Raw genomic sequence first — 56,963 nt, 5'->3', positions numbered from 1 at the left:
TTTTTCATGAGCTGGTTTGAATTTGAGAGCTGCTTTGCCCCTTTATGTGGAAACAATCAGAGACTGGTCTGTGGTGGGAGAGAATAAGCAGCTTTTTCTAGGAACAAAGACATTTTCCACACATTTTGAGTAAGTTTCTTTCAATTAACTCTGCCGCTTAACTCAGTTTTTCCTGTACAAATGTTACAACTAGTGATATGTACAGGGATACGGTGAGCTTTTGAGAGCTTTCTTGTAATATGAGGACGCGGGGAGGACTCCACAAGACGAGGAATTTGGATTACAGCTCTGTTTAGTGAGATTTATTTGGAAAGCAATGAAACTTCCTGGCCCTGGAACCCACTTCCACCATAATGAGACCAAGTTAAACCAGGGCTGGATGTTATTTTCCTCAGAAATAGAAGGTGGTCTGTGTGCCATGCTTGCGTGGAGGATTTGAAGTCAGTGCTTCGGACTTTATTTTAAACAGCACTTTAGGCTGCGAGTGGATGATGAGAACAGCCTGTCCTCTGTATGTATGTCTCCAGTTTGATTCGTATGTTTAAGCTGTGAAATTAGTAGTTTTTGTGGCTACAAAAAAAGTGTAATTCAGCACTAAAGAAATATATAATTCAACGTTATATTCCAGTGTGCCGGATGTCAATTATCTCCATTTTGGTGATATCTGGATGCTTGTTTTGACAGATAAAAGGGTCACCTGGTCTTTATCTTTCCTGTGTCCACCTGTACAAAACTAATGCCATTCTCCAGCCTCCCAGCTGCCCTGGCAGAGCCCGAGCTGTCTGAGCTTTCCCAAAGTAATCAGGTAAATGGCTGGCAGATGGGCACACATTAAGAAGTGCAGTACCAGACTCTGGCATGGAGGACCGCCCCGCTTCGTCTCATCTGCATCGGGGAAATCAGGAAAGTAGCAGTGAGGGTGTTGGGTGAAGGGTCATGTGTAATCAAATCTACGGGAGCTGCTCCTCAGAGATGCTACATAATCCAATTTAGGCCCACTCCCACTTCAAAGCAGCATGTTGTCTGCTGGTTGAAGTGATGTTGCAGATCTTACGCTCCCATTTTCCAGGTCAGCGGGTGATGAGAGCCATGAGTCCAGAGGCCGCAGCTCAGCTCGTCCAGGCAATCAGCACTCTGACTGTGGGAAATGTGCTTATCAGGTGATCCAGCCAAACACAAATAGAGACCATGTGATACATGCCTTTGTAGATATAATCAACATAGTCGTTAGCTTTATATTTTGAATTTAAAGACATTTTTTCAGCCACATTACAGATCTTACAGTCATTTTAATACTGGATATAGAAGCCATGTCAGTGGAATTTTGGTTCCCGCAGCCACACTTGGACTAAACATCAACCAACACATCTGGACAATGTCACAACGTCCTTACCGGCGACCATAATCATGAAAAAGTTTTCCCCCGGAAATTGTGCTCAGTGAACACGCTGTGATTTCTGTGTTATTGTGGGTACATTATTTGAGGGGGAAAGTTTATTTTCCCAGATGTTTTTTCGTTCAGACTGGTGGATGGTTTCGTTTTATTGATTATGGAGATGTAATCTTCTCAAAAGCAGGGCCAGACAAACAACCCATAAGCTGTACCATATGAGGCAGAGGACAATTAATGAAGCTCTTAGGATCATATATCAGGGTCCCATCATACCAGACTGTTGTTACAAATCAGATTATTATGCATCATCTGCCAAATCTGCAGAAGAGCTATCTACTGTATATGCTCCTTGTTCAGTGCAAATTGAGCTTTTCCAGCATGTTCATGTGCGCAGGTTTTAGTTGTCCACACTATGGAGCTTTAGCTCGCGTCTTTTCTCCATGTGATCTGTTTGCCCCCTGTAGTTTATAGTGAAGGCTTGAGAAGTCATCAAGTTTAACCTACAGATTACTGTTGATATACACACAAGTTTAAGATAGTATATTTCACCGTCCTGCACTTGATAAAATTGTCAGAGGTTGGGTTTTACATGGAGCATTCGAAGTCTCTTTGGACATTTACCCAGTCTTGTCCTAAACGTTCTACTTTAAAGTACCTATACTCAATATTTACATCATAAAAATAAATCTAATTATTATGTGTAATGTGAAAGAAGTCCGTTGTAGTGCAGAATCCACAGAGAATCATCACCTGAATCTGTAGTTTTGCTCTGTCTTTTGCAGTTCTGTTTTTTTTTCCCCAGCCCGTAATGTTACGATTTACTCTCACATCTCATTGCATCATTTATAGTAAAAAAAAAAAAAAAAAAAAAGCACACTACCTGATTAGCACCAAGCAACAGATAGACACAGTTAATGACTACCAGTTGAACATAGTGGAGTATTTAGCAGTATTTCGTATTTAGCAGCCAGTTAGATATATTCCTCGGGAGTGGAGCCAAAAAACTGCTAAAAAGAGAGAGTGAATATTAGACTTGGCAACTGTTTGCTAACCACTTTGCCATATCAACTTAAAAATATATGATAATATGTCAGTGTTGTGTTTACAACTTGCATGACCCCCCGGTGCTCTCCCTATGATTGGTTAGTGCTCAAGCCCTTCTGAGGGTTGGGTTCATTGGGTTTAGGCATGAGGAGTGAGGGTTGGAGTAATAGTTAAGGTTAGCCAATCAGAAGCAGAGTAGGACAGGTCCTCCAGTTCTCCATGTTGTTTCTACAGTAGTCCTGAACGGACAAATCAAAAACTGGCTCTAGACAGGGCCATTTGCAGTTTTGTGTCGGCCACTGGAGTTTTCCTACACGCTTGGCACAACGGAGAAGTTTCAGGGTTGGTTGCAGTTTGCAACCTCACCCCTAGATGGCACTAAATCCTACACACCAGACCTTTAAAAGTGACAATCCAAACATACTGTATAAATCACATAAAACTAAGCAACAGTTCAACACATTTGTTCAACCTAATTTTCCTGTTATTTGACACCATAGACTAACATGAAATTAAATGTTGATGTTGAATATTTATTTTGTATTTTATAATACTTTTCTGTATTGTTTCCATTTTATCAGATTTTATACTAATACTCCACCACAATTCAGAAGCAAATATTCTGCCTTTAACTAAGATTCACAGTTAGTAGTTACTTTACAGCTTTTTCACACAACTTGAACTTTTAAAAATGTTGCTTTCTTATAGATTAAACTAACCAAGGGTATATAAAGGTAATGAGCTCTGTCTTACCTAATTAAAACATTAAAATGCTCACACATCACTGTGTTAGCAATGGTAATACAATATGATAATATTTAATAGTATGACACTTACACAGGGGTCATATTCTGCATTACCGGTACATTTAGTTATTAATTAGTTTAAGTACATGCTGCTGGTAATACTTAACATTTCCTTAAATAACATTTGAATGCAGAACTTGGAGAATTTGTACAGAGTGGTATTGCCGTTTTTGCTAAAGTAAAGGGTCTGAATGCTTTCCCCACTACTAATGAAGTAAAAGACAAGGATCAATGTAAAATAGCTTTAAAATGCTTTTAAATGTTAAAAAAATAAGATTGTGGGGAACTAAAAATGATTTATATCTAATACTGGCATCCTTAGGGCCTGGTCTTATTGAGTCATTGTCACAAATGGAGCATAAAAGGCAGAGTTTATTCAAACACAAGATCCTGCAAGCTCTCATTTTGTATAAATTAGATCAGATAAATCAGATTCTTCATAGCTTTGAGACATGATGGAAAATATAGTTAGAGTATAACAGAAGGGCAGAAGTAGCTGCATTTGGTGATGATTATTCACAACTAAAACAATCCAGCCGACACCACATTTATTAAGAACTCCCCTTCAATACCAAACAGCAAAATATTCACAACTGCAGTGACAATACTCCCATTCAGTGTGAATGACCAGGGAACGCAACACCGCACTGCACGTGTAATTGAACAAGATAGTTACGCTGATGAACTAAGACTCATAGAGGCACGCCGTCCCTCTGTCAGCAGGTGCCCGGCACACACTGGCCCATTCATATGCGCATTCCTGTCTCTCCACTCGCAGCCCAGCAGGTTCCTCCCGGCCACTCAGGACAGGGGCTGACGCACACAAAGGGTCTTCAATCTGCCTCAGACAACAGCCAGCATAAAGGCCCGGAAAGCCACAACAGCGTTATGTCAAAGAGCAGGCTGGGGGTGGTGAGCAGAGTTTGGGGGGCCCTGTGTAGGACAGGGGCACTGCTGATGGACGGATGAGGGCTGGGCTCAAACAACGTATAGTGGAAGGCCTGTCTGAGGTTTTTCTGCATAAAAGGAGGATATTTGTACTTGCCCAGTAACAATGGAATGCAAACATGATAAGCGAGGACAATAAAACACCACTTTGGGGCGATGAAGAAGCTGCTAGGGAAATCATCATGCAAAGCATCCCAGGGGCAGATATTGTTCACTGTGAGGGTTGCATGACTCTCTGTTTGTTCTACTGGTGATGTGTGGCTTAGCCTGCGTTCAGTTTGCTTTTGCATAAGGTATTCCTGGCTTTAACAGTGTCCGGCACATTTCCTTACACTGAAAGGAAGTGAGGAGTGATCAGAAATGCCCCACCTCATCTTAAAACAGACTGTGTTTAAGGCTGAGCTTTTGTCAGATGCATCTAAGCGAAAATTCAACTGACTTTAGAGCCGACATAGTCCTGGCACTAACTCTATCCTTTGTAGAAAATCATTGAACATTTGTAGCATTACCTTTAAGGTGAAATGAACTACACTGTGTAATAATTAATAAAAAATCATAAACTTTATGCCGTCATTTTATAGCCTTTCAGTCAAGTCCTGTCTGTAAGCTTGCGTTTATATTTCTTCAGCTACCATGGCATGTACACATCACAGGGGCTGGTTAATAATTAATGGTTGAGGTCTTTTTTAAATTAGCCCCACATAATACAAGTTCTGCTTTCATTCTCGTATGTGTGTTAGTGAACCACTATAGAAATATAGACAGTATGTCTCCCCTTTGCTGCTATAAACAAACCGAAGACCATCTTTTATTGGTCTGCAATTGCTTTATTTTATTTTCTCTCATCTGTTTTGCACAACTTTTACCACATAAAGCTGTCACTGTTTAGACTGGGGGGGGGAGATTTCCAGAGTTTCAGATACATCACTCACCTCCTCATCAGAGGAAAACAATAGGCAACTGAAGAAATAAACAATTCCCATATGTCATAAACTCTGCCAAGGCTTTCTTGTCCTCTGTAGAGCTTTTTGAAATCATTAACAGCTTGTTGAACATCCCAGGAGAGTTCTTTATCTGTGATACAAAAAGAGAAAGAAAAGTCTATAAAATATCTGGTTTCAAACTGCTGTTGCATCAAAGATCCTCTCGTTCGTGTTTTGATGCTCTGAAATCGTAAGATGTGGCTGATGGCAGCACATGCGCGTTTAACTCTCACTATTAGTTACTCTAATAAACATGCTTGGTTTTTCCCTGGTATGTGTGCGGTTGTCAGATTGACACTCCATCTGCTACGTAGTCAGCAGCTGGCTTTGAAGTTACAAGCTAATTTGAGTTCAAAGTGCATTTGACAAAAAAAAGGCTTTTTATAAATGTTAAAAGTAGCAGTATCTGATTGAAACACACCGATTTAAGCATGTAACAAAGAGAGTACATGCCCTTTAGCATCACTATAGTATCCCTATAACTGTAAGGAACAGTCTAAATTTTGGGACATATGTGTGTTTGCTTTCTTGCCAAGAGTTTGATTGGAAGATTGGTAACACTCTCATGTCTTTGTGTGAAATGTGCAGCTACAGCCAGCAGGCGATTAACTAAGGAGACAAATTCCTCATTTCAGCGGAATAGTTCAGCTCGACTCGACTCACTTTTGGTACCAATTGCTTTTCTCCATTTCATTTTCTACTGCAGGTAGTACCACCTCAGCATAAGCGGGATTCTCAGCTGATCACCAATGCTGCTTCTGTTAAGTCACATCATCTGTAACGCTACACTTGCCGGATCCTTTCAGCAGCAATGATGTCTGCACTTCTGCAATTGTGTGGCGTGGTGTACAAAGCGTACGGTGTAGTTTTGTGGGCTGCGTGCTATTTTTTAAAATCTGGGTTGAGTAAATAAAAAAATTGCGGTCACTATTGATGGTAGCTTGGTTTTGTGAAAACAGCGGGTTTGTGCAGATGTCCAATGTCACGCTGCGTAACAGTTCTCTAACCAATCAGTGGTCTGCTGTGTTTTAACTCAGCCTTCTAGTATCGGCTCAGTTCACTTGGAATCTTAACCAAAGCGGTGTCAAAAAAGTACCAGCTAGCCTACTATCCACAACTTTCGCTGATGGAAAACCAAAAAAGAGCGAGTCGGGTAAAGCCATGCAGTACCATGCAGTAGAAATATGCCTAATATCTCCCTACTAGCACCTCTAATGCTCACTAATTGACTCTTTCTATCTTTTCCTTTTTAATGCAAAAACTGAAGTGTAAAAATGACATTTTGTTATATGCCACTCTTTGTCTTATTTTTTATTTCAGTCACTCTGTTTTAGCTAGTTACCTGGCACAGTGATGACAAGACTCAGGTCGTCACTGCAACCAGCCAAAAATAGTTGGTCAGATTGTACAGACACAACCACCAACCCTATTTTCATTGTTTGTGCTAAGCTAGGGACGCATTCACACTGGTGCTATTTGGTCCACTTTAAACGAACCATGGTCCGCTTCCATGGATAGTTCGGTTCGTTTGGAGTGGTGTGACCGCTCATTTGAACTCTGGTGTGGACCAAACGAGCGAACCCTGGTCCGCTTGAAAACTGGGGGTCTCGGTTTACTTGCAAGTGAACCCTGGTGCGGTTCGCTTACAGTGGGAAATGCAAACGGACTATCCAGCGAACCAAAGAGAGGAAGTGACGTAGAGCAAAGTACATTTTGGGTAGAAAAAAAACCAAAACAAAGCCAACAGCGCGAACCGGTAGAAGCAGAGGTAAAAAAAGAAAAAGTTTGAAAATGTCTCATCGGCAGACGTGGGGGAGTGAGGAGGCGCAGGCGCTTATTGATATATTGTCAGAGGACTATTGCTCCATTGATTTTGTGGTGACCAAGCCGGCTGAAGGTGATCGATTTCCGTTTTGGGTCCTGGCCAATTGATGAGCCGGGTTTTCGTCTTCCTCATGCTTTTTTCCCTCTTGATCAGTGGTTGTTTCGGGCAATACCGCCCCCAAACAAGCAGCTGTTGTAATTGCGTGACGTTGTCCAGGCGGTGTGGTCCACTTTAAAAAGTGCAGTGTGAAAGTGAACCGAACCAAATGAAGCTGTGAAATTTTTTCGGCATTCCCCGCCCAATCGAACCGAGTCCCTCCGACTTCCAAAAATGTTGAGCTACTTATTTAAAAGAGTATTGCACCACTAACATTACACTACTGTAACTGACTCAACGGACAGTTGAAAACAGTTGAAAAATCAGAACAACAGAGCCAGAAATATTAGCTTTTTTTAAATCCCGCCTATATGGCTTTTTTGTTAAAACCTGGCTCCTACATTACCCAAAATGCAACTCGACCAATGACGGATTAATGAGAGATTTGAGTGTGTTATGCTAACGGCTATAGCCTTGTGCTGCTAGCTTCAAGCTTGAATGAAAAGAGGGCCACATAAGTCTGGTAACCTCATTTCTTTCCAATGTCACATCACCGGATTTTCAAACTTGTAGTCTTCAGCACCAACCGACACTGTAGTCTGATAAATTGCATTAAGTGATGCCCCTGAGGCAAATTATCTTCCTCTGGAGCTACAAAAGGTTTATAGAACTATTTCACATATGCAGTACTGCTCCACAAGTCCTGTAAACGGACTTTGATGTGTAAAATCGGTGGGGTTCCCCCTCAGATTTTATAAAAGAGGTGGACGTAGTCCTTCTTTTATAAAGTCTGTTTCCCTTTAAGAAAAGTTATTAAACAACACTGGACACAGGAGTATGTAACATTCAAAACTTGCACATACATGTGATGTGTATTCAGTTATGCCCCTTGTGTCTTGATACATTTCCTTTTTTGAAGTTTTTGTTCATAAAGTATATGCTCTGTTTTGATTTCCTCTTGCACTTTTAGTTTACAACCTAAAATTTGAAGTTTAGTTGGATCGATTACAGCATCGATACTTAATCTGATCTGGACCAGTCAAAGGATTCATACATCTTGTACCATCATGCCAAGATCCTCCTGTCTTTGCTGATATAGGATCAGTTTGGGGCTGAAGTTACAGCCAATACAACAGTGATAGGATGGTTTGTGTTCTCAGTAGAGGACAGGTAGAACAGTGCAGAAATATATGTGTATGAGGTTCAGTTTTCTGTGACTCCTTAGTAGGCTACTGAAAATAATGAATTTGTATTTTTAATAAAGTAAAGCAAATAATAATGTCACCTCATTTGGTGAATGTCCGTAACATCACATAAGACTTGCATGGAAGATGAAAAGCTAACACATGTTGAAACACAAATCTGTTTCTTTGTCATCCCCTTCTTTAATCTATCTACCAAGCTGGGCCTCATGTGTCTCTGCAGCTTCAGTCGTCAATCATTTGTCAATTGTGACATGGAATCAAAGGCCATATGAGCTCTTAGGATATGAACTATGTGTTTGATCAGGCAGTGCAAACTCATGTTTGTGCTGAGTCTGCGGATACATTTGAAATTCTGATGCTCTTTGATTTGCTGCCAAAGCATATGATCTTTACGCCAGCACGATAAAGCTATTTTATAGTTGCCTTGAACGGGAAATTGATGAAAGTGCTCACTTTCTGTCAGGGAATTAGTATTCATGTTGGTTTTCTGAATTCCTGCAAAGAAAACAAATTTCCATTCTCTGATACACATTCCTATTGTTGCCCACTGATTCAGTCAGTAAACATCTCTTTACACATCTGTTTTCACTGAAATATCTTTCTCTTCTTGGCATTAACACATCTTTTTAAAGCATAATACACTTTTAATTTGGAAAGTGTAGTTGTAAAAGTTTTTATTGTGAGCTCAAGTTCTTTCTAGAATGCAACAAACATAAACTTGTTATTTTGTGTCTACATGGAACTTTTCTCAGTGATCCTAAAGTGTCCTTCCAAAGTAAAAGTGGTGTCCACTAAGAATGAGGCCTGTCTCATATTGTCTGATGTTGAACTCAGTAGTTTACACTTATTTGATATATCCTATGTAATATTATGTATATTTTGTTTAGTGTTTTTGTTGTGATCAGAAATGTGTCTGTAGTATGCAGTGGGTTCATGTAGTACAAATCCATCATGGTGGTTGCAATGTAACACAGGAGCACTACAATTATTTATAGTCACAGTATTAGCCTGTGTGTTGTGTAGTTTCCAATCCCACAATGCAAAGAGCGCGGTATGGAGAGTTGTGGAGCTCTGCCGGAGAGGTCCTGTGCATGGCAGGGGGAGCCAGGTTTCTACCACCCCGGGCAGACCTGTATCAAGTTGGAAAGTAACTACATGAGTAGTGTCGTAATTCCGGTTGTATGGCTTTCAAAATAAAAGAAGGGGAAAACGCAAATATAACATTGAAACATATTGACACAGACAGTGCATTGAATATGGAGTGATTATGTTGTGTGAAAATGATTCATATTGCAATATGGTTCACAATATTTCCAGATGAATTGCCCACCTATTAGAGATGAGGTTAAAAAACAAACCTTTTTTTCCCATTAAATATCAATCAGAATAAGATTTGTCAGTAGGCCTTCACTTACAAGGAATTTGCTTTGGTTTTTGGGGCATACATTAAAAATACAATAAACACATGAAGAGGTAATTAAAATAAAGGCAAAGCACTGCAACACTTGAGAATATCTATATAGAAAAAGTAATATTACAATAAAAATATGTACAATGTAGCTGACTTGGAGTAAGAATTCTTTAATGGAAACCCACAATAAAACAGCTATGAAGAATGACAAATTAATTCTAAGGTAAACTCAACAAAAAGTAAGAAACATAAACAAAACATTTTATTTTGAAGCACTTAGTGTGGAACAGAGGTAATGTTTGCTCTTCATTTTGATGTAATGGTGCGTTTCTCTTTTGACTCTGAAGAACAACCACCAATCAAATCATATCTTCAGCAAATGCATTCTTCCTACATTAACCTTCCTTGACCATTTTTGCTTTAATCTGGTGAAATGTAAATGTTTAAAAGTTTTTACCTTTAGAGATGGCACAAGTAGGTTTATTATAGTACTGTGGAGTGGGAGCCAAAGACAATCTGGGCCTTTTTCACAAAGCAGAACTGTGAGCTATATATAATATATATAAATATATTATATTTGAGTAACTCTGTGGGCCAACTTCAGTCCAGTAATATTATCCAGCCAACTGCTGCTTCTTGTGTTGTTTATGTCGACTTTTATTTTATAGTTAGATACCGGACGTCGTGTGAGTTACTTCCGCTGTCTTGACGGTGGTCAGGAGGATGCGCATATTCTCAGAGTTAAGGGGGAGGTTTGGAGCAGCTCGGACTCTCGTTGTTAAACAGCATTTCTCCGCCAGGAATCGTTAAAATACTTTCTAGGATTCATTCAAGTGCCAGCCTTTTGTCGAAGTACAACACCAAGCGACATTTTGTTTGTGGATACTTCGTTAGAGTGAGTTGAACAACTTTAGGACACAGTTTTCGGAGGTGAGGGGACTTCATTTCATCGCGAGCGAAACGTTTTGGGATAAAGGGACTACCAAGAACTACCGCATAGGCTGCACTCACGTAGTTTCCTCGGACCTGTTTGAGGTATCTTTAGCTAGGCGAGAAAAAAGAAGCTTGTCGCGAAGTAAAACAGGGAAACGTTAAAAAACGAAATAGTTAGCAAGTTTTTTTCTGCTCCGTTGATTATTTGGGTTTTTCGGAGTGGGGGAACGCACAGTCTTTTCTCTGTCGCACAAGTTTTGCTAAAATATGCGTAAACTTGTTAGCCAAACGTCGATAGCTTCAAGTTAGTGAGCTTCGTTAACGGACCCCACATTGAAGTTTGGATATACTGTTTTTTCGGGAAGATTTTCTGCATCCAATCTCAGCTCCGGAGTCTTCATATCTGACCAACACTGGCTGTTTCACAGCCCCCCGCCTGTAAGGTGAGTTGGTGTCAATCCCTCTTTGATTTAGCTTCACTTTACAGGATGTTTACATACTACTTGGTTAGATATTGTTCTTTTTTTGTATGATTTTATTCAATTGGTAAACCCACTGTACTTCAAAGTAGCTAATTCAAGAAATTTGGCTCCTAAATTGACTAGCAGTTATTTTATTTCTGTCAAACAACCACCTGTTTTACTTAACAAAATATGTTTTGTCCTTTGGAAATTGGTAAGATAAGAAAAAAAGTCTGTTTACATATGTATTTTGCTTTCTTGAGGGTCTCTAAGAGTCTGTTTGATGCGTCGTAACACCTCAGTCTCCTCCATGCCTGAAAATGAAAGGGCACAAACCAGCACAAGGCCCAAATGTTGCCTGCAGTCCTGCTACCAACTCCCTCCTTTCTGTCTTAAGTCACAGCAGGCGCCTTTAATCAGATTAGAAAATTCACTTGAATAAATAGTCCCCACACCAAGGGTAAGGCCTAGAAAGCAGATGTTTTAAACTGCACATTATTCCTTGTAAGCAGTGGAGTTAAGCTTAATGGATCCGTAGCACTTCTCTCAATTTCTTTGTTGTCTTGATATATGTTTGCAGCACTGTATTCAGCTGTGTTTTATCTCTGCTGCAGTGATTCTGGTCCTTATCACCTTAGATATGTCTTCATCCTTGTCCTGTTTATGCCACAGGTTAGGACAAAATAGCCCAACATAAAAAGGGAAGTTCTGTATTTTTTTCATATCATGTGACAAATTATTTAATCAGAAAAGCTGCAAAGTAACATCTCTAAATTCTCAGAGGCCAGCCATCAGTACTACATCTGTCATGAAGTCTGGGTCTGGAGGGGCCAGTCTGATGTTATGTAAAGCTTTAAATGTTATGATGTACAGGGAGAGGGAGAAGATGGATGGTTTAGGAAAGCAGCATGTCCACAGGGAGTTCACCGGGGGAAAAAAAAGTTTTCTTCGGAGCCATATAATGGGAAGTGAGGAATAGTCCTGCCCTTTAATTTACTAAGCTGCTCCCTTGGCACACAATTTTTGTCTGTATGAGGTGTGTGATTGTATTTATTATAAGTAAATCCATAAAGATATGTGGTGTAGAATTAAATGTTTCGTTGCAAGCTTTAAGTGAGTGTAAATGTTGCTAGTAAGTAGATTGTAGTCATCCTTCAGATTGATACTTTAGTTTTTCAAGAGGTTTAGGGTTTCATTTGATTTTGTGTGTTTGCATTTTTTGTGAGGTGTAAGGCAGATTAAATTCAGATACAGCATTCTGTGCATGTGAGTAAGTGTTGTGTTTTTAACTCAGCCTCCCTTGGGAAAACATACACATTCATGCATACTGAAAAGGGACTGAATGTACTGAGAAGCACTTTGGATTTAAGTGTCAGCCAAATGGCACAGTGTCGGATGGCTTGACACTGATTGTCTTTTCATTTGAGTATAAACTTGTGACACCTGATCCCCCTCCGTGGCACGCTGGTGGTGAACCACTGATTCAGATTGTGAGGCTGCAGAGAAAAAAACAGAAGTGTCTGTTTTTGTGAAAACAGTAGCCTCAGGGAGATGGTCTGATGCTCTTATGTCCGCTGAACTGCAGCCGTGTGCAGACTGGCCTGTTGCTGGCTGGTTGGGAATGCAGAGTTAACCGGGAAGGGGGCTCCAGAATTTGGGAGCTGAGGAATTTTATGCATGGATGGCAGTGAACAGTAATTATGGTGCTGGCCATGTTATGGGTTAGGCCAGTAACCTTTGTCTTTGTATAATGAGAGAAGCTAAATGTGTCTTGCATGTTCTAATCTGTTTAGTTTAGCCCCTTTTTATTTGCCAGATTTTCAGTGAAGTGTTACCATCTCTTAAGAGCTTACAAAAACAAGCGGAATTTTACAAGACATGTGGTTTTGTATGGCTTTCGTTACGCAGCGAAAGGTCTTAATCCTTTTAAATGCATGTCTTCTTTTATCTTATAAGTATTCACTGTTCATTAGCTGGGTTTTTCCTGGACTCTTAAATCAATTTTGTTTCACAAGCAAAAACGTGAGTAACAAAACTCAGAGTGTATTTTGATGCCTCACCAACAACTATATCAACAAGTGTTGGTAACAATAAAATATCTTAAAATAAAAAGGTTTAGAAAGTGGGAGACAAGAGGGTTGATTGAGGTAGTTTGGTATTGGTATTTCAGTTTAAGTCCACCACTGTTTAAGGATTTAGACCTGCCTATTGCAATCTACCAGAACCAGTAGATAATTTCAGTTGTTTGGTGGTCACAGTAGTGGGCTGTAGTTTTGGAAAGCTCACAGGTGCAATACATGACTACAAAACTGGCTACACACCCAGCCGGCCAATCTACTCACTTATGTATCATCATGCATTATTGGTCCTGTTTTTCCTCTGTACAGCTCCATGTGCATATTCCACAAGATTAGACAGGGGAAAACATTCAAAATGAATTTTTCTCACATTTCTGTGTTGGCATTTTTATCCATCCGTAAAAAGATTCATTTCCTTACATTAAACACGAGGGGCTTACTCCGTATACTATATGGATATTTGGACACAAATCAAAACTGTGTGGGAACAAGGTGTCATAGTAACTAACTGTAAAGAAAAAATACACTTAAAATAAAGAACTCCGACCAGATGGGGGTCAGATATATACAAAAATGCTGCTTAAACTTCTTGTGTACTGTAGTTTCCTGTGCTGATACTAATATTTATGATAAGCCAAGAATATCAGCCTGCCAATGTGTTGGTCAGTCCCTGTCCAGAGCTACTCACAAGTTGAAGATGAGTGTGCCCTGTGTGTGGATAGTAAGACATACTGTATGTGTAACCCTTGCTCCCACGGGAGCGGAAAATGACAAAGTGTTGTGTCATTCTTTGAAGAAGCTACTTCCTCCTCTCAATTATTGACGGTTGTCGTAGTGACGAGGGCCAAGGGAACGTGGTCGGCTGCTCTCTGCGGTTCCTTCTGTCTGGCAGCAGAAGCACTTTCTTGGAGCTTTCCCAAACACTGACTCACAGCTTACGGAGCCGCGATGACCAAGCTTCTTTATCCCCCTCGGACCCCCCTGACCCAGCTCAGCTGCTGGAACACTAGACCATTCTTGGAAAGTGAAATTGAATTGGTTTTGAGGAGAGCACAATGACTGTTTCTGTGATGAACACTCACACAAGCGATTACCTCTTAAAGGAAACCACAGCTGCATCTGAACATGACTTTGTGTGAAAACGTAAACCAAGTTGGGGTTTCTTTGGGCCAGATGTGGTGATGCTGCTTCTGTTGTTTTACAGAACAGACTTTGATATTTTGGATTAATTTATGACTCTACTGATTTGATAGAGTCTTCAGTGATGAGGCCTGTCTTCTTTGGTGTGACTTGACAGGGGTAAAAGCCAGCATTTGTTTTACCCTCCCTGACAACTTGTGGGAGCAAATGGTTTTCAGGGGGGGTCAGTTTGGGCTCTGGGACCAAAAACCAACTGTTAGGTGATAGATCTCTCAGCATGGAAATGATGGCCCGGCGGTCTCTCTATACAAGGGTGTCACATAACGGGCTGTAGTTTTTTTTTGGTCTTAAACAAATTCCTCGAGGGGGGTTATGGGGGTTCGGGGGAAGTGTTAATCTCTGTGGCCAGATGCTGCAGAGGTGATGATGCAAGCAGATGTGCATGTGAGGGTCACCCACTTCACTGTGTCTGGAGGGTACTGTACATCATTGAACCCCAGCAGTGGTCTAGCAGCAAAAACCTGAACATTGCCTGAGTGTTACGACCGTCTTTACAAGGTCAGTAGTTTCTTTGAAGGCTTTAAAACAAAAACATTTAATTCCTAAGAACTGAGCAAGATGTATCCAATGTTTGTTTGCTTGAGCTATCACAGCAAGCCTGGTGCTCTGCAGCTTCTTATCAGTGTTCTTGTACAAGGAGGCCTTAATGCTCAAGTGCCTACCTTGAACCTTGTGGACAGACAGAATATTCTCTTCTTTTTTTGATGAGTGAGGAATTCCCTTGTCAGCAAAAATACAGATTGCCATTTCAACAAACGGCTGTTATTTAATGTACTAATTGTTTCAGTTTTTAGGAGCCACCAACAGCAGTTATAGCTGTTGCAGCATAGTCCCTGCAAATCTGTCTTTCTTACAAACTAGTACCTAAGAGGTGTTCTGATACCCATGTTAATTTGGGAAATGCCTCTGATACTGCTTTAAATGCTACATCGGATATCGTTAGTACACAAGTAGGGCTGCAACGATTAGCCGACTAAACGATGACTAATCGACTATTAAAATAATCTGTGACTATTTTAGTAGTCGACTAATCTATTTGAGTAGTTTTTCATAGAAAAGTACTCTAAAAGTACCCCAAAATACTCTTATTCCATCTTCTTATGTTCAAATATTGGCAGCTTTATACACTCTCCCATGACTGTGATCTAAAACCCATTGGCATGAGTATGAAACAAGACATTAGATGACATAATTTGGGGGTTTGGGAGAGACAGGCCGACATTTTTCAACATTTTAACACATTTTTCAATAAAATGATTAGTCGATTAATCGAAGAAACAATCGACAATGAAAAATAATCATTAGTTGCAGCCCTATACACAAGCCTGTGCAACAATCCGATACCACGCAATCTATTGACAAACTTTAAAGTAGTTTCCCCCACAGATAAAACTACTACTGCAACTACTGTTTAAAAACAGTGAAGAATTGATTTTCCAGTAACAAGCGTAACATCAACCCTTACCAAATGTCAAACAAGATCATTTAAATAAAAGTTTAATGAAAGCTTGATGATTTAAACAAAAGTTCTATGGTGACCATTCTCTATATTTATTTGCTCATGTTTTATAAAGGGTTTAACTTGAGCCATCCATACATCAATGACAGCAATCATTTCACATGTATACAGGGTCAGTAGTACATAGCTGTTCATTTTTTTTAACACACTGGTATGGTATCAGTACTTGGTATCAGACCATACACAAGTTCAGGAAATGGATTCGATATCTGGAAGGAAAAAGTGCTATTGGAACATCTCTGCCACCCTGAATTGATTATGACTAATTTTTTTTCTCACTCATGAAAACCCTTTGAAGACATGAGGCTTGCTCATGTGGTCGTGCATTAACTTGTTTTTATTATTTATGTTTGTTTTCAGTTCAGCACTGTGAATGACCCGCTGCTGATGCCCCAACGGTCTGAATGGAGTTCCAGTCGCAGAAAAGCCAACAGTTGTAGCTCCCTCAGCAGGATGCTGATGAGGCCAAGTATACTTCTGTGTCTGGTTTTATTCACCCAAGTTTTAAGGACCCAGTGCTGGCCTGCAACCACAGATGAAGGTAGGACGGCTTGATAATTTAAAGCTATTCAGACCTAATTTGCACACTGCGTTTTTCCCCCAGTTCTGGTTGTAGAATTATCCAATATCACATACCTGTTTGAACCTATAAACTTATTAAGTCTGACTTATCTTGACTCTTGCCTTGAGAAACAGTCCGCTGATAATCAGAGCTTTGTTCTTTGTACAGGAATGTAACCCTAACACACTCCAGGCTTTGGTGAAGTCTGTCCTTTGTAGTGTCAGTGTTTCCTCCACCACCCCCATTTGCCTGAATCTGATGTTTGAGTGTGCTTTACTGCGTCAGATGTAGCACAACTGTGTTTCTCTGTTTCTCACAATTAGTAACACCTTTTTTCTGGCTAACTAAGGCCCTGTTTAGACGACAACGGTTTCTCTAAAAATGGAAAAGTCTGTCCTTTGCGTTTTTAAAAACTTCTGCGTTTATATGACGACATTATTGAAATGATCCCCATTCACATGGAGCCGCAAAATCTACTGGAAACGCTGTAGTATGCATGCCAGGCCAATGGGTGGCAGTGTAAATTTGCAAAGCTACACCACGGCATGACGCCATGCGCCTGCGCTGAAGCGCCTTCCTCAACAACGCGGTGATTACAAACCAAAACAAAGACACAATGGCGAAAGCATGCACAGATAACTTTGTCCGAAAACCCCCCCCCCCCCCCCCCGGAGCCACGCACACAGAGATCCATTCATCATCCGAACATACTTGGGCGGAACGGACTCCACGGACTCAAAGCGGATGTCCGCAAGCCCTGTGGTGCGCAAAGCTCTGTGCACCAGTGACTGCTCGGCATGTATTTTTCACATCGCGGGGATTTTTCACATTTTTACAGGAAACTACAACGCGGAAGTGCGCTCAACTATGAAAGCCCGAATGACTGCGGACATTCCTCGCAGAATAGTAGTCTCTGCATGTTTCTCCTGTTTGTAGAAGAGCATCAAACTAGCTGATAGCCCATCTCACAGCGCTGTAGCAATCATATACTGCCCTCGTGCAGTTAGGAGCTGAATTGCATGTCAAATAAAGGGGGGAAATAAGATGGCGAATAGTAATAGCCGCATTAAAAAATTGATTTTTTCAAAAATAAAACAACTATTTGCAATTCGAAAATCGTGACCCATCCCTACTGCATATTGCAAGTTTACATGACAAAGGAGACGCTGCCGTTTCCAAAAAGTTGCACTCTGGAACCCGTTTTCAAAATGTTGCGTTTTCAGGCACCCAAAACGCCGCTGTCATGTAAACGATCAGCCAAAACGCAACTAAAGTTTACCGTTTTCAGTTGAAATCATTGTCGTATAAACGGGGCCTAAACCAATTCATACTCTGAGCTTGTTAGAAATGGGTTTTCAATAGCTCTTAAGGACTGAAATTTTGGTGTGATTATTTTATTGTGTTCTTAAACTGGACAGTACAACTTTAAGATTCCCTATAAAGAATTTATCCCGGTCTGGCTGTTACACAAGTTAAGTTCTGAAAAGGGGAAAGAGGCACTGAAATCGAATCCTTAAAAATGTGTCTCTTGGATACAGTCCAACAGTTTAATAGCTGCCTGGACTTTTGGGTAGATGGCTTTGGATGTTTACACTCTGCAGTCGGAAGTGGAGAGCAGCAAAAGAATATGATAAAGCTCAGCATTATAATTAGAGTAATTAAGCAAGAGGGTCTCTCTTGGGCTGTAAACCCTAAAATAAACTTGGCGTGGCTGTGTTTAAGCCAACAGTGGGACAGGGAGGAGTAAATGACTCCCATCTGTAGCCTCAGGGCAGCCCCACTACCTCACAGTCCCTGCTCCTCTCCTCCTTTGTAATGAAAAGGTATTTGTTGTCACTGAGAGAGGAGTTAACTGCCAGTGAAACCATAAATTAGCCTGTTTTTTTTTTTGAAAAAAAGGAAAGAAGATGCTACTTTGAGCCCTCCCTTATCCTCGAGGATAGGGTTTCTGAGGAGAATGTTTGTCTTCTAAGGTGAGCCATAAATTTCCTCCAGGGTGGGGGGAGTCTGATGCATTTACACTCCACCCAGTTCTTAATCATCAAATGGCCAGGTACTATCTATGCGCCTCTGTGCTTTTCCTCCTGCTCCCCCACTGACTTTTGCCTGGGAATGCTTCACTTTCCCCCCCGCTCCCCTGCTGGGTGACGGATGACTTCAGCTGTCGACAAACAATCACGGCAGACGCATTTGGTTGCATTCCTTTTGTCTTGCTTTGGGAAACAAAATAGTTGTATGGAAATGGTGATGTTTTATGCGTGCTTCTTTGTTTATCTTCTGGCTTTTGCTTTTGTGTTGTTCACATAAGAAAAGAATATTCCCTGAACAAATTAATTTCTTTAAATTTCTTCAGGGGCCCCATGGACAGCTATTCATATAGTTACGGCCCCTTAAAGTTTTTCTCAGTGAGATCATTCAGAGCAACGTAACCCGTGCTTTTGTCTTAATCATTTCAATGTCTGTACATCTTTTTGGTTGTGACAGTGAAATATCAGGATGTTATTTATATAGCATTCCCAGAGGATTCTTTTGACTCAATGCTTTGCTGTCAATCAGAGTAGATGAGCCACTGACCCTTCAGTGGAGGGCTCTCAAAATCTGGAGCTGCCACCATCCTGAGAAAGACTTTTCAGACAGTGATGGGGCCTCAGGGGAGCAGGGCTCTGCTGACTCTCTGAAAGTAGACAAAACATATGAACTGACTTTAAGGATAAGATTTTTTTTTTACTTTTTCCCCATGAGCATTAATTTCTAATCAAGGATGATCAACTGGTCATTATCTGTCAGTGGAATTATACTGTAATGGAGCACTTTAGTGTCACGGATGAACTTCTTTGCTTTATTGTTTAAAAAATAGTGTAAACGTGTTAAAGGAGGGGAATGCATGCAAATATGGAGAATATGTTTCCCCAAAGCTATATATGGATAGAGGCTGAGCAGTGAACATGATGTCAAAGCTAAATCTGTAAAGAATGAGCAGAATTTGTAAAGCAATTGAAATGTTGAATGTTGCTTTTGACAGGAGGCTTTGTGATGCAGTTTCATGTTCCAAATGGTTGAGCAACAATTAACTTAGAAACAATACAATAGCTTATCGCTTATCATGATAATTACCTATGGGGAAAAGTCAGGTCAGTAAGGACAGCGAAACATGTGATGATTATTTTCATTATCGATTAATCTGCTGATTATTTTCATGATTAATTATTTAGTCTATGTCAAGAAATGGTGAACATGCTCATTACAATTTCCCAGAGCCCAAAGTGATGTCTTTAAAATGATTCTTTGTTCAACCAGCAGTCCAAAACCCAAAGACTCTTCACATACTGTCACAACTGTCAAAGAAAAGCAGTAAATTCTCACATTTAGGAGGCTAGAACCAACAAATGTTTGACATTTTTGCTCGAAAAATGACTGAAACAGTGAATTGGTTATTAAAATACTTGGCGAATAATTTTCTGTCGAGCGACTGATCGATAAATTACTAAATGTTACAGCTCTAGCAGACAGTACTATTAAGAGTATGGAAAGAAATAGATCAGCATGAAGTTGAATTCTTTTATGACGTCCTGGTTTTCCTGTGTTTGTCCATTAAAGCCATCATGTAAGGCAAAATGTAGCTGAACTCATTTGAATGACACTGGAACAACTTTACACTGCACAGTAATCCTTGTAGTTACCAAGTGTTAATCCATGCTGATTGTCAGCGGCTCATTTAGGAATGAAAAGGTCCTCCACTGGAGTGCTTTCAGGAGGGACACTCGCTCAGTGAATTTTTTTGGGCTTGCTAATGGGCATTGTCCTATTCTTTCGCTTCCTGTCAGTCCTGCCTTTTGTCTCTTATCAATCCCCTCTATGTGTCACCCACCCCTTCACTCTGGTGCAGTCAAATCAGCAGAGGGAACTTGCCACAGCCATTTTTCTCCATGTGCCACCGCAGAGCCTCAACCAGCCTGATTTTACTGCATTCAACCATCACTCCAGTGAGAGCAGGAAATCCCAGAAGTCATTCACGCAGCATATTGCTTCCTATCTTGTAGCCAGAGAAGGTTCCATAGACTGGCGCCAACTCTTCCTTTTAGTTAGTCAGTTCTAAATTTACAGATTTGTGAGCCCCCCCCCCCCCCCCTCATTTTAAAACCTCTCAATGATTTCTTCTTGAAAATTCCTTTCATGATTTATGTCATTAGGCTGATTTTAAGCGATGTCAATCAATTTTTCCAAATGGTTGTTAGAACACGTTCCAGATGGGTTGCTTTCTGAAAATATGGCCCTTAATCCATTTTAATCCAATCATAGCGGCAGGGGGATTAACTGAGATGAAACATACTCAAATTCAAAGGAAATGCTGGAAACTTGGCACTTACCTCAGTGTGAAGAGTTGAAAATAAATTTACTGTGAGTGATACAAGCGTGTTGCTATTTGTTGGCATCGTGTTTCTACTCTGAGTTAATCAGAAAAATAATAACTATAGTTTTTCTTGCACTGTTGTAGGGTCAGTTTGACTATATTGTGTAATATCTTACTCCAGTTTTAAGTAGGTTGTCACAGAAGCACAAATGGTCCCGACTGTGGCCTACAATAAAGCAACAAGCAAATTTTACAGCTTTTATGGGCGTTTTATGATGTCTGCAGCCAGATTAACAGCTGGGATGTTGACACAGTCTTATCAGTGGCATCTGCATTTGGAGGGCAGGGACAGAAACATACTTGCCCCCACACACAGCGCAGAGACACTGTGTTTGAAGGCTGTGTAGTCGTTGGATAGCTGTAGTCCATCACGAAATGCCTCTTCTGCTTTCCCCCCTTTGGTTTTGTTTTTGAGGAGAAAGTTGATCCTACCCCCTGGCCCCTTTTCCTGCTGGGATTAAGGGCCTGTCAGACATATGTGATCCAGGAAATACCTTTACTAGGCCCAAGTGGGGTCACCATAGCAACTGGCACTAGAACCTACCGCTGCAGGCCCTCTCTCGCTCGCTCCTGTGCACATGCTCACTGGCTCGCTCTCCCTGCTCCCTCTTCCCCTTTATTGTTTGGAGGCCTTTGTTGTGATGGTGGGAGGGATTAGTCAGGATCGCTGATGTTGTCCTGAGGTTATGCTATATAGATGTGCTTCCTGTTGCAAGGAAGTGCGTTTACAAACACAGGGCGCTTTGAAAACAGCTCCGAATAATCTCATGTTGAGGGATCACTAACCGCTATGGCATTTGATTATCTAGTTCAATTTTTCTTGATACGATGCTGAAGGGACTGTGTAGGAAATGGGAAAGGAGGATGAGTGAAATGACTCACATTAGAGTGCTGCCACAGGGGACTGCTATGAGGTGCTGCTTGACTAAAACAACAAAACTATGTCAAATAGAACTGATACAATAAGTCGATTTATCAAGATTTATCAGAGAGTCAACAATAATTAATCTGCAGCTATTTTGACAATTTATTAATTATTCGAGTAATTTTTCAAATGTAAAACTTTATTTTAACTTTAACTTTTAACATTATTTGTGTCTTGCATCTCAAATGTTCTCTACTACTTTATCATTGCAATCTCTGAGTGTTGTTTGGACGATGCAAGACATATGAAGAGGTAATTTTGGGCTCTGGGAAATTGTTGTTTTTTCACAAAGTTTTACTGATATTTTATAGTTAACTAATTTGAGAAAAAAATCAGCACATGAGTAGATACTGAAAATTATAGTTAGTTGCAGCCCTAATGGCCACAAAATCAGCTATCTACTTAATTGGAATATTGTACCTCGTGTGCCTTTTTGGCATGGATGTGATCCAAGAGCAAGAATGTCAAGCAAGTTGGCTAGTGACGATCTTTACCTTTTGTAACTAGACAAACAACACTATTGTGATGGACAACGTGTCAGCATAATTGGGTTACCCCCTCCCCCTTGCGGACTATGTAGTCATTTAGAACAGGGGGGCTCAGGTGTCTCGCTCCGTGACGCCTCCCTTCTCTTCAATCCTCTAATTGAATTTCACCTTCCTTTCCCAAGTAGCTCCTCTCCTGCCTGACGAAAGGGCCTTAACTAATTTGGGGTATGATTTAATTTGAGGGTGAGGTGAGGCAGCCGGTTTGCCGGGAGAAAATCAAGGAAGGACTTTTCCACTGTCTCTTGGACCCTGTTTTATGATTGAAGTGCTTTTTGCTGTGTCTACAGTACATATACGGCCCCATTTTCTGTGAGAGCTCTCTGAATATTTTAGACACTCTGTACCTTGTCAGCTACTATTTATTCAGTCAACTGGTTATCCTATCGGGAATGACATAATTATCTTATAGTTAGTTTGTGCCATAAATATAAGCTTTTCTGTGAGCTTATGAAGCCATTATTGTGTTTATAATTACCTAAAGCTAAATAAAGTGTTAAGTAACCCACTTTTCCTTGTTAGTTTCTGTAGAAACGCAAGCAGAGCTGTTCACACTCTATCTTGGGGATCGTCTGGATCTGAGTTGCTCTGCAAAAGACTCCCTCCATGCTGTTAACTGGACCAAAGACCATGTGGCAGTGGTGGATGGAGAACACACACACATCCGCAACGGCCAGCTGGAGATCGAGACTGTGGAGCTGACAGACTCTGGTCTGTACGCGTGCACCACCTTTGGCAACCACAGCGATTACTTCAATGTCACAGGTAAACTTACAGAAACCGTGCAGATGAATTAGAGCAGCCTTAGTGGTTTTATTCTTTGGGGTTTTTTTGCCACTGAATAGCTGCATTCTTTGACTGTAAAAGTAAATATTTGAGACAGTGGTCATGAAATGGCATCAAAATGTTTCTGTCACAAAAACAAAGTTGCTGGAGGAGAGGCATGGAAATGTGTATCCAGTACTACAGTCTGTTCATCAATTAATGTACATACTGCATGTACTGGACTTTGTCTTCATTGTGTCTGTACATTCTCAAAGATTGTGCCCACACTTGAAGAAAATGAAAAGATGTGCTGTTTTTAATTTCTTTCCTACATTTTGTACAACTGTCAAAATACTGTGTATATCAGCATAAATGGATTTGTCTTTGGCTTCACAATTTTCCATTCTGTTCTTTCTGTTTCATTAGTTGATACTCTGGCCTCCTCTGAGGATGATGATGAGGATGAGGAGTCGTCGTCAGAGGAAGCCAAACTGTTGGGCAGTCAAAAACTGCTGCGTAAGTGTGCTGATCCCTTTCAGTTACTAATGCTACTGTAACAAATGGTCATTACCCGCTCGCCCAGAGTCACAGGGCTATGAGTAATTGTCATGAATGGCCAGTGATTTGAAAGCTTTATGATTCAATTATGGGTCTGCCGTGTGTATGTGGGTCACACTTGGGTGAGTGATTTCACTCTGAATCAGAGGGTTTTCACCACCTCAGTGACAGCTTTTACATGAAGAATGTCCCTGCGGTGACTAACTGTGGTTAACGTTAGATGTCTTTCAATTTGTCTATAGAGTAATTAAGACACTCAGGCTTCATCATCTGGCTTCTATTGCCCACTGTGCCCACAAATAATCCAGTAACTGCCAAGCATGCTGACCTTGAGCCTGTACTCTGACTCCCAGAGCTTTATTTCTCCCTGAAAAGTACACAACATGACTTGACTTAACTGAGGCAGTTTTGAAGCAACACGATAAAAAAAGTGATTTTCCTTTTATTAAAGAAAAAACTTAAGGTCCTTACCCATCCAGCACTGCCAAGCTCTGTGACTATAATTTAGAGACCTTGTTTTTGGGAGAGCATACATTATGTAATCCATCCAGCCAGCCATTTTCTGCTGCTTAAACAAGGGTCATGTGTGACCCTACGCACGTAGCCTACGCACATCGCCTATGCTGTTGTGAGCATTTTTTACTTCTGCGGTGGTGTGTCTGTGTCACTCTACAGTTACACCTCCAAAACACTAGTCGGTGGCAGAGGTTTCTGTGAAGTGCTATTAAGTTTAGTTGATTCAAAACACACCCAAAACACACATTGAACATGGCCTAATAGAGATGATTTCAAACACAAGTACACAAATTGGCTTCACTACAACTCGCAGCATTCACAGACAAACACTTGTGTTAATCTTGACACATTTTCCCCACAAATACAACATGCTAACGTTATTAGCGCAAGCCTATGGCATTTTACATTGTATAAATTAGCCTAGCAGCTAGCAATCTTTTCTTCTTCTCATATAAAACCAGGGACAACAGCAACATTTAACAAAGGTAACGGCACAAAGTTTGGCTCCAGAACAACTTACAAGGTTCACAGACAAAACAACTGTCCTGTACTACACACGTTTTTTTAAACAAATACAACATGCTATTAGCACAAGCCTATGGCATTTTGCGTTGTATTGATTAGCCTAGCTGCTGGCGATCTTTCCCTCTTCTCATATGAAACCTGGTTAAATCCCGAAGTATAAATCCCTGAGGGATAAGTCACACACAAGCCTTGAAATGCTATTTTAGTAGAGGCTTTACTGTCAGGGAAATAGTGTGTGTATACAGCGACAGACCGGAGGTCTGCGTCACTGCAACGTGTAGTTACAATTCTGGGGAGGTGCACTTCAGGCTACGTTGTAGGTTACGTACATTTGTAACCTACGCGTCAGTTCAACGCAGAACCATAAATTGCGTGTAAGCAAGGTAGTCCAGACATTGCTCATTGCTCCTTACCCCTTACCCTATCTCAAAGGAGAAGCCTAGCCACCCTAAGTTTGAAACCCATTTTGGCCACATCTGCAGTTTCATTCCTTCAGTCACTAGCCAAGTGTCCAAGGCAGGCTGATGATATGACCACAAAGTCAGTGGTTCTTAGCTGGGCTTGTATGAACTCCCGTACCCATCCAGCTCCTCTTACCTAGGGCAACTCCAGCGATGGAGCGAGTCGAGCCCCTCTTCAGGAGTTGGGTTCTAGATCATAGACAAAAGTAAACATAGTCTCTGGGTCTGAAAAGTGAAGCTGATGAGGAAATACCTTAAGTCTGCATTTCTTGTAATGGCTGGCAGGGGGCGACTCCACTGATGGCAAAAGAAGTCTATGCAAAAATGACCCTACTTCCCACTTGATTTATTACTTCAGTAAATATTTTCCCAATGAGTTTATGGTTTCAGTTACGAGTTTCAAGTCTTCTTCAATACAGCATGAGTTTCATTTTGTAAGTTAGGGTCCTATCTAGGGTAAAATAGACAATAAAGCAGGGTGCACTGTAGGGTTTGGCTACCCTCTGATCCACAAGTCTCTACCATGATGGTGTCAGTTGGTTCTCAGTCAGATGCACTACTCGCTCCTCCACAGCGCCACCCTCTTATAAGTTTAAGTTAAGTTTAAGTTTAACTTATCCAAATATGGTCACTTCTGGCTCAAAATAAAACAATATGGTGTCGGTCAAAATGCAAACTCAGGGTCTCAAAACTGTAGTCTACAAACCAATAGGTGATGTCACAGTGGCTACATCCATTTCTTTTGTACAGTGCTATGCGAAGAGGTTGGCCCGGCAGGGGGCTGGACAATAAATCAAATTTTATTAATGTCATGATATAAGACAAGATATCATCTTAGATTTTGGATATTATATCGTTAATGTTGTCTTGGCTGCATAAAGTGATGTAATTTTCTAAAATTACCAGACTGTTGTAGCTGTGCTATTATTACCCCACTAGTCATTATATACACATTACTGATGATTACTTATGAAAAATCTAATTTTTAAATATTTTGTGAAAGCACCAAAAGTCAGCCCTACCATATCCTACCATATCGTTGCAATATCGTTATCAAGGTATTTGGTTATAAAATAATGTGATACTTAATTCTCTCCATATTGCCCAGCCCTAGCCTTAGGCCAGTTATCCCTAGATGGTACCAGTCCACCTCCCACACTAGCACTGGTCCCTCCCCTGCCAGACCCCTGCCACTAAGTGATGCCTGGGATACCTTCAAGTAGTGGGTCCACAGAATGATAGGTCTAGGTAGATTTTTTTGGGCTGTGTTCAACCAGGCTCTGGCTCCAGGAGGGGGTCCCAAATTGCCTGTTCTGGGCGAAGTGCATCAGATGCTTCTTGGTAGATTCATCTTGGGTCTGTGAGCCACTCTTGGTCTGGTCCCTCCTATGGGACCAATTTGCTTTGGGAGAGCCTTCTAGGAGCTATTTCCCCAAACAGCACCGCTCACAGGGTCACTGGGACACGCATACCCCTCCACCAAGATAAGGTGGTGATTCTCAGAGGGGCTGTTATGTAATGTCTTCTATAAAAAGGAGCTTGAGTTTAGGGCACTTGAAATAAGTTTTGGGCTTTAGTTTTATTTGTTATAGAGTTTAAGAGTTTAAGTTTTAGAAAATGTACATGAAGTTTTAGCATCTATATCAAACATAAAATTTGTCACTCATCTGCTTTTTTCTGTCCATTTTAGCAATGGCTCCACAATGGGCTCATCCAGAAAAAATGGAGAAAAAGCTTCACGCTGTTCCAGCCAGTAAGACAGTGAAGTTTCGATGCCAGGCCAGTGGCAACCCAACTCCAACTCTGAAATGGTACAAGAACGGCAAGGAGTTCAAGAGAGACCATCGCATTGGAGGCTTCAAGGTAAACAATTAAAAAATATTTTGGGTAAATTAGTCCCCCTCAGCTTCTTCTTAGTGACGCTACACTACACTATAGCATTTCTTATTGAATAACTCCAAGCTCATTCACTACAAGTGGAGATGTGTCGGTGATCTCATCTCCACATTAGATCACCACCCCCTCCCCTGGAGTAAGAAACACTTCCTGCGAGTGAAAAGCAAAGGCAAGTTTCACATTTGACCTGAGAAACAATGCAAGATGAAACCCTATGCCACAAAAAGGAACGTTGTGCCATATCAATAATACCTCCAGGTGGGCAACCCTAGCCACCCGTTTGGATGAACGGGTGGATATCCATAATGTCCTCATTATGGGTATCAGTGCATGGTCATTTCTGTAATTACATCTAGGCAGCAGTAAATCTATCATGATACTTACTGTATCTTTGATATATGATGTGTGCTGTGATAACGCCTTTTGTCAACATCTTCCCATTCCGGGCAAGCTGTATTTAAATGTGACGCTAACTGCTGATAAACTGCAAGGTTATAATAGCTGATTCGACGGTTTACTCCAGCGTTTGGATTTACTTAACCGAGGTGTGGCAGGTGAGGGTGTGGGCCAGATCTACTGTAAATGGCATCCTGACCCCTTAGAGACCATAATTTATCTGTTTTTGAGATTTGCTCTGGCTTTAATGCCATCTATTTTTTTCCATGTGTCATTGTGTTAATCCACAACCTAATCAACCAACATATAACGTAGTTATTATGTATTAGATGGCTGTAAATATTGTGCTTTATGTACCTTTACATTGACTTGTCTGTGAATAGTTACATTCAGTGGCAGTTGGCTCACAGGTTTGGGATGTAAGTGCATGTTCACAGAGTAAGAAACAACCCTCCTCCCTCCTTGCATCTGCTCTTCCCATCAAGGTGTAGGCCAGTCCAGCCTTGTCTCTTGCTTCCCCAGCCCATCTCCCTCCCCAGCTGGGACACATTTAGGAGTTTCCTCTCAGCTGCCAGCTCCCTTTGCCCCCCCCCTCCAAGACCCCCACCCAGCCGAGCTGCACACTTAACCATCTGGCTGCTGTTTTTTCAGTCAAGGTGCAAAGGTCTGCATCAGCGGTCGGGGACGTCTCTCATCCCTCCCACACTCTTGCTTTTATGGCCAGGCTTCTATTGTTCATATCGTCTGCATGGAGACGTGCAGGAGGGAGGGAATAATGTAGACCACATGTATATGAAGCCAAGCACAACACATCTGGCAGCAGGCAGCTGGACTCCCTCATCACGTTTTTAGCTAAATGAGGGAAACCGTATGGCTCAGTCTGTGTATATGGATGTTTGATGTTGCCATTGCCTTAGAGGTCCGTTGGTTAATCACACACTGCCGGTCTCGGCAGATTTATGGAAGAAAAACTATAACATGTCTTGGACAAAAAAGAGCCAGACATCAGTTAGCGCTAATAAGACAGGTTGAGGCAGATGTATATAAAACATGAACCCATTTTCCTTTGCTCTTTGTTAGGTAGGATAAAGATCCGGTGTTTATAACATTGGGTGGTGTCACAGGAAGAGGGAGTAGTGTATTATCTTGTTATCATCACATTGCACATCATTGACCTTGTTAGCCATGGCTTTGAAATTAAAAAGAAAATGATTTATGGCAATTCATATTGGGAGAAAGCAGATGGAGAAATGTTCAAGAGTTCTGTCAAGGTTTTGCTGCTAAACACAGAATTATAGTCAAGCTCCATCTCTGTTACCATGATTAGGTCACCACTGGCCTCATCTTTGTTAGTTAAATTTGATGGAAAACTTTTTAGCTGTTAATTTAAGAACTAGTGGCACAATTATTAAGAGCTACTAAGTGCTTATTCTTACCATTTGTGCCTTGGACAGGAACTACAGTGACCAGCAGTGAGATATTTTTTGTACGTAAAGAAATTCATAGCCATTTAGCTGGGCCATTAGCTTAAAGCCCTGTTCAGACCGAAGAAGAGCTATGAGACGAGTTGAAACTTGCAACCACTTGCAGTGCACCTGCAAAGCTCTGAAAACACTCCAGTTTACACCCAGTGGCTAGATGAGACAGTGCATGGTCTCCATAGCAGCGACTCTCTGTATTTCCATTCTAAATTCCAGCTTTTCAGGTAGAAGTGATGATGGTAAGTTTGCTTTTGAGTACGTGTGTGTGTCTGTGACATGCACAGCCAGCAGCAGTGACCCACCATCCGACACCAACACATTGTAAGGACAGAAACCAACATACATGTCAACAGCTGAAGGGATGCATGAATGATGAATAATAAGACAGACTGGGACTAGGTGGCAACAAAGGGCCATTTTCACAGAATAACACAGCAAGCGAACACGCTGTCTGCTGGCAGTTTGTAACTGACTTGACCAGCTGACTTTGCTATACATTGATTGGCTGTCGAATTAGGTGATGCGCTTTACGCCAACCAGTCACTGGTGACTTGATAAGCTGGGTAACAGGTGACACCATCAGCTGGCTTGATTCAAGCTTAGATGGGCCAGTTCACACCGCTGCAACATTCTAAAATGGTATCATCTTGTTTCGAGTCTTTGATCTAAACTGAGCTTAACAAATACTACATATTTCACCATGAGTGTTTTATTTGGATTGTTTGGTTTTTATTTTTAATGATCAAGCTCTGTTGTATATGCCACCCACTATAACTTTGTTTTTTCCCCCAAATGTTGAGGTCCGTGACCATGTTTGGACCATCATCATGGAATCTGTAGTACCCTCTGACAAGGGAAACTATACCTGCGTGGTAGAAAACCAGTATGGCAGCATCAATCACACCTACCAGCTCGATGTAGTCGGTAAGTGTTTACTGTGTTCGTGTTGATAGTTTAATCACATTTCATATATATATATATATATATATATATATATATATATATATATATATATATATATATATATATATATATATATATATATATATACATGAGTCTCTTAAGTCATGTTGGATCAATTTCACAAATATCTCACACCACTGCACCTGATAAACCAATCAAATGTGATCATTAACACAAAAGCACAGGGACGTTGGGGCCTTTGTGTAGGGTGAACTGGGTCATTTTGTCAGCCATTTGATAAATAAAGCCTGTTTACTTGTGATGGATCCATGTTGAGGAGAAAAGTGATTACTCCTCCGGGACCTGCCCTGTGACTCGCTCTTACACCACTGCTTCTATAAATCACAGTCCCACTTCCTCCGTCACTGTTGTCCCCTGGGCTTCGCCTGACCTCAGTTGAGGTCTAGACCCTGGTGAGCAGTGGTATCGCTTCAGTGAAGGGAGAGTTTTGTCACAAGTGTTTTTTAAGTGCCCTGGAATGTCTTGGTCAGAAAAGACTGGACAGTTGACACTGTGCCAGATTCTTGGCTTGTTAGTTTACTTTGGAGAGTTATTACTTACAAAATGCAGCCGTAAGAACATTTCATTTCTCAGTAACGGCTCCAGATCAGATACTTGCTTGCCCACTTATTGTGGCCAGCTCGTAATAATTACACAAGCAGCACACAGCTGAGGAAATAGCTGCTTCCATTCTCCATGTAACAATTTATAGTCTGTAATTTACACACTATCAGATCAAATTATACAGTCGACCTTGTTTGCCAACTGCCCTGGCCATTTCCAGTAACAAAGCCTTGACGTGACCGAGGTTTTATTTGGCTTGTGTCTGAAAATCAGTCAGCCGTGTGTACTTTTGAATTATTGCATGTGTTTGTCTTTAACAATGCCTGGTTGCTTCACTGCTCACCAAACTTCTTCAAAACTAACGTCTGTGTGTGTTTCGCTTGTGTTGCAGAGCGCTCTCCCCACAGGCCAATCTTGCAGGCTGGCCTTCCAGCTAATCGCACCGCAGTGGTGGGAAGCGACGTGGAATTTGAGTGCAAGGTGTTCAGCGACCCTCAGCCTCATATCCAGTGGCTGAAGCACATTGAGCTCAACGGGAGTCGAGTTGGTCCTGATGGTTTACCGTATGTCCGTGTACTCAAGGTAGGAGCTCTCTCTGACCAATCCTGCAGCAACAAGCCAGTTAAACTATGTTTTTCTAACGCTAAATATGAAAATGAAGGAATTTATGTTAGATATTATCTTCTTAGATACTGGTACTGTCTGTAAAAGTATGCATCCTTTGCAGTTTATGAATTTTATCTGGCTAACGTGAACATAACCTAAACAAATCCAAAACAGCTGTACCTAAATTTGATTTTGTGTCTGCTACTTTTTGTCTGTGCTGCACATGACATGTCTTTATTTCCAGCATTCTGGGGTCAATAGCTCGGATGCTCAGGTGCTGACCCTCTACAATGTGACTGAGGAGGAGAGCGGAGAGTATATATGTAAAGTGTCCAATTATATAGGAGAGGCCAATCAGTCGGCCTGGCTGACTGTCACCAGATATGAGCCCACAGGTAACCACCACGCAGCAGTACAGGGACGACACAGTGGAGGCGCTTCTAGGACCACCTGGAAAAACTAGGGCCGTATAACTCGAGACAACCTCAGCTGTTTCTCTCCTCCCTCCCTCCGTCTCTCCCTCCCTCTCTCCTGCCTCAGTGCTCCTGACTGTAAATGACGCTATGGAAAATTCCCAGCAGAACAGTTGAAAGTGTTTAGTCTCAGGTTTATGTTGGACCCGTTCTCATTCCTGCCCCATGCCTGTGCTGTGCCCTCCTAATAAGGGCCTCTCTTGCCATCTTCTTCTATTACTCTCGCTCCCTTGCCCTTCAAAGTCCTCCGTGTACGGCTCATGGGCTCTCTCTCCCCTTTGTTTTTTTCCAGCTGTCCTCCTCTGCTCACCTATGTTTCACAGACCTCCTGTTGTTTGTCTCATGCTCACATAGTTAGCAGAAGTGTGAGTCTGAGTGTGCCCTGTTCTGCTGTGGAGTTTTCCATGTTGCCCATCTCTTGCATGTGGAGATGAGGCTGAGGTATTTGACGTGGTGATGGGGTGGCCCATTGTGGGGTTCAGCAGCTCAGAGTCAACCTAACCAGCTCCTCCACTAACAGATACTGGAGTCCTCTTCGGGGGCTCTTGGTGGTACTTTTTGGGCAGATGGTGTTGGATCGAGGGGGAGAACGCTCCTCCATCCCTTTTCTCTTTCAGAATCCTTTACTCATGGTTCCCTTTCCCCTCTTGGGCCTCTTGTTGGGTCTGCTTCCTTTGTTATTTTCTAGACCGCTGGCCTTAACACCACGGACAAGGAAATGGAAGTCCTCCAACTGAGAAATGTGTCTTTTGATGACGCTGGGGAGTACACCTGCTTGGCGGGCAATTCTATCGGGTTCTCTCATCACTCTGCATGGTTGACCGTTTTTGAAGGTATCAGTGGTTCTGTCTCTCTCCTGTATTTCCATTTTTTCCTATTTCCAACTCCAGCCTGGCTATCCACCCTCACATTTGCCAGAAAAGGGTCTTGTGTGACTCTAGTTCTGTAGAAAAATGTGAGAGGAAGCCAGGGCGAGTTACAAGTACTAAAACTCCTCCTTTCTCTGTCCTCAGCATGGCTCCTGCTCCATCTAAACTCTCTAGATGGGAGAGCATGTGCCATGCTCAGTTTCTTAAATGAAATCTGCGAATGCCAAACAACTGCTACTTGTTTTACCGTGAAAAAGAAATCAACATATAGAAACGGGCCAGTAGCATTTTAAAAAAGAAGACCAACTAGAAGTATACTTAATGGTCTCTGCCAGGTAGAACTTCACATTTTCTAGAGGGGTTGTTTGGCAGCTTTGATCAGATTTCACTTTGAACTGTCTCTACCGTTCTGCTCTTTAACTGGTGTTTGCATTTGATTTGGTGTAAAGCTGATTTTCTCTGACAAGCGCTACAAATGACATGTATTCCTGATGTCATTTCCTGCTGTGAGCACAGCAGCTGGCTTTGATAATTGGCTCGCTGTAGTGGATGTGTCTCATTCCTGAGGGTTGGAATGGGCATTTGTCCAATTATCAAGCTGCTTGTCAGTCAGCCTCTTCACACAAGTGCAGCTCACTTGTGTTGCTGGTGTTGGTTAGGGGTGTAACGGTACACTTCAGTCGGTATGGCACCCCTGGTTTGGGATGTATTGTGTAGTTATGTCATGCTCTCAGCACAACTTAGTCGCATAGGGTAATGTCCCACTGACAAAAAGCAACACAATCCTATATCTTGTATTTTTCAGTGGAAACATTTCCTGTGGTTGGAGATGTATTATGATTGCAAATGTGTATCTGAGATTTAAATTCAAAAGCTCTGAAAAAGCAACAGGTAGAATAAATCTAGAATTTACATCTATTCCTGGCTAAGTAAGTAAAGATGTTGTCAAAGATATACTATGTGGGAAATGATACTTACTATTTGTAAACACAACATTCAAACTTGGCCCCACCTAAATTGGTTGTACATACACTGCAAGTTACTGTAGTGTTGTAGGAACGTTACATTTGTTGTCATGGAAAAACTGATACTTTAGCAAGATAGCTAAGATAACGGCCGGTACCTACCTGTCTAATAGAAAGTTGGCCAACTCACGTCGATCTCCATCCTCTTCTTTAGTGCTCACAGGCAAAAGTGAAAGTCAGCCACAGATTCACTCTAATTTTGGAATGAGCTTTGTCCGTTTGGTGTTTCGCCTCGCTATTTTTGAGTTTGTTCTGTGTTGCCTTTGCAGTTTTTGTAGCTTCCTTTTGGATGCGTGCTGCTACTACCTGATCACTACCGTAAAGTCTCCGCCTTACCTGCGACTTGTTATTGGCTGGGGGGGCCGCCAGTAACATCACAAACACAGCAAAATAAGAGAGAAATAAGAAAATACAGGCAGAGGGCAGAGTGATGATTGAAAGGCATGTATGAGTCTGTACATTGTTTCTTCGACAAATCCTGCATAGTATATCTTTAAAATAAATAAAATTGTACATTGAAAAAAAGTGAGATTAAGATCTTCAAAAGACATGATGTTCATTCATTCAGAGGTGTTTTAAGCAATGCACCAGACAGGAATGACAGCAGTTGTATCTATTTAAAAGACTTTGGATAAACTTCAATGGAACAAAGACAAAACAGTTAACTTTATCATTAATGACCTCAACAGGATTTAATGCTGTAGGTAGACTTATGTATGAACAAGGAAAGTATTTGAAACTGATTTGTGAGATCTAGCTCCTGCACACAAAGCCACATCCCAAGCCAAGGTATGCACCGAGCTCTTATTCACTGAGTATGGAATCCATTACACCCCTAGATCTGGTATGAATAAACGTTGGTGATTTCACTGAATGGGAGGAAAAAAACAAGATCTGAATTGGACAGTTTCTTTTCAAGTGCTTGCATTTTTTTCCGAATAAAACACATTATTGTTATTTTCTTAATAGAAAAAAGAAATAAAACATTGTATTACCAGCACCAACACACAACTCATTTAAAATTGCATCACAAATAGAGTCAGAATTGGATATTTCATTTATCAAGTCAAGCAGTTAAACTACTATATTGAGCTCATGCTTTGTGGTATACTGCTTTTAGACCTACAAGTAGACATGAAATATAAGTTAGGCTATTTGATGAAGTGGAAATGATGTGTTGAAACATTGTGTGTGAAGTGTTGATATGCTGTATAAAAGTCAGATCCTTTACACTCTGTTACACTCTTATACATCAGTTACAGTCCATTAACAAACATATTTGTGTTTATGTTAAGAAAAAATGGATTAACTGGATCAAACGATGTCTTAGCTTTTGTTACAGTGAATTTGATTCACTTGGGTTGTCCAAATTGTTTCTCAGTGATTCATGAGACTATGCCCACTTCTCATATTAGGAAAAATACGTAGTGTGAAACACAATGCTTCAACAAAGTGATCTTTGTGCTACAAGTTTTTGTCCTGTCTCTGTCAAAGGTTCTGATTTTTAGACAGTGCAGCTGTGTGTTTGTGTGTGTGTGTGTGTGTGTGTGTGCTTGGGTGGTGAGTTTGCTTTATGTGTCATCTGTGTACTTGAAAGCATGAGTATGTTTGGTGTGATTGGAAATATGAAGTCAGATCTGTGGTAGTTTGGTTTCATGGATGACAGCTGACCACCCCTCCCTGCTCCCTATCACCCTGCGTTCCTCCCCACTCTGTAGCTGTCCCACACTACCCTCCAGCCAGCCACACCTACCTGGAGGTGGTCATCTACTGTGTGGGCTTCTTCTTCATCGCTGTTATGATCGCCATTGCGATTATTGTCAAGATTCGCACCTCCTCAAAGAAGAGTGACTTCAATAGTCAGCTGGCTGTCCACAAGCTGGCCAAAAGCATCCCACTGCGCAGACAGGTAACAGAAAGTAGATGGGGGGTTTGGAAAATTTATACCTTCTTTATCTCCTCTCTCTCTCTTTCCACATTCCATTTGTTAAGTCATAATTTTAAAACTCTTTGGCTCATCTGTACATTTACAGAGTTTGTTTATGCTAACAGAAACCTAAAAGCATGCATTCAAAGAGCTTTCAGGTTCATTGTAGCTCCTTGAGTTCCTGTACATCAGGTAAGTATTGCTGCATTTCCACTGCATGGTATGGCTTGACTCAACTCACTGTTGGTAGGCAGGATTCTCAGCCGATTGCCATGACATTACGTCTGCACTCTCTCAATTGTACAGCACTGTGTATGTCATAGTTTTGCCAGTTGTATGCCTTATTTTAAAAACTTGGTGGAGTGAATAAAGATATTGCAGTTGCTATTGATGGTAGGTTGGCTATATAAAATGGCAGGTTTGTGCAGGATGTCCTGTGTTGTTTAAATGACGGTTCTGTCTGACCAGTCAGTGGTCTGCAGTGTTTTAATTCCAGCTTCTAGTATCCCCTCGGCTCACTTGGAACCTCAATGAAGGTGGTGGCAAAAAACAGTACCAGGTACTATGCACAACTTTTGCTGATGGAAAAGCAAAAAAGAGTTCGTTGAGTTGAGTAGAGCTGTTCTGTACCATGCTGTGGAAATGTGGCATATGAGTATTTGAGGAGTATTTCTCCTCCATGGGTATGGTACACCTGAGTGGTTTGGATGGTTTCTACATGGTGGAATTTATAAACTACTCTATTTTTCATATTCTTTTGGTCACTGTTGACTAAATTATTTCTTGCTACTGGTGTCTGTTCCACTATGAGGGGAGTAATGTCAGTGTTCTTTTCCTCAGGTGTCTGTGGACTCTAGCTCCTCCATCCACTCTGGAGTGATGCTGGTTCGTCCGTCCCGCCTCTCTTCCAGCGGTTCTCCAATGTTGTCAGGGGTGTCAGAATATGAACTGCCCCAGGATCCCCGCTGGGAGCTTCCCCGGGACAGGTATGTTGTGGATTAAACACTCAGACAGCCTCGAGGCTAGAAAAATGACCTTCTGAGAGGAAAGTTATTGGTTTAAAACAGTCAGCTGGGACAGGAACCAGCTGCACAAGGAGGAAGGGGAAAGTTTTTCTCACTCTTCTCAAAAAATATGTTGTGCTGCCCTTGTGCAAGACACTGAAACTGCAGCAGTCTGTGTAAAACTGAATAAACCTCAAAAGCAGAGCATCTAAAAGCTTAAAAAATGAAGGGCCAAACTTCACACAAATAATACAGATTTGGAGTTGAACCTCACTGACTGTTAATGACTGTCTCGTGTGTCTTTACCTCCTCACAGACTCGTTCTTGGGAAGCCGCTGGGTGAAGGCTGCTTCGGTCAGGTGGTGATGGGAGAGGCGCTTGGTCTCGACAAAGAGAAGCCAAACCGTGTGACCAAAGTTGCAGTCAAAATGTTGAAATGTAAGTCAGCTGTTCTCAGTTGTGTGGGTATATTGTAGACTTGGACAGATTGGTACTGAATTGATGAGATCTGCTGGAATATGTCATGGATTTGCAGAGTGGATGGCTCTTCAGTGTAGGAGATTTTACAGAAACTCCAGGGACGAGAAAAACACCAAAACTGTGAACGGATACTAAGAGACATCTGCCATTGGATCCCAGCCACTGTGCAAATGGGAGAGTAGAGTAAAAATTTATGAGAGCCCTTGACATCCCATATAAAATAGTGTTCATTAAACTGCACCGAGGAGTGAGGATGTAGGGAAAGTAGCATTTATTGTCTCCTACTTTAAGTGCCTTCCCCAGGGAGCATTTACCAAGACAAACTCCAGCCTAACTCCATAAGAGCAGCAATGTTGATGTATATACCTTGCAGGGTGATTATTGTGAGGCATTTTTGGGCCTGTTCCCCTAACAGAACATCTACTAATTGCCCTAATATGATTTATTTCTCTTCCCCTCCAGCTGACGCCACAGAGAAAGACCTGTCAGACCTGATTTCGGAGATGGAGATGATGAAGATCATTGGGAAGCACAAGAACATCATTAATCTGCTGGGAGCCTGCACACAGGATGGTAGGACCAGACAGTCAGGGGTCTGCTACTGACCTGCCCTGGCCTGCTCAGGCCAACACACACACGCACACACACATCATTGTCCCTCAGATAACCATGAACCTTACTTTAAGAGATGTGTAGAACAGCATGAGTAAATGATTCTGACACCAGCTTCCGAGCTCGCAGTTTGAATCAACCACGGCTGCTGCCATTTCCCTCCAATCATCCCTGACGAAAAGCTCAAGTAGACTAACCTTGAATGACCCTGCAGTGCTCAAAGCTCTGTTGCTTCCACTCTGAACCACAAAGCTCTTTGTTCACGTAATTAACTGTTTTAAACACTGGCTTGTATATTGAGTAACTAAATTGCATCAATCTTTTGATCTCAAAGCATTTATGACATCTGCCAATAACTGCAGTTATATTCATTTACGTACCTAGAACTCTGGGATCTGAAACTATTCAATCTTACACAAAGGGTAGAAAGCCAAATGATCTTGATGACTTTGGGGGCTTTACTTTTGCGTTACCATCAGCCACAGATTTCAGTTTGAAATATTTTATGATGTGCTGTGAATACTGCCACTCCCACTGGAGAGATTACTTAGCTTCCCTGTATGATCATTTCTTTACTGCTGCTATCATCTCTATTCTAAAATAATGTTACATGGCCTCATTTCTTGGTGATTTATTGTTGCTTTTCTTCCAATTGTTTTAGGTCCTCTTTATGTGATAGTAGAGTATGCATCCAAGGGGAACTTGCGGGAGTACTTGCGAGCTCGGCGCCCACCGGGCATGGAGTACTGCTACAACCCAGACCAGGTTCCCGTGGAGAACATGTCCATCAAAGACTTGGTGTCCTGTGCTTACCAAGTGGCCCGAGGAATGGAGTATTTGGCCTCCAAAAAGGTAACCACACAGTATAACAAGCCATTCTCAGCCTTCCACATTAAATTTACAGAATCAGGTGGAGAAACACCTTTCTATGAAAATGTATATGACTTTGAACAGAAAATATTCTCAATGCTTTAGGCTTTGTCTTTAAAACACTGATTCTGAGGACTTTGGCTCAGTTTTAGTAATGTCTGTTTTTATTTGTGCAGTGCATCCACAGAGATCTTGCTGCTCGCAATGTTTTGGTAACAGAGGACAACGTGATGAAAATAGCCGACTTCGGCTTGGCAAGAGATATCCATCACATTGATTACTATAAGAAGACCACCAATGTGAGTATTTGTTATCATTTGTTAAACAATGGGCCCATGAAACAACTCTTAATACTGTAGAAAGCCATAACATACATATCTTTTCCGTAGGGTCGTTTACCAGTCAAGTGGATGGCTCCCGAGGCTCTGTTTGACCGGATATACACACACCAAAGTGATGTGTGAGTATCACGTGCCTTCACTTTTCCATCTCACTCTCAGTGGAATGTGAGAAAACACTTAGTCGTGCAGAAAATGTAGACGCTCCTGTCTGTTTCTGTCTGCAGCTGGTCATTTGGGGTGCTGCTTTGGGAGATATTCACCCTGGGGGGCTCTCCGTATCCCGGAGTCCCAGTGGAAGAGCTGTTCAAGCTGCTGAAGGAAGGTCACCGTATGGACAAACCCTCAACATGCACTCATGAGCTGTAAGGAAACATTACACTAACAAAATCAAACATGTTCCTCAGACTCTTTTGTTACTGCTTGAGCTTTTAATATCTCTTTTCCAACATTTCCTTATTTGGTAAGGTAAAGCTAATAGGGGGAATATTAAATGGCACAGCATGATCAGATGCATTGTAATTATCCTTAAAAAGATATTTTATTGTGAAATAATAAGTTTTTAAGTACACTTGACACTGCTAAATGAGCCTGTGGTCACTACATGATCAAAACAACTCTGTAATTCTGACACAGCTGCGTTGTTGGTTGTTGAAATCACAGTGGAGAAGTCATGAGGATCAGTTTCCAGTGAGTGATGGTTACAGAGTTGCAAATATATTGCTGACAGAGTCCAAATATGTGTCCCACTTTCTCATTCTGGCAAATGAACTGAATAAGTCTTGTCTGTGGTTTTCTGTTTTTGAGCCTGCCTGGTCACAACGAAGCTCACTCTGAACCAGATGTTGCCTACATCAATAGTGTAACTTTTGAGGGGATGTGTGTCAGGATTGAAACAATCTTTTTCCAATTTGACCTGCCACTGAGTGAGCCAAGTATATGGCATTTCAAAAAGAAAGTAATTTTGAAAATGACCAACAATCTGCAACGCTCGTAAAAAGCCCAGTCGTTGCTGTGTCTCATGCTTGGCCCAAACAGTTGGTATTAATATTTACATTACCCATGTTGTTGTATATCAGAAAAATTCCAGGTGCTTAGCAACGTAATAATGAAACCGACCATTGTTTGTATGACGACCAATAAAATGAAATGCTCACAGGTTTAGTGAGCTCCAAATGGAACATATTGTTCATCACTGTCTTTTAGACTGTCACCTTCCAGCTACAGCTGTATGTCAGGTTTCTGACCACTCCTCACAATAATTTAACATTTAAATTTTAAAGGTATACTATGCAAGATTTTCCCTAAAACACAATGTGTAGACTCCCACTTATCACTTATCACACAGTAGATCACAGCCCTCTGACATCATCAATTTACTGCTGCGCTTCTTTCAAAATTCCTTTGTGCTTCTTCAGAACTAAGCTAGTTTTCCAAATTGGAGTTAATACAATGTAAGCTACTGCAGGGTTAGCAAGTATGCTTGGCAACAGGCTACAATATTGTTCAATGTGTCAAATGTGCCCCTCACAGGTCTTTGCAACTAGAGAATGACATTACCCTTACTCTTAATGTTACTGAACAATAATTTAGCCTATTGGTAAGCGTACTTGTTAGCATAGCCTACCTAGTAAACAAGCTAATTTGCTAATAATCTGGCATATCGGCAAGTTTACTCATTAGCATAGCCTTCCTAATTAGCAAGCTAACTCGCTAACATGTAGTAGCTTACATGGATTCTGTTCCGTTTTATTGAGGATTTTGTTTAATTGTACTAACCTCAATTTGGAAAACTATCTTAGCTCTGAAGAACCACAAAGGAATTTTGAAATAAGCACAGAAGCAGCACACTGATGATGTCAGAGGACTGATTGTTTGATTGCATTGTTGGTCCTGGAATGCGATGTGGGATGTTGATCCTACTTGATAAAATCACGTTGCGCTTTAACTGGTAATTGGTTAACTGCTGAGACTAGTTTTGACCGGTTACGCATGTCTGTCTGTAGGTTAATTTTGCACCTCATCATTTTACTGCACTGTGCACCAACTGGATCTGGTTGGAGTTTGCTATTGGTTCTGTTCATTTGGCTATGATTACACGTAACTGACCTAACAACGTTGCTGTGGAAACATTGTGCTCAGTCTCTGGTCACCCCACAGGTCTCCTCACAGGTCTCTCTAGTGAGTGTAACGCCATTTAGCATTAGCTCTGTTAGCACTGTTAGCAGTATTAGCATGGCTAGTGGTGCTAACATTAACAATGCCAAAGGGGTTTTGCAGCTCAAAATAAAGCTGCTTACTCACCGGGGAGGCAGGAGGGTGGCTCCTATGTTTCCCCAGCAACCAATCCCATCACGAGGATGGTGTTACCAGTGGTAATCATAAATGAGCGGCATTGCAAGCTAGCTTCCACCCAACCCAGGTGGTGCACAGTGCAGAGTGTCCGAAGCTAGCTTAACAGTGGAGACTGGGGGTTGGGTAGTGGGTACTATGTTTCTGCATGTTAACACAAAAATAAAAGGCAAGACACTTGCATCACAGAACATTAAAATTTTACAAGCTCTAAATGGATGACACTTTGAAACACAGCGCCAAAACCCATTAAGCCAAAGGAGCACCAAACTGAAAGGAACAGCCTCTTGTATTTCACATCTTTTTTTTTTGTTTGCTTGTTTGTTTGCTTTTCTAAAAAAATTATAGCTTAGTTACTGGTTAATGAGTGTCAGGCTATCAAAAGCAAAATGAACTGAGCTGACATCCCTAGCAGAGACCCTGGGAACTTTATAAAAAGGTAGCAACAAGGTGCCGGACTGTAAGCAACATGTTGTGAGAGGAAGCTACGAAAATTGTAGACACAGCAAAGAATATACCTAATGAAAGTAAAACTCCTGCATAATATACCTTGAATGTTAGATTTTTTTAGGATTGTAGGATGTTAAAGGCAATCTCTTGATCTCTGCAGGTATATGATGATGAGGGACTGCTGGCATGCTGTGCCCTCTCAGAGACCCACATTCAAACAGCTGGTAGAGGACTTAGATCGCTGCCTGGCCATGACATCTAACCAGGTCAGTCCTTCTCTCCTCATCATATAAGAAGAAGCAGAAATGTCTTTTTTTGAAAGTGAAATGAATATTTTTCCCCCCTCCCTTTGTTGCCTACAGGAGTATTTGGAGCTGTCAGTGCCTCTGGACCAATATTCCCCCAGCTACCCGGACACCCGCAGCTCCACCTGTTCCTCGGGCGAGGACTCGGTCTTCTCCCACGATGCTGGAGCTGAGGAGCCCTGCCTGCCAAAGTTCCCTCCCCACTCCAACGGGGCAGCCATTAAGAAACGCTGATACCTCATCTCCATTCAGACAAACATTGACATTTACTCTGCTCCCTGCCTCATGGGGTTGGACTCTTCCCCACATTCCCAGAGATGAAGCTAAAAAAAACACTGGTGCTCTGCGAGAAAGGAGCTTTGAGAGACACCTCGTAGAACTTGTTGGATCACATGGACTGAGGAGTGCAGCCGTTTCCCAGTTCTCGGTGACGATGATGTTTATGGGGCACTTTGTATTAACGGGAGTGGCAGTTTGTCACAGTGACAGAAAAAAAGAGCAGACTCCCTCTCTTCTTTCCACTTTGGGCATTCCACGGGTCAGGAGAATCGAAAGGACTGACTGATCATGTCAGCTGTTTGTTTGTTTTGTTGTTTTTTGTCTCTCCATCAGTAGTAAAGGACAACATTCTGCTTTTCAGACCAAATCCAGAGATTACACTACCAAGGGACATGCAGCACCGTGGTCCTCTGCATCATTCACTATCTTCTTGTAAATACAGTTAGAAAATTATAAATATGAATATATATTTACATTGTACTCTTATTTTTATTACCATAATTGATTTATTTTCTTTTGTACAAGGATGCTTTTGTTTGATTAATTTTTTTTAATATAGTCTGTAGGGGCAGTTGTTACATGATCTTTAAATTGCTGAGGATTACATGGCCAGTTTTTTAGCTGTATCACAGCTTTGATTCCCCTAAATTTACCGCATAATCATCGATGGAAAATATATATCAGGTTTTCTATTTTTTAACAGTAAGTGCTTTTCATGACTCAACCTGCAATACAGTGTAACTCAGTGTTTGGGGATTTTGTCCACCAGAAGAGATAGATTTATGAAAATATTTGTTGTGCGTGTGCGTCTGTGTGTGTGAGTGTGCATGTGTGTATGATGTATGTGTGTAGAAAATTTTATCTTGTCTCACTCAAGATTGTTCATTTACTGCAAGGATGGTCACAACTGTAAATATTCCTGGTTGTCCGCCATGCTTGTTGAAATCCAGAGTAATTTGCTTCAGACAACATCATGCACTTCCACTGTGCATGCCTTCCATGTGATGAACTTATCTTCTACTGTAAATGCTTTAACAGGAGTTACATTTGCTGCCATATAACTTCTGACGAAGGGTTGCAGAACACGTATGTCATCGTAAAAGGATTACATTAAATAAAATGGTATCGAAAAACAAACCGCCGAAGCTTTCAGAGTTTGAACTCGACTCCATAAACGGGTCAATAAATATCGAGAACTTCATGTTTGTGATGTAAATCATGTTTACAGAGATGGAACAACGGCCACTTCAATCTCCCACCCATTTAACACGGGTTGCTGGGGCCTGATTAGATATGATAATGTGCTGCTGACATGAGAAGAAATGTTGGCGAGCGCAGAAAGCCACAGACGGCAGTAAACATGTAATTTATGGGTGTGGGAATGGCTTGGCAAGTGCTGGTGCTACACTTCCATCCATCAACTACACCAACCTTGATGTCTGTGTCTGGCTCTGGCTTCCTGCCATTGGCTGATGCATCACCTGGACTGCAGTCTCCACGCAACAGGCTAAAATCAGCCGCACAGCGTGACTGGCTCTCGACCTTTTTTAAAAGCCAGCTCTTACAGCTTGGGTCAATGCAGTTAGCCTTCTGTGCATACTGTATTACAGCGGAGGGGGAGTGCAGTTTATTCGTTAATAGACAACAGATCCTTGCTACTTTTATCCCAACTGTTATATGAATTCAAGCTGCTGGGATTTGTAAATTACCACCAACATACTGTGCGCTCAACAACACATGTCATGGCCTTCCAGGGTACAAGGTCACGTCTGGCTCACCGCAAACAGCCACCTCCAGATTTCCACACACATTTCCAGGAATCAAACAAATATATGACCTTATTGTTTTGGGGAGGAATATCCTCCACTCCTGGAAACGGGGGGTAATAAAGAGTATCATCTGTGCTGTGGTTGAGGTGATGATGAAGAGCTTTATTTAAGAATAGAGAGGACAGGAGAGGCCTCGCTTTATAACCTGCTAATGGTGCAGAGGGAGGAGCGCAGGTGCCATTAGGTGGAGCGGGTTATCACTTCTGACAGATGGCGCAGGAAGAGTTCAACAGAGCAAAGTCATCAGATATTGTCCAGCATAGTGTTCGGCTGATATAGTAGCAGTAAATTGTGAACTTATCAGTGTGTATATATTTTGCTGTGATGGGGATGCATGGAGGAAGGTGTTTATTGTCAGGATGGGAGAATGTGACAGCATCTAATTAAATGGTTTCTAATCACTGAGATGAAAGAAGAAGGGACTGCTATGTCCTGTTTTTGTCTTCTCAGAGAAATTACCATCTGATGACTGATCGGGGAATGAAAATTGTTTTGGGAGTACTGGAATTTCAGCCATCCAAGCTTTACCCAGTAATTGGTATGTTAAGCTCCAGCAACACCCTTGCTCAATTGCGGTCAGCCTAATATCATGTGTCCCATTATACCAGCTTATTTTTAAGACGTCGTGCCCTTAATTGCAGGATGCACATTTAGAAAATGTTCTTTCCAGCATTGGCTGAAAACACTGATGAACAAAAGCTTAGCCCTGTAATGGACCAGGGCTCTTGATGTGAAAGTGGGTGAAATTTTGTGGGCTGATGTCTGGAAAAATGCTACACATCCTTTCCGTTGCACCCTCCAAAAAATTAAATTGTCCAAATTGTGGGCTACTGAAGGCTCATGATTATAACTTCTGTGGGAATGCAACAAAGTCAAAGAACTATGGTGGGAATTTTTTAAACACATCATCTTAAAGCAAAATAGGCATACATCATTAAACATGTATTCTTGGATATCTACATGATTAAACCAAATAAAACTTTTCCTTTAAGCTGAATAGGAACTAAAACAACTTGGTTGACTTTATTGTATAAACCTGCAGAGTTGAGCAGTGAGGCAATTTTCGTCATTATTACTAAACTACTAAATGAGCAATCTCAACTTCTTCCCACTGTAATAAAAAAAATGGATATGGACACTGCCTTGCTCAAGTGATGTCATTTGGAGCCAGAGACTGCACAGAAGCAACTGGGGATATGGAGCCGCTGTATCAAGGTCCCTTCCTATACACCTGCCTGACTAATTTAACTTATCAGAAAAATACTCTTTAACATACAACCACATAATAACATCCCATATTTTGACTTTTTAGTTTGGCCCTTGTCCCATCCACTAACATGGAGGGGGCAGGATTTATAACCTATACTGCAGCTAGCCACCAGGGGAAGATCAAGATGTTCTGGCGAGCTTTCATGCCATCCGTCTTTATGTAGCCTACAGTCTTGACAAGTATTAGAGGATTTCCTCAGACATTCAGCTGCACTTTATGTTTAGTTCTAATTAGCAAATTTTTAGCTTGTTAACATAGGATGGTGAACATGGTAACCACATAGCTATATGGTAATAACTACATACCAAACGCCAAGATGGCACCTTTTCAGTCGTATGGAATTGTTCGCCTGGAACATTCAGGCATGGATGTATTAAGGGACCTGGGTACAGCATAGGAGGCAGAACCCTGTTTATTTCTATGAAAGTTGCTCAGTGGTGCATGAAGCCAAAATGGTTCGACCTCTGCATCTAAAATTACCCGAATGATTGGGAACTACTTCCACATTGTGCAGCCACTAGAGACTTCTGCCGGCCAAGCTGGCTACTAATGGTTTAACACTCCGCTAACTTGAATTGGTATAAAAATTAATTCAATTCAATCTGGAGACTTTCCAAATGTTATCGGCCCAATTTGATTAAATCCTGATAGTAAAAGGAGTCAACTGATGGGGATTATGATGTTAAAAACAATGTATGCACTGATTTACAGACGTCTCTTTCACCATGTAAATCTATGGGAAAAACTCTTTGGCATAATGTGACGGATTTGGGAGTTGTAATTTGTATTTTTTGGCCACTATGAAAATTTACTTTAAAGCTTGGCAAACTTCCTGGGGGCCTGTATTCAAGTTTTTACATTCCGGGTTTAATTAAGTGGCCCTTTGAATGTGCACAGTAGTGTTCCCCTGCTGGCCCTGCCTGCGAGTTCCCGCTCTGCTCATAGACTGTACATTGTGGTGACGTCATAGATTTTTAAGTCGCTTTTCGAAGAGTCTGGAGAGCCTGGAGCTTGACCTCGCAGTTCACGGTGCTCTGTCAACCATTTCACAGATGTCATTTACAATGGTGGTCTATGAGGAAAATGATCTATGGGATTTTTTTTGCTACAGTACTGCCAGTGGCCACTGAGAAAAATTGGAAGCAAGGTTGAACGGTGTTCCTGTAGGAGAATTTGATTCTCATTGTACCCATATTAGCATTCTAACACTAACATTTAGCTCAAAGCACTGCTATGCAAAAGTACAGCCTCAGAGAGGGGCTAGCATGGAGATGTGTTGAAGTGTGATATTAAATAACTGTGATTAATTTTACAATCTATGTTGCTATCTCTAATTAGAATGTCACTCTTGTTTAGGTTTTTATGTCACTGCCATCTCCTCTTAGGTAAATTAATCTTTTGATTTTATTAAAGTTGTTGATTTCATTATTTTATTCAATTGCATGCCTTCCATAGGAATGAATGCATCATCACATTTTAAGATATAAATTACTTAAAAAATCAACATATCATCTGCAAACTGTACATCTCCCCTTAACAAGAGCAAGATGAGACTCATGCATGTATCCTTGGTGGCCTGTTAGATGAATTGCTTTGTGTTCTTGTTTACCCCGGATAGTTTGATTTATTCCAGTTTGGGATTATCATCTCCATGTCTAGAGAGAAGCCGAAGCCTCACCATCAATCTCCACCCTGTGCGTTTCCTGTCAGTAGTGGCAGATGACCTGCCCTTCAACTATATGCCACCCTGCAGAGGAGACATGTCGTCAATCAGAGTATCATTCTCAGCCACAGTTAGGAAAGAGGGTCCTGGGAGGGTGACGCCAAGTGGTGATGATGGCACTGTTGATGGTGTGTATTTGTGTGTGTTTCTGCTTATTTTAGCCTCTAGGAAACAAGGAGTGGTGACATCAGCCTGTTGTCATGCACCCCTGTCTCCTCACAAATGAACTGATTATTTATGGTGAGAGGGAGGGGAGTTTAGTGGAGGGGAGCCGTCAATGCATATGAGGGGACAGAGAGGAGGGTTACAGCAGTGCAATACTGGGACTCATGAATATCATTCTGGCCAGCATCCATGTGCAAGGTGAAGGAGACATGTCTCTTGTCCTTGCATTCCTCCCTATGCCGAGTACATAAAAAAAGAGACCACAGACAGTTCAGATATGAAGTGTATATGTGGGAGACCGCAGCAGACAAGCTCAGCTCTGATGCACCCTAGATTGCTGATTTCAAAACAGAGGAGGAATTTTAATCTTCTGTTGTTTGCTCACTCTGACAGATTCCCCGCCCTCGTTAACATTAGTTAAGATGATGAGCAGCTGCTTTGTGTCTAAATGTGGCCGCTGTGGTTTTGGGCGCAGTTCACTCTTGATGACAGATTTTGAAGAACAAAATATGTAATACTTTTAATAATTTTTTATGAATGTTTTGTCACCGGATGTCGATGTCTCATTGCTGAACCCTCTGTTGGCCTCCCGAAATAGAAATGACAGATAGAGGTGGTCGGTGTCCTCTTCTCGCCTGTGCTCTTTGGTTGTTGATGTTTCTGCCTCCACAGAGGGCTCGGGCCCCTGTTTGTGAGATGGCTGTCTATATGACAGGTCCCCAGCTCCCCGGCTGCTCTGTGGGACAGACATAACAGAAGGGGTGAGCCTGGGGCACGGCCTGTCACTCACTGCGTGTCTCACTATTGTCTTTGAGTTGCTGCCTTTTTCCTTCTTTTCTCCACATCATAAAAACCATAAGCAGATAAGTTTGTGAGGAACTATCTGCTCCCTGCACTACAAGCCTTGTGTTGATTTCAGCTGGATTTAAATAGGCTAACATTTAAGATTACAATCCACAAATTACACTGTAATTACTTAGAAATTACTCAGCTATGGGAGTGAACTCTAGGTCAATTGGTAGAGTGTTTGTCCCATGTAGAGTCTTTGCAGCAGCATGGGTTCGATGCCTACCTGCAGCCCTCTCCTGCGTGTCATGCCCCTTCTCTCTGCTCTTTTTCTTGTCATTGTGAAGCTGTCCTGTATAAAAAAGAAAGGACTCAAATATGGAGTACTTAATACCCTTATTACAAACCTTATTAAACTTGATTGGACAACAAACAGCATAAAGAATACCGTGATATGATCTTTGTTAATTAATCACATTTTGCATGAGGAATTCCAGCCAAGGTAATGGACGTAACTTTTTAATCATAATATGCTACGATCAGGACAAATCATTGAGAATCTATTTCCACTAAAAGCGCCCGCATCCCAGTTTATGTCCGGAGTGTGTGAGCTGTAAAATGAAGTGGTCCCTAGTTAATCCCTATTTCACTGTAATTATAGAGTAGCTGGTTTGGTTTTATTATATGTAGGCTTAAAATGTTGGTCCCTCGTATAGACCCTGTAATTATTTATTGCACTGGGTAATACTATTTAAAGTTAGTGTTATTTATTTTGAAGTTCCCCTTAAAGACATTTTTTTTAACCCTTTTTCCTCTATGTTTTTCCTTCTTTCAGATAAATACCTTCTGTTTCTACCTGCAGAGGTGGGACCAGGTCACTATTTTGCAAGTCACAAATAAGTCTAAAGTCTTTGTGCTCACGACCCAAGTCAAGGCAGGCAAGTCTCAAGTCCTAAACTTTGAGTTTCAAGTCCTAAACAAGTCATGATGCGCTCTTCAACAAATGTAATGCCATTTAACAACATACAAATAATATCTTAAATTAACAAAGAAATCACAAACACTTTTTAAAATGTGTTTTTTAAAATGACTTAGCTTAGTGATAGCTTGCCAACTATGTTAATTGTCCTTTGCGCAAATTCAAATGTAGAACTTCAAAGTTCAAAGTTGTGTCTCCGTCTGTAATTTTCACCCCGCACTTTTTGCATACTACATTTAATTTTTTGTTGACCTCTGCATATTTTTTGTACACAAACAAAATTATCTTCAATGTCATTTTTCCAACTGCAGTGATATAATGTTGGTTATTGGTGTTAGCTCTCCATGGTTCACTCCTGGTACTTGATTGGATGCTGTCGGATTGATTCAAATAAAGTGGATCAGGGGACTTAAGTGTCGACTTGCTGAGAATGAATAGAGTTAATGATGGTTGATTCAGAAAATAAAGGTAAATGAATTGATTAAATAACATACTATTTAATCTTTGAGCTTGGGGAAATGCTTTAAGTATTTTCATGTAAAAAGGCTCAAGTACAAGTGTAGTCATGGTGTTAAAGTCCAAGCCCAGTTGCAAGTCTTTTTTTGTTTTGTCAAGTTGACTCTGAAGTCATTAAATTTGTAGTTTGTGTCTGAGTTGAGTCCACACCCCTGGATACCTAAATGTACAAAAAACTGTAAATAAAAAACAGGCACTAATTTGTAGACTTTAATCTAAAACTTTACCAAAAAAAAGTCTGCAAAAATGTCACAGGCAAGACTGAAAATCTGAATTTGTGAGGCAAAAGTTTCTGTACATTGTCTGGTGGCAAAGTATATATCTGGCATGACTTGTGGAAAGAGTATTTATGGCGTCTGGAGGCACGGGTGTGGTCAGGTAAATGAGATGGGTGAGGGTGTTTGTTTGGTGTCGAACTAGCAGGGGGGTGGAGAGGCGGGTAGTGGTAGTGGTGTCTGCCCGACAAGGTGTGTTGGCACCCACACAAAAACTGACGCCTACAGGCATGGCCCCGCCTCTTTCCCACCAGATCGACTTTCTTCAGCGCAGGAATGAGACACAGACACCTCCTCCAGGCTGAGACATATAATCTGGGCCTGTCAGGGCCTTTATCAAACAGGATCAACTGGTGCACTGGGCCTTTCTCCGCAGTCCCCACAGGCGGAGGGATACCTGCACACACATTCCTTCGACACATCCCTGTCCCAAGAGGCGTATCATCTGTCTTTTATGGCAGCTCAGCTCGAGGATGACAGAGGGGGAGGGCAGGGGTACAGTTGCTCCTATGTATTGTCCTGATTGAAAACTAAGATAGCAGCGTGGCCTTCGGTTTGGAGGATTTTCCTGGTCCCCTGAGACTCAGGATGTCAAAATGCTGATCAACAGAAAATCCCTTAGAAAAAAAAAACAGATTTTTGTCTTTGTGCTTGTTTTGTCACTGCAGCCTGTTTCCATTGCACAGATAATGATAATATGACCTGTTGATTGCTGGAGATTAGTTCAGTAGGCCTTTATAGCCCCTTGAGGATACTGCAGCCCAGCTGAGGGGGCCCTCCCTGGCTCAGTTGTTGTAGCTTGTCACTGTGAGTGACCAGATAAGAGAGGGTATGAATCAAAGCGGCAGCGTCGTTGTGCACAGAACTCTAATCATATCACGCGCCCCTGAGCCATATGTCTTTGTACTCTCTTTAATTGAATTGAGCCCAGGATGAGATTGGCTGACATACCTTCCAGTGACTGAGCCGCACTTAGGGAGCGAGGCGAGGAATAAGAGCAATTTGGGATGGTTGTTTTCTTGGCACAGTTTGGTATACAATCCTAAAGGTATCCTACAGCCTGCAGTTTCATTTCACAGGTTTCATAGCTCTTAACAGACATGCCCAAGGCACCAACCTTTATCGTCTAGTATGAAATAATTGTGAATTTTATTGGCATGTTTGCAGCCTGGCAATTGCTTATTAAAGACAGACTCATCAAACGTGACAGATTTGTGCTCAGCAAGGCGTGTAGTGACAAACACTTACCTTATTAAATTTCTCGGTCACGTGTAAATGCATTATTTGCTCCTGCCTTGCCGAAGAGGACATCTGACGTCAACTTGTCCTCAGACTCGGCCAGCTGAATTACTAGCATCTATCAGCTAGTGGCCTCATGAAGACACATGAAGATTAAGTTAATGATTTAACGCCTTAGAATCGCCTGTTTATTTGTGCCCTTGTCCACCTCTGTTAATCACTTTGTGTAAAGAACTGCAGAGGAGCTGCAGACATGTTGCATTCATGTCTCTAACAGTATAGTATCTACAGTATAGAGACACCACAACGTGTGCATACATGTCTGACTGAAGTCTCAACACCTTTGTGACTCCCGTATGAAAAGACGTTGCCTGGAGCACCTCAGTTTTTTTCCCCGAAAAAAACTGAGGTGAAACACATTCGTCTTCCCTCCTATTTTGTTTTTCCTGCTTCCTGTGCAGCCAGGAGGCTAAACCGTGAAAGCCAAACAGAAATGGAAACAGACAGACAGAGAGGTCTTTTCAGGCTCCTTGGCCCATAATCAGGGTGGGATGTGGGTTTGAAACCGGACTGAACAAAGTCAGTGTTAAACGTGGTTGTGACGTAGAGTTAAAGTTGTCCAAACAGAGTTGATTCCAGGTAAAGTGGGGCTGGCTGATGAAGAGCTGATTTTAGAATGCATACGTGCCAGACGGCAGAGGATATAATGAGACGGTGAGAGTCTGGCACCGGAGACAAGAACACTTTGTGATGTTTGATGACTAATTTTTGCCAAACTCAGCATGGCCAAGTGTTCCTTCCCTCTAATGCTGTGCTCTCAGAGTGAGTGTTAGCTTGGCTGAACTTCTTTTATTACTTGAAAAGTTGATATGAAACAAGGCAGCTATAGAAGCACAGCTGTTAAAGCTATACACTGACTGGTTGTAGAGACACATTAAATCCTCAGAGTTCATGCTCACTGCTGCATTTATTTAACTTAAAGCAACTATAATGGATTTAAAAAAAAATAATGTATACATGACAATGTGTGTAAAAGGAGACGTTTATAGAGATGAACCTACAGAGAATCAGAATCTGAATGTGCAGCTCCCCTCAGCTTTACTGAGCTTTATAGTGAGTTTCAGCTCGCAACAAGTGTTGTTTTCAGATTCAGCCAGCAGCTATTTTCAGCAAAGAAGCTGTAAAAATTCATTGTACCAGGGTGTCTTCAGGTATCAGACACTTAAATGTAATGCCTTTTAACCCTTCAATGCATGAATTACGACTACCCCAGTCACAGTTTTTTTCACAGTGTTTACTTTTTCTCTCAAAAGTTCTTTTTTTTAAAGCATTAATTTTGCTGTGGTGGACAGTATGCATTTTTTTTTACTAAAGACATATACCCAATGAAAAATTGATATATTATGTAAAACCCTATGAATATATTTGAAATGCTTTTAAACTAGTATGTTCACATACTTAAACATATTCTCGTACTGTTCCTTGCAATGCAAAAGCATTGAGCCTTGACTCCTCAGTCTCTCCACTCTCTCTTTACACCTCCCTCCTGTACCTCCCTTCCTTCCTCCCTAATTCAGCTTCTTCCTCTCGACTCCTTAACCCCCCACACACCTCCCACTATTGAACTATATATTTTTTTTCAGTGAACACTTTCTACAGAATTCCAAAATACTGATTTTGCTCCAAAAACCTAAAAGTTACATTCAACATGAATGTAACCAAAACCAAAAAAGTCACTGCAGATGAAGTATTTTTAAGGATAACAAGGTCTGAGTATTAATTGTAGCTGAAATATAGCCAGCGATGAAAGATGTCCGGTTTAGTGGACAGATCGTTAACTGTAATTTCCTCCCAGCATCAAATCAATAACTCTAAATTTTAACAACTGCATTACTCTTTAGATGTTAATTGATGTTACCAAGTTTCATTAACCTGCAGGGTTTTATATTACAGAGACCAACTGGCGATAAATTCCTGCGTCTTGGTCTGAAGAGATTTGTGTTACACTAACAACACCTGGCCAGTGGGTGGCAGTGTATGGAATGACGCACTAGCGTCCGTTGTAGTAGCTAACTTGCAACTATAGCATCAAAACTCATACATATATGAGACCATGGCTTTTAACTAGCTGTCCACTGTAGTGTCCACTATACCTGAAAGGGTTAAGACCTTTTAAACATAATATTTTTTCCCCCAAATTTAATACTGATTTTTGGACAAATCATCTTTTTTCTTATTCAAGTACAAATGTAAGTAGCACATATGTGGTCTCATGCAGAGGTAGGTTATTATGTTGGAAAATGATTATCACAGTGGGTTAGGTTAAGCTATATTTTGCCAACAGGTAAGTGTGAGTATAAAGTAAAAGACAGTTTAGGTTTAATGACAGGTTTGTAAGATTTAGGGGGATTTGGATGCATCTCACAGTGAGAACTGCAGGTTGCAACAAGCTGAAACTGAAACTTCTCCATCAGTGTTCATTGTTCAGGAGGTTTGTAAAGAGGAATTATTAAAAGTCAAAACACTGAATAAGTTTCACAGAGCGCCTGCCAACTATGGTGGCCCGCACGAAAACAGGAATGTCTATATAGAGACTGTGTTTGGTTTGTCCATTTTGGGTTACTGTAGAAACATGAAGGTGTGACTCTTTGAACAAGGATCCACTCCCTATGTAGATATAAACAGCTCATTCTGAGGTAACAAAAACACAAAGATTCTTATTGTCAGGTGATTATATACTAAAGAAAACATAGTCATTATACTATGTTCAATTTCTGCTGATATAGCCCACTAAATCCTACACACCAGAAATTTAAGATCTGTTACATCAAAAGTGTGGACTTTCACGCAGGTGAGCTTGACTCATTTTGACAAAAGTAAATTAAAATTTGAATGAATGGAATTCAAGATAAAATGTTTGTCGCAATAAAGACAATTTAATGACTTTTAAAGCCTAATATTTATGAAAGTGAATTTAAGACATTAAGACTTTTTAAGGGCTTACTTAGCACCAAATAACAGCGATTAGTTGTTAGAGACCAGAAACAGAGATAAAAGGATTGAATATAGGACTTGCTTTCACAAGGGGGCCACAAACATGCCTCCAAGTTGGCAACAAAATAAATTACTACAGGCTTAAATAAGAATTCCATAAAATTTACTGTCATTAAAAAATGAAAATAAAGTACATTAAAGGAATAGCTGGACAATTTGGTAAATATTGGCAATAATCCAAAGTCCAGTGGATAAATACCATTAGCTTTTTGTTGAGGGAACCACATCAATAGCTTTGAGTCGGCCTACAAAAAAGTCATCCCTCCCACACTGTACAAGCATATCTCAAAATATACACTATTCCTTTAAGAGTTGCTACTCATTCAAAATATAAAGCAGTAACTTTTGAAGACAAAAGCATGCATAACATTTATTCCATACAGCACATTTCCCAAAACAATATTTTGCACTGAGACCTGTGATTTAGTTAAGTATGCCTGCATAGGGAGAATTTTCTGGATTAATCTCAGCAGCATTTCAGATTCCTCTGCCTCACACAGGGTTTCCAGCTGCTGTTTCATGCTCCGTTCTCTATGCCATGCAATTATGCTAGTTCCCACCGGAGGTTTGGATTGGGTGGAGCTCAGCAAGGAGTAAGCTCAGGCATTAACTGCTCCTCACTGAGCATAACTTACATGAATCCACAAATACAGTTGGAACAAAAAAAGCTAAGATGCACGCAAACACACGGCAGCAAAGCACAAAAGAAAATAAACCATAAAAATAGCTGCTGTACAGGAAATGGCATTCCTTAGGCTAACTGGATAAGGCACAGAGAGACGCCACCCATAATTTTGTAAATGATTCACATGTGAAATCACTCTCTCTAAAAATGTCTGTTACAGTGAGGCTTCACAGGCTTCAGGGATGGACAGATTTCAGAAGAAACACGAGAGTCTTTCCACTGATAACCATCAAAGTGTCACAAGGCAAAGAAAATATCTAACAGATTTCAAACCAGGCCCCTGAAGACATTCTGAGCTTTTCCTCTTTCCTTTGTCAAGATAATGCTTTTTATTTGATTTCAAAGCTTACAGTAGGTACTATGACAGGAAGAAAGAAAGAAAGAAAGAAAGAAAGAAAGAAATGAAAATAATGAATAGATTATATACTATCTGAACAGTTATCATCTCCTTTAAAAATGAGATAAGATGTAAACAAGCCCATGCTGTGCCCCTGCTGCCTGTCTGAGCTGTGAACAATGTGTTGAGACCTGGACAGACAGTGTGTCGCAGGGTCTCTGCTTGTGACAAGCGAGTCGTTGTGAGGGAAGGCTGGTAATGCCTGGCACTGAGGCTGCAGCACTGCCACTGCTGTCAGTGACCATTCAGCCACTCTCTGCACAGTCGCCTGCCCTGGGTGGGTTTTACTTTGTGGACAACAGCGCCCTCTGGTGTCACTGTGTAGAATTGTTTTGTTTTGTTTTTTGTTTTTTTTAAGTGTCATGTCATGTATCTGTTTCTTATCTGCTGTTTGTGCATGAAATAATGAATTCCAAGAAAGCACAAGTTGATTCATGCACATAGTTTTAACATTAACATTAAAAACTCCCTCCCAAATCCAAAAACTAGAGCGTTAAAACCTAAATTTATTATGTCATAGGGCACAAAGTCTGAAGCTGCTCCTTTGATAATGAATTGGGAAAGATGTTCTAGATGACCCTGGGAGCACCCAGGGCAGGGATCAGCAACCTTTACAATCAAAAGAAAAAAATAATAAAAAATGTCTGGAGCTGCAAAACATTTTTCAGCCTTATGATGTAAGTAACACAGCCTATCAGGTCTACATTTGCCTGTTTTACAACAAGATGGCTACTCTGCAGTGGCCTGTTTATAATAGTTTGGTACTTTAACCTTGCAGCATTAGCAGTGAAAGCAAACAAATCTGTCCACACACTATTAAATTCTCTATTTTCCTCTAAAACCTAAGGCAAACCATTGCTATTTAGGTGCAAATTTTATAAGAAAGGGTGCCAGGCCATAGAACTGATTTTCTTTTCTTTTTAAAGCATCCCATTCATTGCCTATGGAGCAGCTCCAAACGTTATACCCAATGACATCACAAGTTTGAGATTTATTTCTCTGGTTTCTATCGTTGAGCTCATGTTCACAAGTAGTGATTGAACCTCCAAGACCGTGGAAATAACACTGGGATTCTTAATTTATGTGGTGTTCCCCTTTAAAGTTTTAGAAAATAACCCACATTGCATCATCAGGGTGATCTCAGACTGAGCCTCTAATTTTGAATTGAAAGCTCATGTTACAAACTGGAGGGTGACGTTTTGAAGATGTGGATGTACCCGCAGGGAAGGTCAAGATGCTACTGAGTTGCATTATTGGAATTGTAGGACCCAACACAGTTCGACCCAAACTACAAACCAAAAGGTCAGGATATCTTGGCTTGTGCTGCTTTGATTGTCCCTGCGTTCATGTGGTGCTGGCACAATCAGAAATACAAGTTTCCCACAGGAAAAATCCACATGAACGGCCCCTCAAGTCAGAACCACAGCTTGGAAAATTTTGGTACATGACGTGCATTGATGTCATATTGTGCAGGAGTAAGTAAATGTTTGGTTGATGTTAAGAAACATTTTATTAATTCATTTATTACATATTAATTTTTTTTTAAATTTTTGCTCACATGTAATTTGTAATATGGTAGTAGGTTGAAGCTGTTAGTTGTTGTCCAAGTAGAATGACCTAGTTTACTGATGAAAGTTATTTATTAGAATTAACCCTGATAACAAGTCAGATCAGACAATAGTTGGTTTTCGGGAATGTCCTGCCGCAGCAACAAGTCTGGGACAAAGTCACTTAAAGCCTCAAACTGTTTCACCAAACGTGGATAGCAAAATGAATCTTCACTGGGACATTAAACTCTCTGAACAATAAAATACAACAAATCTTTTTTGTAGCATTCATGTTTTTTCCACATTATGACTCAAAAGCTCATTAACACACTGAAGTCAGAAGAACGACTCAGGAATTAATACCATCCAAGGAGCACTTGAATGCAGCATGTGACCCTTTATTTTTAATCTTGCAAGTCCCCCAACCTAATGGTGCAA

General features: G+C 41.2%; 1 protein-coding gene across 2 annotated transcripts; it reads left to right on the top strand.

Moving 5' to 3' along the window:
* The first annotated feature begins 10,450 nt into the window (after positions 1 to 10,450).
* fgfr1a (fibroblast growth factor receptor 1a) lies at positions 10,451 to 43,197 on the top strand. 2 transcript variants are annotated; one of them, XM_033618829.2, is made up of 18 exons: positions 10,451 to 11,087; positions 16,263 to 16,443; positions 22,868 to 23,110; positions 23,537 to 23,626; positions 26,861 to 27,033; positions 29,744 to 29,867; positions 30,862 to 31,052; positions 32,238 to 32,382; positions 35,162 to 35,352; positions 36,211 to 36,356; positions 36,691 to 36,812; positions 37,317 to 37,427; positions 38,128 to 38,318; positions 38,513 to 38,635; positions 38,726 to 38,796; positions 38,902 to 39,039; positions 41,637 to 41,742; positions 41,839 to 43,197. In XM_033618829.2, exons 2-18 carry the CDS (start codon positions 16,290 to 16,292, stop codon positions 42,013 to 42,015), a joined length of 2,496 nt encoding a protein of 831 aa, XP_033474720.1. In that variant the 5' UTR covers positions 10,451 to 11,087; positions 16,263 to 16,289; the 3' UTR covers positions 42,016 to 43,197. The 2 variants fall into 2 exon arrangements, with proteins under 2 accessions (XP_033474720.1, XP_033474719.1); XM_033618828.2 differs by lacking the exon at positions 32,238 to 32,382 and adding an exon at positions 31,321 to 31,471.
* Positions 43,198 to 56,963: the final 13,766 nt, after the last annotated feature.

Source organism: Epinephelus lanceolatus, chromosome 9 (assembly GCF_041903045.1).
Source record: "Epinephelus lanceolatus isolate andai-2023 chromosome 9, ASM4190304v1, whole genome shotgun sequence".
Lineage (NCBI taxonomy): Eukaryota > Metazoa > Chordata > Actinopteri > Perciformes > Serranidae > Epinephelus > Epinephelus lanceolatus.
The sequence above is the reverse complement of the archived record's forward strand: the minus strand, read 5'-3'. Positions and strand labels throughout refer to the sequence as shown.

What these genes read in the sequence shown, in the direction of transcription:
- fgfr1a (XM_033618828.2), top strand. Translation starts at nt 16,290, where the DNA reads ATGCCCCAACGGTCTGAATGGAGTTCCAGTCGCAGAAAAGCCAACAGT. An exon ending in GGGAGCCTGCACACAGGATG is followed by an intron (nt 37,428 to 38,127) that starts GTAGGACCAGAC and finishes CAATTGTTTTAG; the next exon opens with GTCCTCTTTATGTGATAGTA. An exon ending in TGGCCATGACATCTAACCAG is followed by an intron (nt 41,743 to 41,838) that starts GTCAGTCCTTCT and finishes TGTTGCCTACAG; the next exon opens with GAGTATTTGGAGCTGTCAGT.